This window comes from Oncorhynchus clarkii, chromosome 2, assembly GCF_045791955.1.
Source record: "Oncorhynchus clarkii lewisi isolate Uvic-CL-2024 chromosome 2, UVic_Ocla_1.0, whole genome shotgun sequence".
Taxonomy (NCBI): domain Eukaryota; kingdom Metazoa; phylum Chordata; class Actinopteri; order Salmoniformes; family Salmonidae; genus Oncorhynchus; species Oncorhynchus clarkii.
Window position 1 is genome coordinate 56,812,791 of NC_092148.1, and position 61,458 is coordinate 56,874,248.

General features: G+C 43.0%; 3 protein-coding genes and 1 pseudogene across 3 annotated transcripts; 2 read left to right on the forward strand and 2 right to left on the reverse strand.

Annotated features, from left to right (window-relative positions):
- The first annotated feature begins 10,851 nt into the window (after positions 1-10,851).
- LOC139381652 (Mov10 like RNA helicase 1) lies at positions 10,852-32,771 on the forward strand. The gene is made up of 24 exons (XM_071125336.1): positions 10,852-10,956; positions 13,004-13,191; positions 16,279-16,441; positions 16,593-16,705; positions 17,128-17,315; positions 18,262-18,405; positions 24,732-25,124; positions 25,270-25,464; positions 25,898-26,012; positions 26,179-26,356; positions 26,506-26,576; positions 26,676-26,767; positions 27,793-27,851; positions 28,728-28,880; positions 29,075-29,256; positions 29,717-29,863; positions 29,960-30,081; positions 30,186-30,285; positions 30,435-30,581; positions 30,920-31,093; positions 31,480-31,629; positions 31,860-31,967; positions 32,200-32,432; positions 32,555-32,771. The coding sequence occupies exons 1-24, from the start codon at positions 10,863-10,865 to the stop codon at positions 32,577-32,579; spliced, it is 3,534 nt and encodes a 1,177-aa protein (XP_070981437.1). The 5' UTR covers positions 10,852-10,862; the 3' UTR covers positions 32,580-32,771.
- An 8,505-nt stretch (positions 32,772-41,276) lies between these two features.
- Positions 41,277-42,684, forward strand: LOC139381660 (secreted frizzled-related protein 5-like). The gene is made up of 3 exons (XM_071125347.1): positions 41,277-41,560; positions 41,943-42,208; positions 42,374-42,684. Exons 1-3 carry the CDS (start codon positions 41,277-41,279, stop codon positions 42,682-42,684), a joined length of 861 nt encoding a protein of 286 aa, XP_070981448.1.
- Positions 42,685-48,123: 5,439 nt separating this feature from the next.
- On the reverse strand, positions 48,124-53,043 carry LOC139381670 (homeobox protein DBX2-like). Its single transcript, XM_071125358.1, has 4 exons — positions 52,743-53,043; positions 51,653-51,742; positions 49,367-49,551; positions 48,124-49,030 (listed from the first exon to the last, which is right to left on the reverse strand). Exons 1-4 carry the CDS (start codon positions 53,041-53,043, stop codon positions 48,755-48,757), a joined length of 852 nt encoding a protein of 283 aa, XP_070981459.1. The 3' UTR covers positions 48,124-48,754.
- Positions 53,044-57,886: 4,843 nt separating this feature from the next.
- On the reverse strand, positions 57,887-60,507 carry LOC139377683 (uncharacterized; annotated as a pseudogene).
- Between the last annotated feature and the right edge of the window lie 951 nt (positions 60,508-61,458).

Below are 61,458 nucleotides of genomic sequence, written 5' to 3' on the forward strand. Positions count from 1 at the left end.
TAACCTCTCATTATTATTTGTATATCAGTCAGTCAGTCACAATCAGACCTATGATACGTCATGGTTTTGATGCTCTTAAACACAGACATAGTTATAGGGGGCACACTCTTTTCAATATAAAGTGATTTTCATAGCAGGTTAGGAGAGCATTTTCCCAAACCCTAACCCTTTCCTAACCTTAATCTCAATCTCCTAACCTGCTACGTTAATTCTCCTAACCTGCTACGAAAAAGTGGTGTGAAAAGCATGTTTCCCATAGCTATAGAGCTTGTAGTCCTAAAACCTGTAAATGAGTTACCTCTGGTTCGTTCAGCCATTTCTAGGGGGCAAATGAACAGGGAAAAAACAGGGTTATAGTCCGAAGCTAACACAGGTTTAGGGGATTTTTTTGTTCTATGAGATAATATCAGTCAGTTAAAGCTGCAATATGTAACTTTTTGGGCGACCAGACAAATTAAAATAGAAATATGTGTTATAGGTCTGCTGTTCTCTTTGAAAGCAAGTTTAAGAAGTGGTAGATACGCGCAATTTCTATGCTTCCCGTTCTTAAGTTTCGTTTTTGTGCCTTTTGCTTTCGGTTTTGTACACCAGCTTCAAACAGCTGAAAATACAATATGTTGAGTTATGGAAAATATATTTCACAGCGGTTTAGATGGTGCAATGATTCTCTCTCTTGTTTTGTGACATAAACTGGAATTAGGGGAACTATTAGAATTTTTGCAACCAGGAAATAGCGGACGATTTCTGCATAGTGCATTTTTAACATGCCCTTTATGAATTTTGAAACCTTTATGTGCTTTATGTACTTGATTTGATTATGTAAATACTTCACAATTCACAAAAAGTGACATTGACTGATTAATATTATTTTATAGAACAAAATATATAAGATCTCATAAGCCTGTGTTTACCACATAATTTATTTTCGGCACCTCATTGCTATAACATATGACATGGTTAGCTGAGCTGATATGTAAAATACCTATGCAGGAACTGTACGATTTGACTTAAATCCGCAACGCCTGAGCAGTAGAACGCGCCCAGAGGCTGGAGGCAAACAGTAAGACAATTTTAATGAGGTCGTTAGCTTCTTTGACACTACCTTTTTTTGGGACCATTTGGACAAAGCATCATGATAAAGTCCTCCATTATTATACCCAATATCATTATTGTGAGAGTCAAATTTAATATTCAGTCAAATTAAAATGTTTCGTTTTGAGCAATTTACAAAAACCACCATAGCTGATTAAATAAACGTTGTATCTACTTTTTAAATAAATGACAACCAGCAGCAGCTGGAGTCGGCATTTCAAAGCCGCCGGACAATTATAAATTATAAATCTTTTTCAGACAAGGTGACTTTTATGGGTATTATGACTCATAATGTGTACTCAATTGCAGTTAATTTAGTCTTTGACTTAATAAGTCAAATATCTTTGAGTACTTAACAGGGGAACAAAGAGTCCCAGATGGTTTGCAATAAAACATACTAGAGAGGCGTATCATTTACAAGGATACCTAAATTAGTGGGATAATTTGGTTATCACTAGTGTTTAGAATATATTGAGTTTGTTGACAAAACAGAGCATGGGACACCTTTTCACACTGAGATGTATTTGTCAAAGGTCCGCAGTATGTCTGTGTAAACTATATGATTATATTGGGGACAGGTTTATAACAGTGAATATCGTCTATTAATTTGCTGTTTTAGTATTTATAAGTAGCAATGCAGCCATATCAGCCAGGGAAACTAATTGTTCTCGTTTTATGACAGAACATTCAGATTTTTCTGCCTGACTGTAGCGCTTTTTTCCTGAATTGTTAGGATTTTCTTGTGATCACAACAAAAATACTTATTTTGCTCAAATAGAGATATAATTAAATAGTTTTCTTTGAAAAGATGGGCATGGCTGAGAATGGAACATTCCGTGTTCTGCCTGAGTGTGGCGCAAGACAGTTAAGAACGAATTCCTATTTACAATGGCGGCCTACCAAAAGGCAATAGGCCTCCTGTGGGGACGGGGGCCTGGGATTAAAAATAAATGCAATACAAATATAGGACAAAACACACATCACAACAAGAGACAACACTACATAAAGAGAGACCTAAGACAACAACATAGCAAGGCAGAAACACAGCATGGTAGCAACACAACATGGTAGCAGCACAAACCATGGTACAAACATTATTGGGCACAGACAACAGCACAAAGGGCAAGAAGATAGAGACAACGGTAAATCACACAAAGCAGCCACAACTGTCAGTAAGAGTGTCCATGATTGAGTCTTTGAATGAAGAGATTGATATAAAACTGTCCAGTTTGAGTGTTTGTTGCAGCTCGTTCCAGTCGCTAGCTGCAGCAAACTAAAAAGAGGAGCGACCCAGGGATGTGTGTGTGTGCTTTGGGTACCTTTAACAGAATGTGACTGTCAGAAAGGGTGTTGTATGTGGAGGATGAGGGCTGCAGTAGAATCTCAGATAGGGGGGAGTTAGGCCTAAGAGGGTTTTATAAATAAGCATCAACCAGTGGGTCTTGCGACAGGCATACAGAGATGACCCATTTACAGAGGAGTATAGAGTGCAGTGATGTGTCCTATAAGGAGCATTCGTGGCAAATCTGATGGCCAAATGTTAAAGAACATCTAGCCGCTCGAGAGCACCCTTACCTGCTGATCTATACATTTTATCTCCGTCTAACATGGGATGGTCATCTGAATCAGGGTTAGTTTGGCAGTTGGAGTGAAAGAGGAGCGATTACGATAGAGGAAACCAAGTCTAGATTTAACTTTAGCCTGCAGCTTTGATATGTGCTGAGAGAAAGACAGTGCATCATCTATCCATACTCCCAAGTACTTGTATGAGGTGACTACCTCAAGCTCTAAACCCTCATAGGTAGTAATAACACCTGTGGGAGGAGGGGCATTCTTCTTACTAAACTCCATGACCTTTGTTTTGGAGGTGTTCAGAACAAGGTTAAGGGTAGAGAAAGCTTGTTGGACACTAAGAAAGCTTTGTTGTAGAGCATTTAACACAAAATCCGGGGAGGGGCCATCTGAGTATAAGACTGTATCATCAGCATATAAATGGAGGAGAGAGCTTTCTACTGCCTGAGCTATGGTGTTGATGTAATTTAGGAAGAGCATGGGGCCTATGATTGAGCCTTGGGGTAGTCCCTTGGTGACAGGCAGTGGCTGAGACAGCAGATTTTCTGACTTTATACACTGCACTCTTTGAGAGAGGTAGTTAGAAAACCAGCCAAAAGACCCCTCAGAGACACCAATACTCCTTAGCCGGCCCACAAGAATGGAATGATCTACCGTTGTCACGCTCTGACCTGAGAGAGCCTTTTTATGTCTCTATTTTGGTTTGTTCAGGGTGTGATTTGGGTGGGCATTCTATGTTCTGTATTCTATGTTCTTTAGTTCTATGTTTTGGCCGGGTATGGTTCTCAATCAGGGACAGCTGTCTATCGTTGTCTCTGATTGGGAATCATACTTAGGCAACCTTTTCCTCTTTGTTATTTGTGGGAAGTTAATTTTGTTAGAGGCATCATAGCCCTGTTAAGCTTCGCGTCGTTTTGTCTTGTTTATTGTTGGCGACATTTATCTAATAAAAGGAATATGTACACTCACCACGCTGCACCTTGGTCCACTTCTTACGATGCCCGTGACAGAACTTCCCACCACCAAAGGACCAAGCAGCGTAGCCAGGAGAGGCAGCCCCCAAAACATTTTTTTGGGGTGGCACACGGGACGGTCGGCATAGCCGAGGATGGAACCAGAGCCAGTCGGGGTGAACTTGGAGGGGAGCGAAGGTAGTGAAGCAGAGACAGTGAAGGAGTTGATGGGGAGATTGGAGGAGAGAGCTATGAGAGGTCTGCTGTGTTGGTGCATGAGGCATGACATTCGCCCTACGGAGCGTGTCCTCGGTTTGATGTCACCTAAGTCAGCTCTCCATACTCGTCCTGAGGTGCGTGCTAGCCGTCTGGTGAAGACTGTGCCAGCCCCACGCACCAGGCATCCTGTGCGCCTCCCCAGCCCTGCACGTCTTGTGCCAGCTCGGTGCTCCAGACCTCCAGTGCGCCTCCACAGCCCGGTGAGTCCTGCGCCGGCTCTACGCACGGTTTCCCCAGTTTGGCAGGAGAACCCAGTGCGGTCTGTTCCAGCTCCCCGCACGTACCCGGGCTAAAGTGGGCATGCAGCCAAGAGGAGCGGTGCAAGTGCTAAGCACCAGAGCTCCAGTGCTCCCGCACAGCCTGGTTCGACCTGTGCCTGTGCTTTGGAGGTGCCGGGCGAGAGTGGTCATTCAGCCTGGAAGAGTGGTGCCAAGGCTACGCACCTGATCTCCTGTGCTCCCCCACAGCCCGGTTCATCCTGTGCCTCCTCCAAGGACCAGGCCTCCAGTAGGTCTCCCCAGCCTGGTTCATCCTGTGCCTCCTCCAAGGACCAGGCCACCAGTAGGTCTCCCCAGCCTGGTTCATCCTGTGCCTCCTCCACGGACCAGGTCTCCAGCAGGTCTCCTCAGCCTGGTTCATCCTGTGCCTCCTCCACGGACCAGGCCTCCAGTAGGTCTCCCCAGCCTGGTTCATCCCGTGCCTCCTCCACGGACCAGGCCTCCAGTAGGTCTCCCCAGCCTGGTTCATCTGGTGCCTGCTCCACAGGCCAGTCCGGGGCCTCCAGCAAGGGTCCCCAGTCCGGGGCCCGCAACGAGGGTGCCCAGTCCGGGGCCCGCAACGAAGGTGCCCAGTCCGGGGCCCGCAGCGAGGGTGCCCAGTCCTGGGCCCGCAACGAGGGTCCCCAGTCCGGGGACCGCAACGAGGGTCCCCAGTCCGGGGCCCGCAAACCCAGTCCGGGGACGGCAGCGAGGGTCTCCACACCAGAGGCGCCACCAAAGTGTTTTGTATGGTTCTCAATCAGGGACAGCTGTCTATCGTTGTCTCTGATTGGGAATCATACTTAGGCAGCCTTTTCCCCTTTGTTATTTGTGGGAAGTTAACTTTGTTCGGGGCATCATAGCCCTGTTAAGCTTCACGGTCATTTTGTCTTGTTTATTGTTTTTGTTGGCGACATTTATCTAATAAAAATAATATGTACGCTCCCCACGCTGCACCTTGGTCTACTTCTTACGACGCCCGTGATAACCGTATCAAAAGCTTTGGCCAAGTCAATAAAAATAGCAGCACAATATTTCTTAGAATCAAGGGCAATGGTGACATCATTGAGGACCTTTAATTAAGGCTGCAGTGACACATCCATAACCTGAGCGGAAACCAGATTGCATACCCGAGAGAATATTATGAACATCAAGAAAGCCAGTCAGTTGATTATTGACAAGTTTTTCCAACACTTTTGAGAAACAGGCAAAATAGAAATAGGCCGATAACAGTTAGGATCAGCTTTATCTCCCCCTTTAAATAAAGGGCAAACCGTGGCTGACTTCCAAGCAATGAGAACCTCCCTAGAAAGGAGAGACAGGTTAAAAAGGTTGGAGATAGGCTTGGCGATGATAGGGACAGCAACCTTAAAGAAGAAAGGGTCTAAACCATCTGACCCAGATGTTTTTTTTGTGGTCAAGTTTAATGAGCTCCTTTAGCACCTCGGACTCAGTGACTGCCTGCAGGGAGAAACTTTGCAGGGGAAAAAGAGGGAGGAACATCGGGATAGTCGCATTAGAAAGAGTGGGAGATGAGGAAATGTTGGACGGGCAAGGAGGCATGGCTGAGTCAAATAGGAATCCTGACTTAATGAAGTGGTGATTAAAGAGCTCAGCCATTTGCTTCTTGTCAGTAACAACCACATCCTCAACATTAAGGGACATTGGCAGCTGTGAGGTGGAGGGTTTATTCTCTAGGTCTTTAACCGTTTTCCAGAACTTTTGGGGGTTAGACCCACAGAGAGAGAACTGCTCCTTAAAGTAACTAACGTTGGCCTTCCGGATAGCCTGAGTGCACGTATTTCTCGTTTGCCTGAACGAAAGCCAGTATGCGTGTGCCAAGCCTTTTGCCAAATGCAATTCTAGAGGTGGAGTCAAAATCACGGTCGAACCAGGGGCTGAACCTGTTTTTAATTCTCATTTTCTTTATGGGCGCGTGTTAACAATATCACTGAAAATATAAAAAAAGAAGGTCCAAGCGTCTTCGACTGAGGGGACCAAGCTGATTCTATACCATTTTACAGAGGCCAGTTCATGAAGGAAGGCTTGCTCATGAAAGTTCTTTAGCAAGCGTCTATGACAAATCAGGAAAGGTCATTTCACTAAGCAGCCATTACGAACACAGGCTGTAAAACAGTGATCACTAAGGTCATTACAGAAAACACCAGACTGATACCTGTCAGGATTATTTGTGAGGATAACATCGAGGAGAGTAGCCTTTTCTGGGTGTTTGGAGTCATACCTTGTGGGATTGGTAATAATCTGAGAAAGATTTAGGGAGTCCCGTTGCTTTAGGAATTGGTCTGGTGGTTTAAGCATGTCCCAGTTTAGGTCACCAAGCAGGACAAATTCAGACTTATTGTAAGGGGCCAGGAGAGAGATTAGGGCAGGTAGGGTACAGGCCGGTGCTGATGGAGGACAATAGCATCCAGCAACAGTCAACGAAGAGCTATTTGAAAGTTTAATGTTTAAAACCAGCAAATCAAATTGTTTGGGGACAGACTTGGTGGAGACAACCGAGCACTGAAGGTGTTCCTTGGTAAAGATTGCCACTCCACCACCTTTTGGAAGATCTGTCTTGCCAAAAAAGGTTCTAAACAGATAGGTTAACATCAGTGTTCAAAACACTATTTCTTAACCACGTCTCAGTAATGACCAACACATCTGGATTGGAGCTGTGAACCCAAACTTTCAATTGATCCATTTTAGGTAATAAGCTTCTAGTGTTAACGTGCAGAAAACCCAGGCTTTTAAGAGATCAGAAATCAGTGAAGCAGATATCAGAGCACAAGTCAGAAATGGGGCTAGCAACAATAGATGGGCCAGGGTGTACATGCACATTTCCAGATATCATCAACAGTAATACAATCAAGGCACGGCATAGGACAGGGAGAGCTCTCCAGTGCTGATTTATGACATCTGAGTGTGCATCAGATGGCAACAAGATCATATTGTACAGCAATTACATCAGGTAACATGAATACAAAGCCGGTGAGAGGTGGTTAGATTAGGATGGGTGGCCAAAAGTCTATGTAACCAATAGAGAGTCAGAGTCCCGAGTGTGGGAACAAACATAGTCTGTCCCACGGTTGGGTAAAGAAGTTTGTAGTCAACAAAGTATACAGGAGTCATGAGGCAAAAAGCAAAATAGCAAAATGCACAAGAAAAAAATAAATATATAACGACTTGGGGCTAGCCATTGTAAGTTCAGAGTCACTCGCCCCAACAGTCAGTGAGTGCTGGAGGCGATCGAAAGCTCGGGAGGGAGAGGTGAGTGTGGTGGGGGTACCTGCACCAGACAGGGGTCTGCTACCTGAATTGTCTCAGAAAAAATAAAAAAATACTCAGGAAAAAAACATAACTAGGCCTACAGTACCATAGCGCGGTCAAACAGGTGTGTGTGTTTCATTATCTAGTATCCACAGCAACAACATTGATAGTTCTCAACCCTCAGTGCATGTGATGTACTATCTTAGCCATGCTCTCATTAACCCCAATCTTTACTCTTTTTCCACTTCCGGAGGCCCTGAGGCTCTTGGACCTCAGCATTTATCGAAAACCCCTTCAAAAGTGGCATTCATTTCCCCGTAGGCTTTTACCAATGAACCGTGGCAGAGTTACTCTCATCCTGAAGTTGCGCCATCGACTAGCTTTTGGTGTAGCGCCGACTGGTAAAACGCTTCAGATGGGTGGTCACGTGTGCTAGCAAGGAATTTGAGGTGGTGCGATGAGACACTTGAGGGAGGACGGTCAGGCGGTGTGTTTGTGAGGCAGAGGTCCCAAGTTCGGGGCCAGATATGAGTTGAATCGGGAGGCAGTGTTACTTGTTAAGCAAGCAGCGTGCCGTCCTTTACACCAACAAAAAGATGCCATTTCTATTTCCCTCTATAGTAGTGTTATATTAACGAGGCTCTACTCTATGTCCCTGTCCAGTGTGTGTATGAACCGGTGATGATTCACTCACCCCCCTACTGACCAGGAGATGAGCCAAGCCACCCTGCCTTGCTACCTCCCAGACTGTCTGGAGGGTGAGATACAGTATATAGGTCTCTCCATGGGTGGAAGATGGACATTTAAGCTTATAAACACTCTCTTTAGTTTACTGACTTGTTGAATGATTGATCCATTCACCCCTCCCCAGCTTTCCTCTCCTCTGAGTGCCCAGTGAGGGTGGAGCTCAGTCAGAGAGCTGTTGAGGGACTGGTTAGGAAGAACACTTCTACAGCCAGTGAGGTGAGAGGTCACACATGATTTTGATGGTAAACATTTGTCCCGCAAGTAAAAGGGAATATGTTACATCATCTATGTTCATTTACATTAGTGCAAATTGCCCACCGATATTCATGTAATTTCTCACCCTTTTCGGTTGTATGAAAGTTTATTTCCCCTCAGGCACACACATTTATTTTTTTGTTATTATGAAAGTAATTTTCCCCACATTTTTCTTTACATTGCTTATGTACTGTATATTTGGTGGCCTGATTGCATCCAGACCTTCACTTGGATTCACCTGTTCAGACTGTCATGGAAAGAGCAGGTGTCCATAATGTTTTGTACACTCAGTGTGCATACCATGCACAATTTTGACAAGGTGGAAGATACATACTGAATTTATACTTTTTTTCATACTAAGATGAACTAAGATATGTGTTTTGCAAGCATTGGTTGATTGGTTGGTTCAATGGTTTTCCAAAATGTTGATGCCATTGGGTAAAAGAGTAAGAATAGGATACAATGTCTAACCCAAACTTTAAGCTTGTTTTACTCCATTGTTTGTAAACAATATAATTTTACATAGCTAATTCTTAGTTGGCTGGCTTTTGGGTTAAGCGGGCATTGTGTCAAGAAACAGTGCGGCTTGGCTGGGTTGTGTTTCAGAGGATGCACGGCACTCTACCTTCTCCTCTCCCGAGTCTGTACGGGAGTTGCAGCGATGGGGCAAGACTTTAACTACCAATTGGATACGGTGAATTTTGGGAGAAAAATAAGTAAAAAAAGAAAATATAAACGATCCTGGTGAGGACGATGAGCACGCAGATGAGCTTCCCTGAGACGGTTTCTGACAGTTTGTGCAGAGATTCTGCTGCTGTCCAGGTGACTGGTCTCAGATGATCCTGCAGGTGAAGAAGCCGGATGTGGAGGTCCTGGGCTGGCATGGTTACACATGGTCTGAGGTTGTGAGGCCGGTTGGATGTACTGCCAAATTCTCTAAAATGACATTGGAGGTGAAATACAACTACAAACAGCTCTGGTGGACATTCCTGCAGTCAGCATGCCAATGGTACGCTTTCTCAAAACTTGGGCCATCTGTGGGATTGTGTTGTGTGACAAAACTGCACATTTTAGAGTTGCCTTTTATTGTCCCCAGCACAAGGTGCACCTGTGTAATGACCATGCTGTTAGATCAGCTTCATGATATGCCACACTTGTCAGGTGGATGGGTTATCTTGGCAAAGGACAAGTGCTCACTAACAGGGATGTAAACACATTTCTGCACAAAATATGAAAGAAATAAGCTTTTTGTGCATGTGGAACATTTCTGAGATCTTTTAGCTCAGCTCATGAAACATGGGACTAAGACTTTACATGTTGCATTTATATTTTTGTTCAGTGTCAATATTACATGAAATGTAAATATGAAATATCAAAACTGAATGGAAACCCATTTGTTAATATGTTTTGGCAATAATTCACTTAATGGTGAGGCATGGAATAAATACAAATGTATATTTTGTCACGCTGGATGTTTGAAATATGAGTAGGTTATTAATGCTTATTCAGTAGTGGAATACAGTTAATTAGCACTTGAATGTTGCAAATAAAGCTGGAGTGATTGTGTGATTATTAATACAATTGTACATAGACCAATTTCTGATACTGTGCACATGTGTATGCAAATACATTGAAATTATGTTGTTTTCAATTTCAACCAAAACCGAACGTCGATTGGACGTCTGGCACGGTCGTCTTTCAACGACATTTTGCTAGAGTGGGATACGTTCTCTATATTATGCGGGGAATACTTTGGAACAGATTTCCAAAATGTAAATAACTTGAAGCTGATATCATAGTGTTAGAGTTTTTTTTAAAAATTGTTTGCCCCCCCTAAAAAATAAATAATGTTTTGCTCAGATAACTTGGGGAGGGGGGGGGGCAAACCGAATCAACCGCGGGACGCCAGACAGACCTGTTGTTTCAATGCTCTTGCTAACGTTCGAGTTGGCGGGACTATTTGAAGAAAGGTGTCCGTGTGCGAGGACGCAATTACATATTTTTAGTCGCGTGTGTGAGAAAGCAGCACGTGAACACATTTACGAAGAGCAATTTGCTGCAACAGAGGTATGTTGCCTTGTACAACAATTTCTCAGGAATAAAGCAATATTTTATTAGTTAGGTTATGCATCGTGTTGTATTTTCATCACGTTTATATAGCTACAAACCTGCAATAAAGACGAGTTTTGGAAGCATAATGTCAGTCAACTAGCGACTGTTCGCATAGCTGGCAACATTAGCGTGCTAATAAATTGGATGCAAAGGCAATTGTATTAGCTATCAAGTGCAATGCGTTGCATGACCGATAAAGCAATCAAGTGCAATAGTGGCCACACTTATGTAAATGAGTTTGATAAACCACCAGTCACATTGTTTTGTTTTCCCCTCTGCCCTCATTTACAGTAGCACCACCTTCAGCATCTAGCTACTTGCAGACATGGTAACAGCAGTGCAGTGTGTGATAGCCAAGTTGCTGGCCCCACTATGGAGAAAGGTAGAGGAGGCTGAAGTGGATGGGTTATATGGCGCAGGTAAGTCTTCAAATGAGCTCACCAAGCAGCCTGACAGCTTCTCAATGCACCTGTCCTGTTTCAGTCGACAGCAAATGAGTGCTATAAATCCCAGAATGTGATCGATCCAACATTGCCAGTGGCTACAACCCACCTGTTCTCAAAGGAATTTTAACTACTTTTCTGTGTCAAATCTCTGATTTAGTCAACCCTTGACAGTTACAGTGACGAGAAAAAGTATGTGAACCCTTTGGAAATACCTGGATTTGTGCATAAATTGGTCATAAAATGTCCTATCTTCATCTAGGTCAAAACAATACAAACACAGTCTGCTTACACGAATAACAAACAGTTATATGTTTGTGTCTTTATTGAACACAATGTAAACATTCACAGTGCAGAGTGGAAAAAGTATGTGAACTCTTGGATTTAATAACTGGTAGACCCTCCTTTGGCAGCAATAACCTCAACCAAATGTTTTCTGTAGTTGCGGATCAGACCTGTACAACTGTCAGGAGGAATTTTGACCAATTCCTCTTTACAAAACTGTTTCAGTTCAGCAATATTCTTGGGATGTCAGGTGGGAACCGCTCTCTTGAGGTTATGCCACAGCATCTCAATCAGGTTGAGGTCAGGACTCTGACTGGGCCATTCCAGAAGGCGTATTTTCTTCTGTTGAAGCCATTCTGTTGTTGATTTCTGTGTTTTGGGTTGTTGTCCTGTTGCATCACCCAACTTCTGTTGAGCTTCAATTGGCAAACAGATAGCCTAACATTCTCCTGCAAAATGTCTTGATGAACTTGGGAATTCATTTTTCCGTTGCTGATAGCAAGCTGTCCAGGCAGTAAAGCGGCCCCAAACCATGATGCTCCCTCCACCATACTGGTTTTGATGTTGGTGTGCTGTGCTTTTTTTTTCTCCACACATAGTGTTGTTTTGTTCCTTCCAAACAACTCAGTGCTGAACTTTCTCTATTTATATACAATTTGTCTTATCGTGGCCTGATAAACATCAAGGCTTTTAGAGATACTTTTGTAACCCTTTCCAGCTTTATGCAAGACAACAATTCTTAATCTTAGGTCTTCTGAGATCTCTTTTTGTTCGAGGCATGGTTTACATCAGGCAATGCTTCTTGTGAATAGCAAACTCAAATTGTGAGGTTTTTTTTTAATAGAGCAAGGCAGCTCTAACCAACATTCCAATCTCGTCTCATTGATTCAGGTTAGCTGACTCCTGACTCCAATTAGCTTTTTGAGAAATCATTAGCCTAGGACAGGGGTGGGCAAACTTTTTGGCTCGAGGGACACATTTTGAAAGTCAATGGAGGGCTACATTTTGAGGGACCAATTATTTGTTAAAATCAATTTGCGGGGGCCTCCCGAGTGGTGCAGCGGTCTAAGGCACTGCATCGCGTCACTACAGACCTAGGTTTGATCCCAGTCTTTTTTCACAGCTGGCCGTGACTGGCAGACCCATGAGGTGGCGCACAATTGGCGTCGTGAGGGTTTGGCAGGCAGAGATTTCCTTGTCCCATCGCGCTCCTGTGGCGGGCCGGGGGCGTGCACACTGACACGGTCGCCAGGTGTACGGTGTTTCCTCCAACACATTGGTGTGGCTGGCTTCCAGGTTAAGCGGACATTGTGTCAAGAAGCAGTGCTGCTTGGCTGGTTCGTGTTTCAGAGGACGCATGGCTCTCGACCTTCGCCTCTCCTGAGTCCGTACGGGAGTTGCAGGGATGGGACAAGACTGTAACTACCAAACCATGAAATTGGGGGTAAACAACAGTCTCGTGGGCTGTACTGTGCCCCCAAGGGGCCTATACTTTTTCCAACCTACACTGTGAATGTTTAAATTATGTATTCAATATAGACAAGAAAAATACAAATTGTGTGTTATTAGTTTAAGCACTTTGTTTGTCTATTGTTGTGACTTAGATGAAGATCAGATCAAATTTGATGACCAATTTTTGCAGAAATCCAGGTACTTCCAAAGGGTTCACATACTTTTTCTTGCCACTAAGTTTTTCAATGCAATGATCAATGACCAGTCATAATCTTTTGTGTGTCAGCGATGGAGGAGGTCCGTAACCTGCGCTGCGGCGTGGTGACCCTGCTGTGTCAGGACTACGGCATGATCGACGACGATGTCTACTTCACCACTGGAGAGGTGCTGGGTGGCGTGCCGCTCAGAGTCGGGGATGCAGTCAACGGCCTTGCAGTACGAGATAGTGCCCAAGGAGGGTGGAAAGCACTGAGGGTGAGGCACTTTGACCAAGACCTTACTTTAACCAGTATGGTTTTGTTATCTACGAAGATGAGACCTGGCTGGGTCATACTATTTAAATTGGTTTCTTACTTCGTATCCTGGCCTTTATTGCAATTGCCGGGTGAAATGACTAGAGCCCGACAGATGTGAGATTTTTGGTCCGATTTTAGAGTGGAAATATAATATACAATATCTGCATATATTTTTATTATAGCTTTAATAATAAAATAAAAACGGCTGTAAGGATTGTGCTTTCAACAGCCCTATAAAGATACTCAGAAAGCTGATTAAATTAAATTTGAGGAAAGAACATTAATGTGAATTGTGTCAACAGTCAACAGGTAGTTAGCTGGCTAGCTAGCTAGCACTCGTCATGGAAACAGGGTTGGCGAAAAGTGAATTTGCACCAGTCCCTGACAAGTGACAACACATGCATCCAAGCGTAGCTATGAAGCACTACTTTGCAACCTTCTATGTTTTTTTTAATGTCTCGGAAAACATTTGATTGACAGAGCTTGAGGAATACCCTTAGCAAAGAGCAAATATAACACTCCAGATTTTTGCAGTCTTCACTAAAGGGCTGTAACGATAATATTACCACAGAGTAGAACATTCTGCTTGCTTTACATTTGGGCATAGCATCCATTGTTTGTCACAACACCCTACCATGACACTTTACGTAACAGTATATGGCCAGTGTGTATTTTTTGCACTTTATTGAGCTGGCAAGCTTCTATCTACTCAGCACTCACCGTAGAAGCAGTAACTTCACTCTCCTCTCTGACTGGTGTAGTTGCGTTGGAGAATAGTGTTGAGTCTTGCTGTAGCGCTCCAAGGAAAGATAGGCTTATTGCCATGTAAAGAGCGCCCTCTTTACAAAAAGTAAGTTTATGATGGGGACGGGGATTTTGGTGTGTTTTCTCTGCATCTTATATTGGTCCTTTTCGGAGGATTAAATATATCTGATACAAATACATCTGTAAAAGGCTAATATCAGCCGATTTTAATATCGGTCAACCGATAAATAGGTCAGGCTCTAGAAATGACTATAGGTTTCAACAATGTCTTTTTTTACAATATGTTATTTTTATTCAAATACTTAATCATGGACACTTACTGACAGTTGTGGCTGCTTCGCGTGATGTATTGTTGTCTCTACCTTTTTGCCCTTTCTGCTGTTGTCTGTGCCCATTCATGTTTCTCCCATGTTGTTGTGCTGCTGCCATGTTGTTGCTACCATGATTGTAATGTTGTGTTGCTACCATGTTGTTGTCATGTGTTGCTACTAGAGGTCGACCGATTAATCGGAATGGCTGATTAATTAGGGCCGATTTCAAGTTTTCATAACAATTGTAAATCTGTATTTTTGGACACCGATTTTGCTATAAAAAAATATTATTATTATTTTTATTTTTTTACACCTTTATTTCATCTTTATTTAACTAGGCAAGTCAGTTAAGAACACATTCTTATTTTCAATGACAGCCTAGGAACGGTGGGTTAACTGCCTTGTTCAGGGGCAGAATTACAGATTTTCACCTTGTCAGCTCGGGGGATTCAATCTTGCAACCTTACAGTTAACTAGTCCAATGCTCTAACCTCCTGCCTCTAATTACACTCCACGAGGAGACTGCCTTTTACGTGAATGCAGTAAGCCAAGGTAAGTTGCTAGCTAGCATTAAACTTATCTTATAAAAAACAATCAATCAATCAATCATAATCACTAGTTAACTACACATGGTTGATGATATTACTAGTTTATCTAGCGTGTCCTGCTTTGCATATAATAGATGCGGTGCGTATCGTTGCTCCAATGTGTACCTAACCATGAACGTCAATGCCTTTCTTAAAATCAATACACAGAAGTATATATTTTTAAACCTGCATATTTAGCTAAAAGAAATCCAGGTTAGCAGGCAATATTAACCAGGTGAAATTGTGTCACTTCTCTTGCGTTCATTGCACGCAGAGTCAGGGTATATGCAACAGTTTGGTCCGCCTAATTTGCCTGAATTTTACGTAATTATGACATAACATTGAAGGTTGTGCAATGTAACAGGAATATTTAGACTAATGGATGCCACCCATTAGTTAAATACGGAACGGTTCTGTATTTCACTGAAAGAATAAACGTCTTATTTTCGAGATGATAGTTTCCGGATTCGACCATATTAATGACCTACGGCTCGTGTTATTATGTTATAACTATGATTTGATAGAGCAGTCTGACTGAGCGGTGGTAGGCAGCAGCAGGCTCGTAAGCATTTATTCAAACAGCACTTTTGTGCGTTTTGCCAGCAGCTCTTCGTTGTGCGTCAAGTATTGCGCTGTTTATGACTTCAAGCCTATCAACTCTCGAGATTAGGCTGTTGTAACCGATGTCAAATGGCTAGCTAGTTAGCGGGGTGTGCGCTAATAGCGTTAGCTAATAGATAGCTAATAGTGGTTCTTCCCCTTGCTCTGCATGTGTAACGCTGCTTCGAGGGTGGCTGTTGTCGTTGTGTTCCTGGTTCGAGCCCAGGTAGGAGCGAGGAGAGGGACGGAAGCTATAATGTTACACTGGCAATACTAAAGTGCCTATAAGAACATCCAATAGTCAAAAGGTTAATGAAATACAAATGGTATAGAGAGAAATAGTCCTATAATTCCTAAAATAACTACAACCTAAAACCTCTTACTTTGGAATATTGAAGTCTCATGTTAAAAGGAACCACCAGTTTTCATATGTTCTCATGTTCTGAGCAAGGAACTTAAACGTTAGCTTTTTTACTTGGCACATATTGCACTTTTACTTTCTTCTCATTCAAATTGAACATTTTTCATTATTTATTTGAGGCTAAATTGATTTTTATTGATGTATTATATTAAGTTAAAATAAGTGTTCATTCAGTATTGTTGTAATTGTCATTATTACAAATACATTTAAAAAATCGGCCGATTTTAATCGGTATCAGCTTTTTTTGGTCCTCCAATAATCTGTATTGGTATCGGCGTTGAAAAATCATAACGGTCGACCTCTAATAGAGACACATGCATACTATGTTCTGTGGTGACAACTGTGGCCATTCCATTCCTCAGGTGGAGAAGAACGCTGATGCCTGGGAGGAAGGAGGAGGAGGAGCCTCCCTGGAGGCAGACAGCAACCAACTCCGTCCTCTGATTGGTACTGTGACGTCATGTGACCGGGACGGTGGCTTCATCAATCAGACCACTTTTTTTCCACGAGAAGCTCTTTGTGATGGTACTGTCAACGAACAAAATAGATTTACTCCTATTTATGTTCTACTATTCTATTTCTATGCTGCGAAGCTGTCCCAGATGCTATACCCATTTAGCCTTTAATTTCCTATTCTATGCTTCCTTTTTTTCAATTCCTTGCTCCTGTCCATCAGGTTTTGAACCCATGAAAGGGGACTGGGTCCAGGCCCAGTACTTTATTAGTCCCACCCAGTGGAGCAGCCAGGCCCGGTCTGTGTCCCCCTTACGCTACCGCCGCATGGACCAGGTCAGTCCCTCCTCTAGAACTTCATTAATTCATTAATTCCTTGCAAATGGCATTTCAACTTTACCTCACTGAAGACATGGCAACATGCAGTACCTACATGTTTCGTGCCCATGGACTTTGATCTGTAGTCCAATTATCACGTCAAGTCCACATTAATGTGACGATACAATATTTTAGTCTCACCCCCTTCTGATTTTGGAAAGGCACACACCTGTCTATATAAGGTCCCACAGTTGACAGTGCATGTCAGAGCAAAAACCAAGCCATGAGGTCGAAGGAATTGTCCGTAGAGCTCCGGGACAGGATTGTGTCGAGGCACAGATCTGGGGAAGGGTACTAAAAATATTTCTGCAGCATTGAAGGCCTAGTCTCACTTCCTTCTCTGCACACACACTCTCCACCCATACCCCCACCCTACCCAGGTGCGTGTGTCCAGTGTGTTTGGCAGCAGCGGCGTGGTGGAGGACAGTGTGTTCTTCAGCCTGGACAACCTGCTACTCCCGGCCGGGTACCGTCCCTCCCCTGGGGACATGGTCAGCCTGGTGGTGGTGGAGAGCAGCCAGTCCTTCTACTGCTGGAGGGCTCTGTGCATGGCTACCAGCCAACACAGGTAAATAACCACAAACAGATCTGTTGGAGGGCTCTGTGCATGGCTACCAGCCAACACAGGTAAATAACCACAAACAGTTCTGTTGGAGGGCTCTGTGCATGGCTCCCAGCCAACACAGGTAAATAACCACCAACAGTTCTGTTGGAGGGCTCTGTGCATGGCTCCCAGCCAACACAGGTAAATAACCACCAACATATCTGCTGGAGGGCTCTGTGCATGGCTCCCAGCCAACACAGGTAAATAACCACAAACAGATCTGCTGGAGGGCTCTGTGCATGGCTACCAGCCAACACAGGTAAATAACCACAAACAGTTCTGTTGGAGGGCTCTGTGCATGGCTACCAGCCAACACAGGTAACTAACCACAAACAGATCTGCTGGAGGGCTCTGTGCATGGCTACCAGCCAACACAGGTAACTAACCACAAACAGATCTGCTGGAGGGCTCTGTGCATGGCTCCCAACCAACACAGGTAAATCACCACAAACAGTTCAGCTGGAGGGCTCTGTGCATGGCTCCCAGCCAACACAGGTAAATAACCACAAACAGTTCTGTTGGAGGGCTCTGTGCATGGCTACCAGCCAACACAGGTAAATAACCACAAACAGTTATGTTGGAGGGCTCTGTGCATGGCTACCAGCCAACATAGGTAACTAACCACAAACAGTTCTGTTGGAGGGCTCTGTGCACAGCTCCCAGCCAACACAATTCGCTACAAAAATAGGCCCTGGACAATGATCAGTGAATTAATACATTTCCCACTGCTACACACACAAACCCTTGTATCAATGAAATGACCTATGATGGTCTCATGGCATTATCAGAATTCCACCATGTATGTTGGGTGAAATCTCAGGAGGAATTCATATGGTATTAAAGGCTGATAATGAATTAGGACTTGGGCCACTAACCTACACCATTACCTCTGGTCTTTTTCCTCAAACAGTATGAATACTGTCAATAACAGGTCCGTCCCAGAGGCGGAGATCAATAGTCTCCTGGAGGACAAGGGGGGCCTGGTGGTTGGCGACAAGACACACTTTGGGGTTCTGCTGCTGGGAGAGAGCCGGGAGCTGGTTGTCTGGATACAGTGAGTCAGCCATGGAGTGTCTACTTGTCTTAAATGAGAGAGAACTACCCTGTAAATCTGTAAATACCCTGATGAAGGCTTTTGTAGAAATGTGTTTGTTTTACAGTGCATTCGGAAGGTACTCGGATCCCTTCTTTTTTTTTTTTACCAACTTTTGTTACATTACAGCCTTATTCTAAAAATCATTTTTAAAAATGTTTTACTCATCAGTCTACAAACAATACCCAATAATGACAAAGCGAAAACAGGTTTAGACATGTTTGCTAATTTATTCAAACAAGTATTCAGACCCTTTGCTATGAAACTCTAAATTGAGCTCAGGTGCATCCTGTTTCCATTGATCATCCTTGATGTTTCTACAACTTGATTGGAGTCCACCTGTGGTAAATTCAATTGATTGGACATGATTTGGAAAGACACCAACCTGTCTATATAAGGTCCCACAGTTGACAGTGCATGTCAGAGCAAAAACTAAGCCATGAGGTCGAAGGAATTGTCCGTAGAGCTCCAAGACAGGACTGTGTCGAAGCACAGATCTGGGAAAGGGTACTAAAACATTTCTGCAGCATTGAAGGTCCTGAAGAACACATAAGGGACTGCGACTCTGACTCGACCATAACACGATGCATAAAAGACATCAGCGAGGACATCGCTAAGCAACTGATTACTGACAGATCCGTGGCGCCGTGTTTTAGTATTGCGCTTGACGAAAGCACTGATGTAAGTGACATTGCCCAATTATGTGTTTGGATCCGCTTCCCTCAAAACGAGGCGTTCCGAGAGAAACTTTTAGGTTTACTGCCCCTTCAGGGACAAACACGAGGAGAGGATATTCTGAAAGCCCTTGTTACATTTTTTTGCTGTTAATAATATTGACCGGTCAAATCTGGCAACTATGTACACTGCCGGTGGCCCAAACATACGAGGGAAGGAGAAGGGACTCATAGGCCTGATGAGAAAAAGAGAGGATATTCCCAAATTTGTAATGTTTCATTGTATCATTCATCAGGAAGCACTTGTGGCTAAACTCAGACTGAGACTTACAGAATGTGATGCAGCAAGTCGTGCTCGTGGTGAACATTTATTATTGCGAGGGCACTGAATAACCGGCAATTCCACCAGTTACTGGAGGAATACCAGACAGAATACGGCAACTTGATATTTCACAATGAGGTGAGATGGCTGTCTCGTGGCAGAGCTTTTGAAAGATTTCTTTCTCTCTACCCTCAAATCTGTGAATTTGTTGCAAGCAAGGGGAGAGAGGAGCCAGAGCTGGATGATCCACACTGGATATTAAAGCTGGCTATTTTTTTTAAACTGACATCACCTGCCACCTGAACACAGTGTATCTCCAGCTCCAAGGGAAAGCTAAAACTCTGGGCAAAATGCTACGTGTGGTCACAGCGTTTCAACATAAAATCACCACACTGTTCATACCTGATAGTTTGTTCATTTCCCAAACCTCAGAGCAGTCACCACATCCAACCCTGACATACTGCCACATTTAAGCTATGATGCATTTGTGCGTGTGTGGAGCCAACGTCGCGGCACATACCTCCCCTCTCTCACAAACCCCCGGGGTAGACCTCCCAGGATACCGCGAGGGAGAAAAAACTATTTAACCTTTTGTGACTAGGGGGCAGTATTTTCATTTTTGGAAAAATAACGTTCCCGTAGTAAACGGGATATTTTGTCAGGACAAGATGCTAGAATATGCATATAATTGACAGCTTAGGATAGAAAACACTCTAAAGTTTCCAAAACTGTAAAAATATTGTCTGAGTATAACAGAACTGATATTGAGGCGAAAGCCTGAGAAAAATCCAATCTGGAAGTGCCTCATGTTTTGAAAGCGCTGCGTTCCAACACGTCCCTATTGAGCAGTGAATGGACTATCAACCAGATTACTTTTTCTCCATATTCCCCAAGGTGTCTACAGCATTGTGATGTAGTTTTACGCATTTATGTTGAAGAATACCCGTAAGCGGCTACATTGCACAACTGGTCACCTGATGGTTCCCAGAGTGATTCTCGTGTAAAATACAGAGGTAGCCATTATTCCAATCGGTCCTACTGAAAAACCAATTGTCCCGGTGGATATATTATCAAATAGATATTTGAAAAACACCTTGATGATTGATTATAAACAAAGTTTGCCATGTTTCTGTTGATATTATGGAGCTAATTTGGAATATTTTTCTGTGTTTTCGTGAATGCAATTTCCGGGCGATTTCTCAGCCAAACGTGAAGAACAAACGGAGCTATTTCGCCTACAAAATTAATATTTTTGGAAAAAAGGAACCTTGGCTATCTAACTGGGAGTCTCGTGAGTGAAAACATCTGAAGCTCATCAAAGGTAAATGATTTAATTTGATTGTTTTTCTGATTTCCGTGACCAAGTTACCTGCTGCTAGCTGGACAAAATGCTATGCTAGGCTATCGATAAACTTACACAAATGCTTGTCTAGCTTTGGCTGTAAAGCATATTTTGGAAATCTGAGATGACAGGGTGATTAACAAAAGGCTAAGCTGTGTCTCAACATATTTTGCTTGTGATTTTCATGAATAGGAATTTTTGCTAGGAATATTTATGTCCGTTGCGTTATGCTAATTAGTGTCAGTCGACGATTACGCTCCCTCATACGGGATGGGGAGTCACTATTAATCCATTTTAGAATAAGGCTGTAATGTAACAAAAGTAAAGGGGTCTGAAAACTTTCCAAACGCTCTGTAATAACATTTAAGCACATTTTTTTGGGACCATTGTCCTACCAAGACTCTCTGAATATCATTTTATTGTGAGACATATTTAACCTTTTTATTTCATCAGGTGAGCCCTGAATGACATAAATCACAGAAATAAACACATCAAAATGCAAGCAGAAAGAAAACACGGTTGTAAAAAAACAACAAGGTCCTCAAAGAGCTTTCTGAATTGACCTAGAGGCACCAGAACGTTTAACATTTTGAAGATTTTACCCCAAAAGCAGTGCAGAAAAAGCTAAATGCTGATTTACCGAACGCTGTAGAGACAATGAATTTCCAGAGTTGGCCATCCCTGAGACTGTGTGGTAACTAGTATGTCTAAAGGTTAGTAATGATGTTCGATACAGTGGGACTTTTTTCTAAAAGGGCTTTATAAATGCAACCATAGCAATGTATCAACCTACGTGACATCAGAGGGCCAACCATGCAGTGATGAGTACTAAACCTAATGACCCTGCGTGGCATATCTTTTATATATATATAAATCTGTTATCAGCTTCTTGATATGCCACACCTGATAGGAGTGGCATATCTTGGCAAATGAGAAATGCTCACCAACAGGGATGTAAACAAATTTGTGCACAACATTTTGAGAGAAATAAGCTTTTGGTGCTTATGGAACATTTCTGAAATCTTTTATTTCAGCTCATGAAACATGGTACCAACACTTTACATGCTGAGTTTATATTTTTGTTCAGTATAGATACGCTTTTGGCACGAGCGCATCCAGTGGTGGAAAAAGTGCCCTATTGTCATCCTTGAGTAAAAGTAAAGATACCTTATTAGAAAATGACTCAAGTGAAAGTCACCCAGTAAAATACTACTTGAGTTTTTAAATATACTTAAGTATCAAAAGTAAATGTAATTTGTAAAATATGCCTAAGTATCAAAAGTAAACGTATAGACCTTCCCGAGTGGCGCAGCGGTCTAAGGCACTGCTTTTTGTGGAACATTTCTGGGATCTTTTATTTCAGCCCAACACTTTACATGTTGTGTTGATATTTTTGTTCAGTATAGATGCCCAGATATTTGTAAGCAGGGACACAATCAATATGGGCACCATTTTTAAAGTACATAAGCTTAAATCATCAGTTATTTGTATGTCTAGAGAACAACATATACTTAGTTTTAACTGCATTCAATACTAATTTCAGGTCAAGAAAGTTTTTCTGTAATACAATGAAGGCAGACTGTGGTTCAGATAGAGCCTGTTCAACCGTGGTGGCAATACCATACACAACAGTATTCTCTGTATACAAGTGGTTACATTTTTTTTTACAGACAAGTCAATATTGCTAATGTAAACAGGGTGAAGTACAGGACTATATCTTTTTTTTTTTAACTTGTGGGCAATTCAGGATATGTCTCTCAATTAAAAAATAAAATAATGATTGTTCTCTAAGCGGCGTTGTACAATTAAAGGTCAAATACACTGTATATCAAATGAATTCAGGACTTGTGAAGTTATACCCAGGCTAAATATAAGCCTTCCACAACCACAAGACCCACTAATAACTTTATTTTATCCAAATAGTTTAACATTTGTAGAAAAAAAATATGCATCTAGAACCATGCACATTATCTAATACTGACTAAGTTCTTGTAGCAGACGTTAGGCTATCGAAAATGTAACTGCTTGTCGGAGGAACATGTGCTCTCTCAACTTTGTTGGCATGTCACGCAGGGCGAGGTTTGTGTGTAAACCATAGAGGATAAGGCGAAGTGAGAGGTTTCACTCACGCTAAAATTGGTCCAAAATAAGCCCAATGTGCCTTTGTGACAACTCCCATTGTTATGGCGGAGGCGTGCATCTCGTCATTATATATAGACCTCTATATAGAGACGACCCAAAATATAAGACGAGAAGCGGACATAAACGCTCATAAAATCAATACAGACATTTGCAATATTGCGCAAAAACATACATTTTAATTAATCCGATCATCCAGCCCTATGCAGGACCTTTCGTTATATCCAGAAAACCTGACTTAACACCATCAAAGAATACACATTTGAGTTCTATCTGTGAAGTAAACTAGTTACAACAGGATGGGCATCTTTGATGGGGGTGGGGGCCCCAAAAAATCTGAACTCATCATGGGTCTGTGTACTCACATCCATACCCACTGTCAGAGCTGACCCTAGCTTTTTGGGTGCTTAAGAAAAACAATTCATGTGGGCCCCCCACTTTGCGAGCAAAACATATTTGCGCCCCCCTTTTGACAGCAGCGAGAAATTGAACGTTTTAGAGTACATTTCCTGAAGTCTGCACAATTTGCCATGGGCGTAGAGAAAATGTTACAGTTTTTTATAGCAAGTTTGCGGCAATTCTACACATTTCTACACATTTTACGATGGGACAGAGAGAAACGTTTGCAGATTTGAGTCATTTATCTAAGCGAGAGTGACTAACAATCATGCCCCCCCCCCGGTCGTTAGTTTGACCATGATTACTATACGTTTAGATAGCTGGCTGCTTAACTACTTTACCAATCTAAAAAATGTTATGGGCTAATTGAGTTACTGTCTGTGACTGACATAAGAGAAACTGCTGATGCGCAACCAAATTTCAAAATTTCAAATTTCACCTTGTGCAATTTTCCATCCCTGAGCTGCAGATACATGCAGCCTGGTCTAGCCAATTTGAGGAAAGCCTCTGAATTAGCAAGTGATCAATAGTATCGAAGGCCTTTGACAGGTCAATGAAGAGGGCAGCACAATGTTGCCTTTTATCCATTCAATTATCCCCTTTTATAACTATGGATGCAGTGCAATGACCTGGTCTAAAACCTAACTGATGTACATTTAGCTATGAAATGTGTTCTAAGAAAGATATGAGAATTAATCAAGGATTTTAATATTTTAGCTAGGTAAGGAAGTTTTGAAATTGGTTGATTTGAGTTATGTAGGCCACAAGGGTCACCAGCTTTGAAGGGGGAGTAGATGAGCCGCCTTCCAAACCTTGGGGATAGCACCAGACAGTGGAGGCTGCTGACGAGAGGACGACTGTTAATAATGGCTGGAACGGAGCGAATGGCAAAAAACATATGGAAACGATGTGTTTGATATTGTTGATACCTTTCCTCCTGTGGTACCAGATATACAGTGGATTCGGAAAGTGTTCAGACCCCTTCACTTTTTCCACATTTTGTACGTTACACATAATGCCAAAGTGAAAACAGGTTTTTAGGCATTTTTGCTAATTTAATAAAAAAAAAAAACTGATACCTTAAGTATTCAGAGGCCACTGTGTTCAAGTTGTAGAAACATCTCAAGGATGATTCATGGAAACAGGATGCACCTGAGCTCAATTTCGATTCTCATAGCAAAGGGTCTGAATACTTATGTAAATAAGGTATTCATTTTTTATTTTTAGTACATTGGCAAACCTGTCTAAAGACCTGTTTTCGATTTGTCATTATGTGGTATTGTATGTAGAGTAGGGATTTAAAAAAAAAAATGTAATCCATTTTAGAATAAGGCTGTAACGTAACAATGTGGAGAAAGGGAAGGCGTCTCGATACTTTCCGAATGCACTGTATTCTCTTTTCTCTTGACAGGAACCGAGGCTCTGAGACCCATAGACTGAAGTGCTGTGAGTTTGCTGGCTGGGACTCAGAGGAGCAGTTCAACCTAGGGACTGTGACAGACCCACCGGGACAGAGAAAGGGTGTTGTACAGCTTCCTGCTCTAACACAGATCCTCTATCGGGGTATTCAGGGCCTATCCAGCAAGCACACTCCCATGGTGGGTCCCGCTCTCTACCCGCAGTCCGGGTCTGCTGGGCCTACTGTACTGCTCAATGGTGATGGGAAGGAGATGAGTGAGATGGTTGGAGAAACTGGTGAGGCACATCAGGACACTGTTCACAAGCCTGCCATACGGACAGATGAGCGAGACGTGGAGATCGCACCAGGGGAGAAGGTATCTGTGAAAGTGGGCTGCCGAGCCAAGTAAGTCATGCTTTAGCTAGCTGCTATACAAGTCTGGTATAGTTGTCTATTTCTGGTGGTGTCACTATTATCTGACTGAATCAATATGTTCTGAAGATTCAGGTTTTTTAAAACATTGATTATGTATCCCTCCATCTTACCCTAGGAACTTGGGGCGTTGTGCGGAGCTGCTGCTCCTGCACTTCCCCTCTTTCACCATTGGGAGGCGTCTGGAGGTCACAGTGGGCAGTAAAGAGGAGAGTCTTCTCCAGCCCGTTGCTCCCTACTGCCCGGCAGCCCCACTGCCCCTTCCTCAGGCTGCCCAGGTGGTCACTGTGATGGCTGCACATCCACCTCAACGGTAAACTACACCCTGATAGTGTCTGTGCTGTGTTGTGTAGGTATGTTCGGCCTACCTGCAAACCACATTTCCCTATAGAATAATGGCGATTATCTTGACTAGTTGGTGATACTGTCCACCAACGTTTTCTCTATAATCAAATGTTTTTTTCCCCCGAACCTAGTTACTCTACCCATGTTGGACATGTTGAATGATGACAGTTGGGTCCACATTGATGTATTACACCCCTCCTGTGTAGTTAGAATTACACCCCTCCTGTGTAGTTAGAATTACACCCCTCCTGTGTAGTTAGAATTACACCCCTCCTGTGTAGTTAGAATTACACCCCTCCTGTGTAGTTAGAATTACACCCCTCCTGTGTAGTTAGAATTACACCCCTCCTGTGTAGTTAGATAAAATCACTAGCCTATGACTTTCTTATTTTATTTCACAGGCTGACTAAGCGCCACCTGCCTAACTTCCTGGGTAACTACCCGGTGCCCCAGGCTCTACGGGACTGTATGGAGGCCGACCGTGACGTTTTGGTGGCCCAGCCGTGTCTTGGAGAGGTAAGTGAAGGAAGTCTTCCATCGTCCATGCTTTGTTCCCACCAGCCTACAGGAATCTGGCTCCAATTTGGTTTTGATTGAAAAGTCGCTCTGGATTTTGATATGGGGGCCTTTGCGCCTCCACTGTAAAATAATGGATTAGTTAATCTCCCTCTATTTCTGACAGACTCTGTCGGCGGCCAACATGCGTCTCCGTTTCTCGTCCCTGCTGTGGCTGGAGGAGCTACAAGCTGAGAGCGAGCTCAGGGAGTTCAGCATCAGTGGAGCCCTCCTCAGGAGAGGCGCCATCTATCTGCACCTAGAAGTGCTTGGCCTGGCTGAGGGCAGGCCCAGTCTCTTCATAGGTATCTGTTGAGTCTTAATTTGGCCTTGTAATAATAATGGAACGTTTGATTGTCACACACACCAGATGGGTACAATGAAATGTGTCGTTTCACAGAGTCAGCCATACTTGAATTTAGATGTTTGATATAGTGTTTTGTCTGCTCTACAGGTGACAGAGTGGCACTGAAGAAGCCAATCAGTGGAGGCGTGGTGATGGAGTACATCGGTTATGTCACAGAGGTACTCACAAGTTTTGATCTTAGCGTTTTGCTTGCCGCGCTGATATTTCTCCTTGCGCTTTGTTCACACTGACCTGAACACTGTGGACCTTATCCACAGATCAGTGATGAGGATGTGAGTCTGAGGGTGAACACTGAGTTTCAGCATGGCTACCTGGGAGAGCCTCTAGATGTTGAGTTCACCTTCAACAGGTACCTCCTGCCTTGTCCTGGTTCTAGGAAGGAGCCTTTCTGTGTCACTAAGTGTTGATCTCTGTTCCTTTAGCATAGATAGCGTGTGACAGGTTGACAGTTAATGAATTATGTAGGATGTTTGCGTTGACAATATATGAATTATGTATGATGTTTGTTGACAGTATATGGATTATGTATGATGATGATTGTGTTGACAGTATATGGATTATGTATGATGTTTGTGATGACAGTATATTGATTATGTATGATCTTTGTGTTGACAGTATATTGATTATGTATGATGTTTGTGTTGACAGTATATTGATTATGTATGATGTTTGTGTTGACAGTATATGGATTATGTATGATGTTTGTGTTGACAGTATATTGATTATGTATGATCTTTGTGTTGACAGTATATTGATTATGTATGATGTTTGTGATGACAGTATATGGATTATGTATGATGTTTGTGTTGACAGTATATTGATTATGTATGATGTTTGTGTTGACAGTATATTAATTATGTATGATGTTTGTGTTGACAGTATATGGATTATGTATGATGTTTGTGATGACAGTATATGGATTATGTATGATGTTTGTGTTGACAGTATATTGATTATGTATGGTGATGTATGTGTTGACAGTATATTGATTATGTATGGTGATGTTTGTGTTGGCAGTATATTGATTATGTATGGTGATGTGTGTGTTGACAGTATATGGATTATGTATGATGATTGTGTTGACAGTATATGGATTATGTATGATGATGTTTGTGTTGACAGTATATGGATTATGTATGATGATGTTTGTGTTGACAGTATATTGATTATGTATGATGATGTTTGCGTTGACAGTATATTGATTATGTATGGTGATGTATGTGTTGACAGTATATTGATTATGTATGATGATGTTTGTGTTGACAGTATATTGATTATGTATGATGATGTTTGTGTTGACAGTATATTGATTATGTATGATGATGTTTGTGTTGACAGTATATTGATTATGTATGATGATGTGTGTGTTGACAGGTTGTCCATGAGGCGATGCCACTTAGCACTGGACCAGAACAAGCACTTTGAAGAGAATGGTGATCTTGGCTTTTTTCTCTCAATCCCATTTCCAAAATGTGTTGTATTTACCGTCATTTCCGGACTATACGCCGCTACTTTTTTCCCACGCTTTGAACCTCGCGGTTTATACAACGACGGGGCTAATTTATGGATTTTTCCCACTTTCACAAGATTCATGCCGCCAAAAAACTGAGCACCGTCACAGCACCGTCACCGTCACTCAAACTTCCCATCATTCTGATTACGGTGGTCATTTTGTCACCCTCATCATGACAAAGACACGGAGAAATGCATATGATGCAGCTTTCAAGTTGAAGGCGATCAATCTGGCTGTTGGAAAAGGAAATAGAGCTGCTGACAGCGTGGAGCATTGTCAAAAAATCCACTATCATCAACGGGTTTCGAAAGGCTGGACTGCTGCATGTTGTTGAGGGCAGTTCAGCGGGGAATTTGCCTCCGGATGAAAGTGACGAGAGCGACAATGAAAACGATCCAACATCGGATGAAGCAATTCTGAGGCTATTCAACTCTGACACCGAAGGAGATGACTTCAGTGGTTTCAGTGCACAGGAGGGGGAAGATGGTGACCAATGACTTTCTTGGTAGGCTACTGTTTAATTTTTGTTACAAGCCGTGTTTCGTTTAAAGGCTGTGTAAAGTTCATTTGTTTCAATGTACCGGTAGGCACCTGCGGCTTATAGACATGTGCGGCTTATTTATGTACAAAATACATATTTTTTTAATAATTCAGTGGGTGCGGTTTATATTCCGGTGCGCTTAATAGTCCAGAAATTACGGTAGTCAACTATTTCTTCTTCTCTCTCCCCAACCCCTGGTACGTTTATTTCCTGTCTGGTCCACCACTGATTGTGCGTCTTCTCCTCTCTTCCCAGTGTTCTTCCCTAAAGCTGTGATGCTTCAGGCCTCTCTATGGACGGGAGAGTGGGGTCCAGAGGAGGTGAAAGAGGGCACCCTCACAACCGATGGGGTGAAGCTGTCAGGCGTCTCCGTTGACATGGTCTCAAAGGCCACACAAACCAAACCAGGTGATATAAGCATTGGGAGTCCTTCATTCTGACAGCACAGAGATGATCTGTATACTACAGCTGCTGAAGTGTCATAAACCTGAAGGGCATTAGAACTCGTGTCCTAACTAGGACAGTTCAGTACATCTGTGAGACAGAATGAATGATCAGCGAAGGAGAGGGGAACGAGTATTGAGCCTCTTTAATTCTCCCAGATTCCAGGCTGCCATCTAAACCCATCCCTAACCCAGGCCAGTTATTCAACCAGCAGCTGAACCCGTCTCAGAGGGAGGCAGTGAAGCGGATCCTGGCAGGGGAGTGTCGGCCCACTCCGTACATCCTGTTTGGACCCCCAGGGACAGGAAAGACTATCACGCTCATAGAGTCCATACTACAGGTAGACACCCCTCAACCTCGGAGGTATCCTAATGGTTAAGAGCGTTGGGCCAGTAACCAAAAGTTCGCTGGTTTGAATCCCCGAGCCGACTAAGTGTCAAATCTGTCGACATGCCCTTGAGGAAGGCAATTAACCCCAATGGATATCAAATGTTATTTGTCACATGCGTCATAAACAACCGGTGTAGACAAACAGTGAAATGTTTACTTATGGACCCTTCCCAACAATGCAGTGAGAAACATAAACAACCAAACCCCCGGTTTATATAGGATTTGTTTTCTTTCAAATGTTTTCACACATTTGGGTCAGCCTGTCTGATGAGCAGGGTTTGCACTTGTAGTATGTTCCATCGATTCCATTGCACCTGGCAAGCTCTATCAAGTTTCTTATATTTGGTTATTTACAGCAGTTTCCCTCCATTTTAGTTCCCTGAATAAATAATAGTGGCCTCCTCCCATAGGTGTATCACCGCCTGCCCAGTAGTCGTGTGCTGGTGTGCACTCCCTCCAACAGTGCTGCAGACCTCGTCTGTATCCGTCTCCATGAAAGTGGGTACCTGAACTCTGCCAGCCTGGCCCGCGTCAACGCCTCCGGTCGACAGGAAGAGGTACTGCACCCATTGCCGCCGCAGGAATTTCATCAGTCCTATTTTTTACCGACCAGTTCGTGCCTCTGTATCGCATTTCCCTCTGTATCTCCATAGGCCATCCCGGAGGTTCTAAGGCAGTACTCTCAGGCTGGGGAGGACATCCGACACGCCTCCTTTCACAGGATTGTGGTCAGCACCTGTTCCAGCGCCGGCATGTTCTACCAGATTGGACTGCGGTGAGGGAGGGTAATAGGGTTCAGTGTTAACCTCCCTCACCAGAGGAAACGTAACTGTAGTAAACCTGATCTAAGGTCATTGTCTCTTTGCTGCGTTTCCTCAGTGTGGGTCATTTCACCCATGTGTTTCTGGATGAGGTTGGCCAAGCCACGGAGCCAGAGGCACTGATCCCTCTGGGGCTTCTGTCAGAGAGAGACGGACAGGTTAGACTGAACACAGAGTACATCTACAATCCTTACTACAGTGGTGCAACTGTGAAGAAAGCAACCCATTGCCCGTAACTGACCATGCGTTCTGTAGCCTCCTGATCAGGAAGTGAGTCATATTTTTTGTTGCTCTCGCCATCCTTTAGATAGTTCTGGCCGGAGACCCCCGGCAGCTGGGTCCAATTGTGAAGTCCAAGCTTGCGCAGGCGTTCGGCCTGGGGGTGTCCCTGCTGGAGAGACTGATGGCCAACACTCTGTACTCCAGAGAGAATGGCGGATACAACCCAGTGCTGGTGAGTAGACACACGCACAATCTCTGTCAGTGCCGTGATCACTAAAATCCTGCATAGTGAATCCACCAACTATGAATACAAATTCTGCATGTTTTTCTAAATAATGTTTTGCCCTTGCATTGTAATATAATGTATGCCATTTAGCAGACTTGTTTTATAACCTACAGTCATGTGTGCAAGCATTTTACTCATGGATATCCCCAGCGGAAATCAAGCCCACGAACCCTTGGTGTTGCAATCACCAAGCTCTACCGACTGAGCCACACAGGACTGCGTGGTAAATAGATGCTACCACAGTTGACGCGTTCTCCTGGTGGCCTTTCCTCTTCCTCTTCCAGGTGACCAAGCTAGTGTACAACTACCGTTCCCACGAGGCCCTCCTGGCCCTGCCCTCTAGACTGTTCTACAACGGGGAGCTGTGTGTCAGGGCCCAGAGGCTCGTAGTGGACTCCCTCTGTCACTGGAGCCGTCTGCCAACCAAGGGATTCCCCCTCATCTTCCACGGAGTCAGGGTAAGGACCCCGTCTCTTACTCCCTGTTCTCGTCAATCAATCAACTGAATGTATTTTTTAACGCCCTTTTTACATCCGCAGTTGTAAAAGAGGAGGGGGGACGGACAGCAGGTCAGGGACAAGGTAGCATGACCTGTGTCCCATAGTCGCAGGCAGAACTTGCGCAAAAGGAACTCAAGACATGGCCTCTTTCTAAATAGTCTCGTCTTTACATACTCATATCCTCCTGTCCTCTTCCAGCCTCTTTCTCAAACAATCAGTGTTTCCTCTCCTTGCTTACCACTGACATTTTTTGAACATTTTGACAAATATGGGTTTTCCTCTTTGGTTGGAGCACAACCTAGACGTCGAACACCAATAATGCCAGTCACCATTCCCCCTCTCAGGGCACAGAGATGAGGGAGGGCAACAACCCGTCGTGGTTCAACCCTGGAGAGGCGGTACAGGTGATGCTGTACTGCTGCCAGCTGGCCAAGAAGCTCTACAATCCTGTAGCTGCTAGTGACATTGGCATCATCGCCCCCTACAGGAAACAGGTTAGAAGTGCACATATCGGCCATCACTGGTTGGTCCTATTCTGTTTTGTCAATCTGCTAGTTTTGATGTTCACCCCAGTCTAAGCCTCTACAAGGCGATATCTACTAAGCTAACATTTAAAAGGCCTCAAAAACTCATAAAAAGTGACTCATTCTGTCACAGTAGTACAATTTTCCCTCAACTCTGAACACCGGTCTGAACCCCTGAACCATGAACCTCTCCTCTCCAGTCGGAGAAGATCCGTGTGCTGCTCCACCGGGTGGGCCTGTCTGACATCAAGGTGGGCTCTGTGGAGGAGTTCCAGGGGCAGGAGTTTCTGGTTATCATCTTGTCCACGGTAATATTCCAATCTTTCCTCTGTCCTACTCATTATTGAACTCTGACTAATTTCTCCCTTTACAGGGTCTCGGTTCCGTTCCTTTTCAATTAAGGGAATCAATTCTGAAATTGAAAAATATTAAATAATGTGTCACTTTTGTATGAGCTGAATATCACTTTGCTGAAATTGACTGAATTGAAGTCGTAATTCACCCTAAAACATCTACATAAAAGACCTCTTGTTGTTCCAGGTGAGGGCAAATGAGTTGGTGCAGGGCAACGACCTGCAAAGCATACTGGGATTCCTGTCCAACCCTAAGCGCTTTAACGTAGCCATCACGCGGCCCAAAGCCCTGCTCATCGTCGTGGGCAACCCGCACATCCTCGTCAAGGACCCATGCTTCACCGCTTTACTCCAGTATTGTTTTGAGAACGGGGCCTACCTGGGCTGTGACCCCCCAACCTGTCTCAGGGCAGCACACCGGTGTGTTTAGAGTGTATTATGCACCACACACACACACCGTTTTAATTTGAGTACAAGCAAGACGCTTCATGATGTGGCTTTAATTTGTCCGTAATAACACACATTCATCTGTTTCTCCTCAGAGCTGCCAGTGAGAAAGAGGAGTGAGAGAGTTCACCGCCCTCACGACTGACACTCCACTGCTACCTGTACAATTATGTTCAAATACAAGTTTCTTCTTTCATTCTTTACGTTACGATGACTTAGCTCTCTGCATTTGTTATTCTACACCGTCGGCTGCATATGTCTTAATCGGTGGGAAATGGTTTGTAAAAGATGTATTAAGAGAATGCACTCCCATTTCTTAACTGCTGTATGTTGCTGTTATCATGCCGTCCACTGGGTGGCAGTAATAAATATGACAAACCTTTGGTGTTTTTTCTTACTGGGTTATTGTACTTTGACACCAGTGTCAATGATGCATTATTGATGATGCAATATTGGTGATGCGTTATACCTGTGTGTGCTTAAGACTCATACAGGTATAAGGACTGGTACCAGGGACTACCTGTGAGAAACCTAGCCTGAATTAGAGAGGGACTGGGACTGTTACCATGGCACCTGAATCCCACTTCAAAGAGCTCATGTAGAAGTTTTTTTTTGAGTTAGGCTCGTTGGCAACTCATTAAAGTTCTATTGAGTGAATGAGCCCCCCACCCCTTTCTCTCTCCATCTCCCCCCCCCCACACACACACACTCACTGGGCTCCATCAGGGCTGACTCACTGGAGATTCAGACTGTCAGTTGCCACATCCAGTCTTTGTAGACCTGCAGACAGACAGACGCTGCCCGTCTGCCACAGATGTTTAGACGCACTGTCTCCTGCAGCCCAGTGTATCCCATTCCTCACATTGCTAAAAAATGTCTTGAGATGCTTCACTCAATAGAAAGGTTATGGTTTTCTACATCCAATGGTTGGCATATCTACTAGGGCCCTGTGTTATGCTTAATAATGTGACATGCTTGGATTTTTTACTTTTTATTTTTAAAGCTTTTTCATCAAACTGTCCCTTAATTGGGGTAGTCCACCATCCTCTGACAAATGCTTTCATTTTTTGTGTAAGTCTTATTTCTGGATAAGGATCAAATCTCGCTATGTCATGTGATTCTGCAAAACGCATGACTCTGGCCTCCTTCACTGTCAGAAGATGCTGTGTTGACTACTTACGGGTATCTTAGTTAAGAGCATTGGGTCAGAACCGAAAGGTTGCTTTTTCGAATTCCCAAGCCAACTGTGCCCTTGAGCAAGGCACTTAACCCTAATTGCTCCTGTAAGTCCCTCTGGATAAGAGCGTCTGCTAAATGACTAAAATCAACAACAAATGTAAATGTACTTTGAAAATACTTTTCAGTTCCTTACACCCACGGTTTAGGAATTTTGTATGGTAGAGGCAACATGATGAGTGACTAATGGAAGTCAAGCTAACAGATCTACAGCTCCAAATACTATTAATTAGTATCTAAATATAAACAATGGAGTCTTATGTGAGAACTTGCTGACATGGACCGGTTTAATTGTGGAAAAGTGGTTGGTAGCGTACAGAGCTCCCTCGGCTATTGTGGTACTGGTTCAATGACCAGTTTGTCTGGACCCCTATTGTACACTGAAACCAGGTGTTCACACACTACAATTATGGTATAGGTAGATGCACCTATAGTAAGATGACCATAAACACAAAGACTTGTATGCTAGCTAGTCCAACTGTGGTTTTACAGTGAACATACTGGATATGTGAGTGTGCTGTTCCTGTGCATCCCCGCTAGACGTTTGATGAACAGGTGCCCAACAAAACAATTGTCTCCATTATTGGCAGGCAGCTAAGGGCAGGCCACACATTATCAACACAAACACAGCGTCTACAGATGGGCAGGGGGGCCGTTAGAAAGAATAACAGCTCCCTGCCGGGATAATGGCAGAGGGAGCTTGTTAAACGTGTGGCCCCATTGTTCTGACAAATTGGTCTGTGGCTCTAAATTGCCCCTCAGTAGCGCTCCTCGTCTGAACCCAGGCCCCCGGCTCAGATCAGACTGGGGCTGGGCAGGCAGTAATCCTTTAGGAGGGGGCTGCATAGCTAGGGCCGGTGGAGTTCTGACTGGAGACTGAAGGCTGTGGGAAAGTAAGGGGCCAAACCGACTGGGCCTGTATTCATGAATCATCTCAGAGTAAGAGTACTGCTCTAGGATCATTTTTGCCTTTAATATCATAAGGAATAAGATGACATGGACAGGGGGACCTGATCCTAGATCAGCACTCCTACTCTGAGACGCTTTATGAATATGGGCCCCGGGGCTTAGCTTGGCTAGCCTGGCACGTCTTCAGCCTCAGCCACTATTCCTTGTGTGTGGGACAACAAGACTCAGCCCTATTACTGACTTTAAACCCATCGAAGATACACATAGTTGTGGAGACAGGCATAATCCACACAACAATTGCATTGAGTTACTTATCAACTGTACTTTCATTTTCTGCTGCCGTTAGAAGCTAAAGTCCTGAGAGACGGAGGGAGTGAGAGAGCCAGACCGTCATTAGAAGCTAAAGTCCAGAGAGACGGAGGGAGTGAGAGAGCCAGACCGTCATTAGAAGCTAAAGTCCTGAGAGACGTAGGGAGTGAGAGAGCCAGACCGTCATTAGAAGCGGAGCCTGGGCCACCAGTCTGCATCGCAGTGTGAGATCTCTTCTAGTTGTCTGAGAGGGTAGGAGCATCCTGTGGCTGTCTGACGATAAAATCACTGTGTTCCTCCAAAGCTGCATTGAAATAGTTTTTCTGTTACGATCAATATAACCCATCTCGTCTCTTTTCCCAGGAATTTGTGGAATCTTTTTTGTACCCTTAATGTGTAATATGAAAGCATAAAAAGTATTAATATGCCTAATTACTTTTTTTGCACAAGATTTAAAAGAGGTGAAGTTGGCTCTATGATTTAAACATGTAAATAATTGCCAAGAGAAATCCCACTGGCACAAGCTGGTAGAATCAACATTGTTTCATCATAATTTGTCAGCATATTGTGATGTGGAAAATACAATGAATCTGACATATCATATTTCAGGATTGTCATCAGTAGCTAGGTTTCCATCCAATTTGTGAGAGATTTCCATGTGAATATTCTAAAATCTGCATAAAATAATATGCCCATATTCAGAGGTGGAAAAAGGACTCAGTTGTCACACTTGTGTAAAAGTAAAGATAGCTTAATATTAAATGGCTCAAGTAAAGGTGAAAGTGACCCAGTAAAATAGTACTAGATTTTAAATGTACTTAAGTACAGCGGTGTAAAAAGTACTCAATTGTCATACTTGAGTAGAAGTACAAAGTAAACGTAAAAGCTATACATCAAATTCCTTACATTTAGCAAACCAGACAGCAAAATGTAATTTTGTATTACTTGTTTTGACAGCCAGGGGCACACTCCAACACTCAGACATCATTTACAAAGGAAGTATTTGTGAATTGGACCTTTTTCCTGTATTGCTAAGCATTCAAATTGTAACTAGTACTTTTGGGTGTCAGGGAAATGTATGGAGTAAAAAGTACATACTTTTCTTTAGGAATGTAGTGAAGTAAAAGTAAAAGTAGTGTTGTAATAACATATTAAAACATGTAATGACGCATTCACGGACTGTTGTTAAACACACTGATAACCCATGAATATACACTGCTCCAAACCCTTTGGGATGGGCTACAAAGACAAAGAACTCTGTCAAGAACCAATGGGATACAGACAACAGGCTGGAGAGGACTGTCTATCACCTACGAACAACCAACCAGGAGCCAGGACTACTAGAATCTACCTACGTCATTTCAATGTATAAATGTACTGCCCAAATATGTGTTACGCCCTCTTTTTCCGAAACCTCCCTAAGAGTGGACGATAGGAGCCGTGCTGCACGTTTGCCAGATATTACTATGCTAGATTAAAATGCCTCAAATATACCGTATCCGCCTTGTCCAGAGTCTCATCTTGGTCTCGTTTCTCCTATAACTAAATCATTGACAGTAGTCAAAAATATAAATAGTAAAGTACAGATACCCCAAAAAACGACTTAATTATTACTTTAAGTACTTATTAGTACTTTACAGCACTGCGCATATTCCCACCAGAGATTTACATCAAAACTGATGTTTGCGAATAAAAGTTGTGCGTGATGACGTCCTGCACATACAAATAACGTTTGCGGTTAATTTCCTATGTACCGAATGAAAAATACAAGTTAAATGGCTTTCCATCGCATTTTCTACTCCATGGTTTTGTCATAAAAAACGGTTGCTATGCGCCCACTCTGCTCTTGGCGTGCGCTCTAGCCAACAGCTGGCAGATACAGTGCGGTAGGCTACCTATTGTATGAAATTATGGATAAGAGCTGTGTTATTTGTATTTGTCGAACAGCAGTCAAATATCGATCCTCATGTCACCAGAATAAGACCCTCGACATTAATTTGAAAGGAGCATCACCCTCACCAGGTGCATTTTCACCACTCTGTGAAGTTGATCATTATTTATTTCATCTGTAGCCTAATAAACTGCATGGTTTCGCTAGTCGTAGATGGAGGACCACACATTTCATCGCATGACACCCAAGTTTACTTCGATATAATGGTTATTATATCAAAATTGCGTTTCCACCGCAATTTCTCGTAATGAATTTTACCGGAACAACAAGATCCCACCATGTCGCACGAACATATTGTCTGTCGCATGTATAAAATTGAACGGGCAAATCCTGTCCCCATCAGCCCAGTTATTACTTTTTTAATGTGAGATAATACATCTGCATGAAATGGTTGGATGGAAACCTGGTTAGTGTAACCAATGTTCTACATAGACAAACCGTGTATAGAATATGCTGGATTTGTACTAAATAAACTTCAGTTAGTGCTAAATACAGCTGCTAGAATCCTGACTAGAACCAAAAAATGTGATCATATTACTCCAGTGCTAGCCTCCCTACACTGGCTTCCTGTCAAGGCAAGGGCTGATTTCAAGGTTTTACTGCTAACCTACAAAGCATTACATGGGCTTGCTCCTCCCTATCTCTCTGATTTGTTCCTACCGTACATACCTACAAGTATGCTACGGTCACAAGACGCAGGCCTCCTAATTGTCCCTAGAATTTCTAAGCAAACAGCTGGAGGCAGGGCTTTCTCCTATAGAGCTCCATTTTTATGGAATGGTCTGCCTACCCATGTGAGAGACGCAAACTCGGTCTCAACCTTTAAGTCTTTACTGAAGACTCATCTCTTCAGTGGGTCATATGATTGAGTGTAGTCTGGCCCAGGAGTGGGAAGATGAACGGAAAGGCTCTGGAGCAACGAACCGCCCTTGCTGTCTCTGCCTGGCCGGTTCCCCTCTTTCCACTGGGATTCTCTGCCTCTAACCATATTACAGGGGCTGAGTCACTGGCTTACTAGGGCTCTTTCATACTGTCCCTAGGAGGGGTGCGTCACTTGAGTGGGTTGAGTCACTGATGTGATTTTCCTGTCTGGGTTGGCGCCCCCCCCCCCCCCCTTGGGTTGTGCCGTGGCGGAGATCTTTGTGGGCTATACTCGGCCTTGTGTCAGGATGGTAAGTTGGTGTTTGAAGATATCCCTCTAGTGGTGTGGGGGCTGTGCTTTGGCAAAGTGGGTGGGGTTATATCCTTCCTGTTTGGCCCTGTCCGGGGGTGTCCTCAGTGTCTCCTGACCCCTCCTGTCTCAGCCTCCAGTATTTATGCTGCAGTAGTTTATGTGTCGGGGGGCTAGGGTCAGTTTGTTATATCTGGAGTACTTCTCCTGTCCTATCCGTTGTCCTGTGTGAATTTAAGTATGCCCTCTCTAATTCTCTCTTTCTCTCTTTCTTTCTCTCTCTCGGAGGACCTGAGCCCTAGGACCATGTCTCAGGACTACCTGACATGATGATTCCTTGCTGTCCCCATTCCACCTGGCCGTGCTGCTGCTCCAGTTTCAATTGTTCTGCCTGTGATTATTATTATTTGACCATGCTGGTCATTTATGAACATTTGAACATCTTGGCCATGTTCTGTTATCTCCACCCGGCACAGCCAGAAAGCCTGGTTCCTCTCTAGGTCTCTTCCTAGGTTTTGGCCTTTCTAGGGAGTTTTTTCTAGCCACCGTGCTTCTACACCTGCATTGCTTGCTGTTTGGGGTTTTAGGCTGGGGTTCTGTACAGCACTTTGAGATATCAGCTGATGTACGAAGGGCTATATAAATACATTTGATTTGATTTTGGAGAAGGTCTGTATGGAGGAAAGGGCCAAAATCCCTGCTGCAGTGTGTGCAAACCTGGTCAAGAACTACAGGAAACGTATGATCTCTGAAATTGCAAACAAAGGTTTCTGTACCAAATATTAAGTTGTGCTTTTCTGATGTATCAAATACTTATGTCATGCAATAAAATGCAAATTAATTACTTAAAAATCATACAATGTGATTTTCTGGAATTTTGTTTTAGATTCCGTCTCTCACAGTTGAAGTGTACCTATAATAAAAATTACAGATGCTTTGCTACATGCTTTGTAAGTAGGAAACACTGCCGATTTTGCAGGTTATCAAATACTTGTTCTCCCCACTGTATAAGGAGTAGAAAATAACATGGCTTTATTAAATTGTATTTGTCACATGCGTGAAACACTTACTTACAAGCCCTTAACCAACAATGCAGTTTTAAGAGAATAGAGTTAAGAAGATATTTACTAAATAAACTATAGTATAAATAAAGTAACACAATAAAATAACAATAGTGAGGCTATATACAAGGGGTACCGGTACTGAGTCAATGTGCTGTGATACAGGTTAGTCATGGTAATATGTACATGTAAGTAGGGGTAAAGTGACTATGCATAGATAATAAACAGAAAGACAAATTAACTTTTTTGTCCTGAATACCAAGCGTTATATTTCGGGCAAATCCAACACATCACTGAGTACCACTTTATATTTTCAAGCATGGTGGTGGCTGCATCATGTTATGATTATGCTTGACATCGGCAAAAACTAGGGAGTTTTTTAGGATGGAAAGAAACGGAATACAGCTAAGCACAGGTAAAATCCTAGAGGAAAACCTGCTTCCGTCTCCTTTCTAACAGACACTGGGAGACAAACTTACATTTCAACAGGACAATAAACAAAAACTCAAGGCCAAATATACACTGGAGTTGCTTGCGAAGACGACATTGAATGTGTGGTGTGGCATAGTGGCATAGTTACAGTTTTAACTTAAATCGGCTTGAAAATGTAAGGCAATTCTTGAAATGGCTGTCTAGCAATGATCAACAACCAACTTAAAGAATAATGGGCAAATATTGTACAATCCAAAGCTCTTAGAGATTTACCCAAAAGTGATTCTAACATGTATTGAATATGTGTGAATACTTATGTAAATTTGATACATCTGTATTTCATTTTCTTTTTTGAATTTTACCCCTTTTTCTCCCCAATTTCGTGGTATCCAATTGTTGTAGTAGCTACTATCTTGTCTCATCGCTACAACTCCCGTACGGGCTCGGGAGAGACGAAGGTTGAAAGTCATGCGTCCTCCGATACACAACCCAACCAAGCCAAAATGTGGAATAAGTCAAGGGGTATGAATACTTTCTGAAGGCACTGTATAAATGTCTTCATACGTAATCATAGAAAGCACGCATGTTCAAGATAGCATGCAAAGGTTGCAGGTCTGTGGAGATCTTGACAATTGCCATAATAATCTTGCGCAGAATCTTGAACAGCATTGATCACTTGCACTATGTACTTTTAATGTAATCTCAACTGCCATCCAGGTCATTCGGTTGTGCTGTTAAATGAAGCACAGTGAAAATACATGAAGTTCTTGTATAAATACAAAAAATCTGACATTGTATTCCCATTTGAACTTAGTTGTGGCTTTAAATGGTTGAAATTATCACTTTAAAATGACATGGTGTGACCAATGGGATTTTATGTGTTTTTTGCAGCAGCAGCATAGAGACTCATAGCTTCATATGACTGTTTGTGTCTGTCTATGCTGCAGTCAAGTATGATAAGATATCTACAGTAGGTAGCCAGCTGTAGCTTGCTGTTGTTTACCATTTGAAGTAGACAGTAATCTAGTATCACATCAAAGCCAGGTGAGAGAGCTGGAAACACTGTCCTGCTAATGGGAGTGTGATCTGTCTGATCAGGACCCTTCTCAGGAAACCCTTTAGTAAATGAGGAGACATGAAAGAGGCTCAATATTAAGGAGACTTCCTGTCTGTCTACACAACCCTCTAAAAGGAAATACACTTTTACTCCTGTGTAGAATATGAACTATAAACAGTCTTCACCAAATCGTTTTTTAGAAGAGAATCTGTCATTACACTACTATGTTTACCTCTCAAAACAATAAGCTCATAAGATTTTTAAAAAAGTGCAAAATGCATGAATACATAATGTCCAGCAAAGCAGCCTGTGTGAACTAAACAGTACAGTAGCTATGTCTAGTGTAAAAGTCATGGATTTTCAATGGTGAAATGGACTGGGTCGAAACAAATATAATAGTTTGCATTGCAATGCTTTGGTTGTGATCGCTCTCATAATGCTCCCCCCCCTTCCATTCATCTATTACCCCCCTCTCTGTCTGCATTCATCACAAAACAAGCCATTGTCTCCTCTCACACGCCGTCTCAGTCTCTTTGATGGGTAGTTGATAACAGTCTGATTGGGCTGGGCTGACTGCATATATAGAGGAGACCACTGGTACAGAGAGACATTCCCTCTCCTACAGAAACAAGCAACCGCAGCACCCACCTTCTCGTTTGGATTCTCAGTCAGGACTTTGTTTCTCTTCACTATGGATCTCCTCACCGTAACCCTGGCTCTCTTGGTTCTCCTGACCCCAGCCTGGGGCTTCGACATGGGCCAGTCGACCCGCTGTGTGCCCATCCCCCAACAGATGAGTGTGTGCCAGGACGTGGGCTACTCGGAGATGAGACTGCCAAACTTCCTGGGCCACAGCAGCCTGGAGGGCGAAGTGGTTCCCCGCTCGGAGGACTGGAGACCCCTGCTGCAGACTGGCTGCCATCCCCATGCCCAAGCCTTCCTCTGCTCCCTCATCGCCCCCATCTGCCTCGACACGTACGTCTATAGCTTCTGTTAGCCTTTTACCTATTCATGTCCTCTTTGTATGTCCTTGCTGTCCTTGCTGTCTGTCTGTCTGTCTGTCTGTCTGTCTGTCTGTCTGTCTGTCTGTCTGTCTGTGGTCTGTCTGTCTGTCTCCATACTATGCCTCTCTCATCCCTCTCTGTCAATCTAGCTGTTCTTTCTCCTGTGTTTGAGTCGGTCTGCCTAGTTCCTTCCCACTTTCTCTTGCTAACTCCTTAAGAGGAATCTATCCACTACTCAATTTTCACCCTCAAACTATTCACACCAGTGTGTGTCTACAGTGTAACATTCCTTCAATTTCCAGAGAGTGCCCACTGCGTTCTTAAACGTAACCCTGTGTCTCTCCCATCTCCAGGTTTATCCAGCCGTGCCGTAGCCTGTGCGTGGCCGTCAGGGACAGCTGTGCCCCAGTACTGGCCTGTCAGGGCCACGTCTGGCCAGAGGCGCTGGACTGTGACCGTTTCCCTGCCCAGGAGGACATGTGTCTGACCCCCCACCCCAAACACAGCAACAGCCACCTCGCCAAAGCATTGCCTCAGCCTGCATGCCAAGCCTGTCCTTCCGTGGAGGAGCACCCTACACTGAAGACAGTTCTGGACGCTCTGTGCCAGGATGACTTTGGTAAGCGTGTGCAATAATGTACTTATGCCTGTGCATGTTTCTATTGATTAGTGTGTTACGGAAATGTATTAATGTTCTTTTGTGTGTACATTTGTGTGCGTTTGTACCATACATATGTGTGTAATTCTGTCCAAGCTAGCGTACTCACCCTCTCTCTTCCCCCAGCTGTAACAGCAAAGCTGTCTCGCCGGCGCCGGCCGTCGGGGGAGCCAGAGTTTGAGGTGGAGGGCCGGGTAGAGTTTATCCGCCAGGGCCCCCTGCTTCCCTACGACACCCAGTACCTCCTCCAGCAGTGGCTGCTCATTAACCTACGGTGTGCCAACGCCCTAGTCCGGCCCGGCCGCGCCCAGCTCTACCTGCTGACTGGGGCGGTGCAGCCAGAAGGCACCCTGGCCCTCACCCGCCTCTTCCCATGGCACAAGAAGGACCACAGCATCGCAGTTGCCACACGCAAGTGGAAGCACCACAAGTGTTGAGTGCCTGGACGATGTATCGGAATGGAAAAACCTGAGCTCTGATGAATCTGTGTTGCATAGAACTGCATCCTAACTCACACAAGCCAGGACTCGGCATAATATCAGTTTTCTTGGAAATAATTGGTATAAGGCCTAAGTATATGACGTTTTCTGATGTTACTGACTTGATGCAGGAGGGCAGAGGAACGTGGAGTTGGAGCTGGACTCGCTCACTGACATGACCCTCTGCTGCCCTCTGCTGCTCCTTCACAGTATCTCAGCTCCGTCTGAAAGCACACAGCAACAGAATGCACTCTAAAAACTGTACATAGGAAGAGCTAAATGCAAATGATTTCTAAAGAGTATTCTTTTCTATTTAGTTAATGCCGTATTTATGTGTCATGTATGTTCGATTTGTCTGTTAAGTGAAAAGGATATTATAATAAAATATTTACCGACCATATTTCGACTGAAGTAGTATTGGTTATTCCACTGTCTATGATTGATACGTTTGATTTAAAATAGCCGAATAGCTGGACCTTTATGGCTAAGGTGAGTGCAGAATGGGTTTTTTTGTGCATTGTTTTTACATGTGCACAATGTCCTTATAGTGTAAGATGTCCAAGTGTAAGATGTATTATGTACAATAAACAAGTATTACCTGAATACACTCTCAAGTTAACACATTCAGTCAATCAAATGTATTTATAGAGTCCTTTTTACAACACCAGTTGTCACAAAGTGCTTATACAGAAACCCAGCCTAAAACCCCAAACAGCAACCAATGCAGATGTAGAAGCATGGTGGCTAGGAAAAACTCCCTAGAAAGGCAGGAACCTAGGAAGAAACCTAGAGAGGAACCAGGCTCTAAGGGTTGGCCAGTCCTCTTATGGCTGTGCCGAGTGGAGATTTTAAGAGTTGCCATTAAGGCCAGATCGTTCTTCAAGATGTTCAAATGTTCATAGAAGACCAGCAGGGTCAAATAATAATCACACTTGGTAAGGGCGCATAAGGTCAGCACCTCGGGAGTTAATGTCAGTTGACAGAAGGAGCTTTATGGCTGGTGGCATTGTCATGCTGGAGGGTCATGTCAGGATGAGCCTGCAGGAAGGGTACCACATGAGGGAGGAGAATGTCTTCCCTGTAACGTACAGTTTGAGATTGCCTGCAATGACAACAAGCTCAGTCCGATGATGCTGTGATACACCGGCCCAGACCATGACGGACCCTCCACCTCCAAATCGTTACACCGAGTACAGGCCTCGGTGTAACGCTCATTCCTTCGACAATAGACGCAAATCCGACCATCACCAATGGTGAGACAAAACCGCAACTTGTCAGTGAAGAGCACTTTTTGCCAGTCCTGTCTGTTCCAGCGACAGTGGGTTTGTGCCCATAGGCGACATTGTTGCCGGTGACAGGCCTTACAACAGGCCTACGAGCCCTCAGTCCAGCCTCTCTTAGCCTATTTCAGACAGTCTGAGCACTGATAAGGGGATTGTGTGTTCCTGGTGTAACTCGGGCAGTTGTTGTTGCCATCCTATACCTGTCCCGCAGGTGTGATGTTCGGATGTACCGATCCTGTGCAGGTGTTGTTACACATTGTCTGCCACTACGAGGACGATCAGCTGTCCATCCTGTCTCCCTGTAGCGCTGTCTTAGGCGTCTCACAGTACAAACATTGCAATTTATTGCCCTGGCCACATCTGCAGTCCTCATGCCTCCTTGCAGCATGCCTAAGGCACGTTCACGCAGATGAGCAGGGACCTTGGGCATTTTTCTTTTTGTGTTTTTCATAGTCAGTAGAAAGGCCTCTTTAGTGTCCTAAGTTTTCATAACTGTGACCTTAATTGCCTACCGTCTGTAAGCTGTTAGTGTCTTAACGACCGTTCCACAGGTGCATGTTCATTAATTGTTTATGGCTCATTGAACAAGCATGGGAAACCGTGTGTTTAAACCCTTTACAATGAAGACCTGTGAAGTTATTTGGATTTTTTCGAATTGTCTTTGAAAGACAGGCTCCTGAAAAAGGGATGTTTATTTTTTTGCTGAGTTTATGTGTCCAGTTTTCTGTGGGTTAGGAGAACATTCCTTCAACGTCCCACCAAACATATACAGAGAATGGTTGCCATGTTCCCAGAACATAACAATGAATGTTCTAGACACGTTTCATAGGAACATTGAAAGAACACATTAAGGTACTGTTGCTGAGCCAATCAAATACCTGATTGATGAACCACTGATCCAGTCCTAGTTGGTTAAGGTTAAGGATTACACATACAGGGCTTTTTAACATGAAGTGATTTAAATTGACATACATGATTATATTGGGTGTGTTCATTTACACTTGAATTAGTATTCAGCATGTCTTCACTTGGGATTTAAACTCACAACTGCTTCATTCACAGTACTCTGATCTTCCTGCTACGCCACCATGTCTGTGTCAGCTAGCTGTTATTCTGACTCTTCTCTCATCATTGATTTGTTTGACTTATTTAATTTGTTTATAGTTGTCTTATGTTGATGGGGGGCATATTAACCTGTTTTAATGATACTCATGAATCACTATGATCTATAAAAGTTTCTCTTAAATATACTTTTAACAGAGCTTAGATTTACACTTCATAGAAGGGCCTGAAGCATCACAGCTTTGGGGGGAAAACACTGGGAAGAGAGGACGCACAATCAGGGGTGGACCAGACCAGACAGGAAACTGTGGATCGGGAGAGAGAAGAGAAGAATAAATAGTTGACTAAATACAACACATTTTGGAAATGGGATTGAGAAAAAAAAGCCAAGATCACCATTCTCTTCAAAGTGCTTGTTCTGGTCCAGTGCTAAGTGGCATCGCCTCATGGACAACCTGTCAACACAAACGTCACACATAATCCATATACTGTCAACACAAACATCATACATAATCCATATACTGCCAACACAAACATCATCATACATAATCAATATACTGCCAACACAAACATCATCATACATAATCAATATACTGTCAACACAAATGTCACCATACATAATCAATATACTGTCAACACAAACGTCACCATACATAATCAATATACTGTCAACACAAACGTCACCATACATAATCAATATACTGTCAACACAAACGTCACCATACATAATTAATATACTGTCATCACAAACATCAATATACATAATCCATATACTGTCAACACAAACATCATCATACATAATCCATATACTGTCAACACAAACATCATACATAATCCATATACTGTCAACACAAACATCACCATACATAATCAATATACTGTCAACACAAACATCATACATAATCCATATACTGTCAACACAAAGATCATACATAATCCATATACTGTCAACACAAACATCATACATAATCAATATATATATATATATATAATCAACCTGTATACTGTCAACCTGTCACATGTTATCTATGCTAAAGGAACAGAGATCAACACTTAGTGACACAGAAAGGATCCCTCCCAGAACCAGGACAAGGCAGGTACCTGTTGAAGCTGGGCTCCCGAGTGGTGCAGTGTTCTAAGGCACTGTGTCTCAGTGCTAGATGGGTAACTACAGACACTCTGGTTCAAAGCCAGGCTGTTTCACAACTGGCTGTGATTGTGGTGCACAATTGTCTGGTGTAGGCTGTCATTGTAAATGAAAGTTTGTTCATAACTGACTTGCCAAGTAAAATAAAAAAACATCTAAAGGCTTTCTACTAGATGTTGGAACATTACTGCAGGGACTTGCTTCCATTCAAACAGAAGAGCATTGGTGAGGTCAGGCAATGATGTTGGGTGATTAGGCCTGGCTTGCAGTCAGTGTTCCAATTCATCCCAAAAGTGTTCGATGGGGTTGAGGTCAGGGTTCTGTGCAGGACTGTTTCCACAAAGTTGGAAGCACAGAATTGTCTATAATGTCAGTGTATGCTGTAAAAGTATGGTCATATTATGGACCATGAATGCATAACATTTGAGTCTATCATGTCAGCTCCCCAATTTTGCATGGGGAAGCTGCTACCGCGAGATGGCAGTGTGTGCGAGGGGCATAGACGTTGGGGATCTCTTTTGACTCTAGGTTGAATGAAGTGCAAGGGAATTGTTATGATTGTCACATGGTTTTGCATCCAGTGGGTAGGCCTATGCTTAGTGGAACTATAAAAATATCATGAGTCATTATAGAATGATGGGCTTAATTTGGGCCGGATTCTGCTGGATTCTCTCAGTTTTGGACTGTTTCGTTCCGAAACCCATTTGCCAAATGCCTTGTCTCGTGGCATGAATTTTTTTCACTTTTTGCAATGTAAAAATTTTAATAAAAGCAATCAGAGATCATTCAAATGGACTCCTCTGTAATTCACCTGCCCCTTATAAAACGTCATGTGAAAGCGTGCCGGATATTCTAATGTTGGGCCAGCCCGGTTTTATGGTTTGCACAACATTGTAGCCTATATAGACCGACGCTTGGACATTGCTGTTGTGAGAGGGAGAAGCGTGCCTGTATCTCTCACAGAACTAAAATGACATGAACTTTATATGATCTCTATCCCTCTCTCGGCTCTGATAGACATGAGCCTCCAACTCTCACCTCTCCAGTGTTGTACTTCATTTATTTCCTCATAGAATCATAGCCGCAGGAAGTGTGCTGGAGGTGCTGCAGCATCCCTGGTAAATTGAAAGACATTTGCCAAGTTATGTGTGTTCAGAAATAAATTAAATCATTCAGAATACTACGCCAAGAGCAAGTCTATAATATAACCATAGAGGATAAAGCTATAGTTTATAAAAAATGTCTAGCTGTGGATTGTGTGTAGCTCAATCACAAGGCAAGCCTACAGTCAGGAATGCGTGAGTGAACAGCATGCAGCCAAAACAGGCCTTTTGCAATGCTTCAAATACAATCAAATACAACAGGTTGGAAAGCAAATGGCTCCTGCTGAAAAGAGAAGACTAATCTGTTACTAGGCTGCCAAGTTATCAACTTCCAAATAAGCCTATTGAGTGAGCGGCACTGTTTTACAAAGTGAATTAAGAACTACAGTCGTGGCCAAAAGTTTTGAGAATGACACATATATTAATTTCCACAAAGTTTCCTGCTTCAGTGTCTTTAGATATTTTTGTCAGATGTTACTATGGAATACTGAAGTATAATTACAAGCATTTCATAAGTGTCAAAGGCTTTTATTGACAATTAAATGAAGTTGATGCAAAGAGTCAATAGTTACCTGGTTTGTTTGATATTAATAGTTTGGGATTAATACTTAACAAATAGCACATTTCTGTTCTGTTTAATTTTGTGTTTCTTAAAAGCACTATCTTTAGTGATGAACTGTATTTTTGTAAATATTAAAGACTAACTTATTAAGTTTGTCTTGTATTACTATGGGATGCTCAGCATCTTGAATATTAACATGGAATGAAGAAATCAGCATTTAATGAATATTTTATTTACAGATTTTTTTTCCAGTTAGGAGTAAAACAAACATTCTGAAAACAATATTACATGTTAAAGCATTTATGGTTGTGTGTAGCTGACTAACCTTCAATGTGTGTTAATATACAATGTATGGTCTAATAAATGTTTTGTTTTTGAGATTTGTATTGATCATTCAAAAACACTTTCCAAAAACACATTCAAAAACACTTTTAGTCAGTCTACAAAATGTTGCTACACAATAGCAACCCACACAATATTAAAATGACGAGTATTTTATTGTTATGGAGTGTTAGTCGTTTTATCCAATGCTCAGACAGTCCCTTTTCAATCATGCCTCACAACACTGACCCTCATCTTCCCACTGGGCACAGACGTCATTTCAACTTCTAGTTTTGGTTTACATTTGGTTGAGTTGTCAACTAACATGAATTCAATGTGAAATCAACAAAAAATGTTACCATGCCGTTGGATTTAGGTAAAACGTTGGATAAAAAAAAAGACTCAGTTGCCTTATGTTGATGACTTTTTTCCAATCCAATCAGTTTCCACGTTGATTCAACATCATGTATCATTTTTTGTTGAAATGATGTGGAGACAACGTTGATTCAACCAGTTTTTGCCCAGTGGTTTCTCTCAGTCTTTCATCCTCTCAGGGGTCAGAGGTCATAGTGTGTCTGTGCAGACTCATTGGCTGTATCAAAGTCACACGTTTCTTGCATGGCTCTTTCTCTATGGTAACTCCTGTTTCCCTGTCCCACTGCTGCGATGATGATCTGTCTAATGCCGTGCCCGTGCTCTCTGGTGCCTCCTCTTCCTGTTTGCAGCCCCGGGACATGAGCTCCTCCATGGGGGAGCGGCCGCTGTGGGCCTCCTTCTCCTTACAGTTCCTCCACTTCATCCTCCGGTTCTGGAACCAGATCTTCACCTACAGTAGACACACAGGTCAGTGAGAGGTTCAGACTGAGGTGCCATTCATTTTGTTTAGTCAAATCTAAGTCTATGATACAGCAGAGAGCATGATCTATTTGATCTACTTGCAATTATCACAGTAGTGAAAGCCGTACTGTAATAGCATTTTAAGATGAGGAACACTTACAATAGAAGTGACTCTAGATATTTACTAAATCTAGGCTGGAGCACCCAAATAATTTGTGTTTGCATGCAATGAAGAGGCGAGATGAGAAGGTCTATAATGTAGCATGGGATGTAAAAGGAGGTTGTTATGGGCACCGACCTAGACAGGAGTTATATGGTATCCTACCTGACACTCCTTCAGGCTGAGATCTGCTGCCAGTTTGTTCCTGTCTGTCTTGCTGATGTACTTCTGTCTCTTGAACGTTTTCTCCAGCTCCTTCCTCTGTTCCTCAGAGAACACCGCCCTCCTCAGGATCCCTCGCCGGGATTTGGGGCTCGTATCTGGGGACCACATGGGAATGTTGGCTCCCTCTGGAAGGTCAGAGGTCAAAATCATTCATATTAATGTTTTTATTCCTTCTAATAATAACCTGAAGGGGAAATGGCACAGGGTTATGGATGAGTTAACTCATTTGCATTGACGTATATTCTCTGTTGCAGGAAGGCAATGGCACATTGCACTACTAGAGACAAGTACCTATTATTGAATATGGAAATGGGTCTAACTTAAATAAGGTCAATAACAAGCATGCATTTGATTAAGAAAATAAATGTATTATATTTCCATATCAAGCGGACCGAATGAGAAAATCATCCAAATAATAAATGGGGAAATGATCTGCAGCATCATTCTGGTTTATCATGTCCAGTCCAGTCCAAAGCACTGAATTTCTCCTCATACTGATGATAAAAGGCAGACTCACTCATCCACTAAATGGCTCACTTCCTGACTCACTATCTACATGGATTGTGCCCATCTACTGTAGCCAATCTTATACACGCTTACTCTCCACTTGCGTCAATCTGTCTAATTTAACAAAATGGGGGTGACTAAAGAGAGAATGGAGACCCGTTTTCACCGGGGAGAAAGGGATTTGGTGAACTCTGAGGAGCAATCCCACGCTGCCTCACTCACAGGTGCACGCACAACAAAAGTCAAGTGGAACAATTGACCAAATACCATTGAGCAATGCCTTTTTAATCTGTACGACAAATCTGCACACAGACCACCTCGGGGGAGCGAGTAACTGGTTTAGACATGCTCCTCAGGCCTCCATTGGGCCTCAATGGCTTCCACTTAAACGGACGATTAACAGGTCACTCCCGGGGGCTACGTGTGTGTCTGCCCCCTTGGTCTGAGCTCACAACCCTGAGGGACCCACCACAAAAGAGACTGTTCGTTGAAAGGACACTACTCTTGCTGGCTCAGCGCTCCTCACTAAATCTTTTCTCTTGCAGGTATGGGCCCGGTTCTATGGGAAGATGAGCTCGAATAAGTCTATAAAAGTCACTTTCATTGAGTTCTTTATGTCCCATTAAGGGAACTTTAAATGGGCAGGAATGAGAGTGAGGTGACAGGAGAAAGGAGGGAGTCGGGAAACTGGGTTCTTTGGCCACACAAAGGGTGAGGGGGCTGTTCCCGGGCACAGCCCCCTTTCTGCAGAGGAATGGCTGTGTTTTCTGTGTTTTTGTGCTTCGCAGAATTCATTGCTGCGGGGAAAAATTGCAGCGGGGTCGCGTGTGGATGGTGGAGTGAAAGTGCCGATTGGTCACGGCCGGGCATGGCATTGTCCTGTTGCTGGGCACTGTGGGAAAGTGTCAGCCCACTAAGAGGGACCAGGGGGTATTTACTGAGGGATGCTATTTGCTGCCTCACTTGTCAGAAGTCACAGGACTTAGCAACTAGCATCACAACCCTGACAGAAGTTAGGATAAATCGATATTGTCCACATAATGAGACTTTCCCTATGAAAAGGTTCATACAGACTTCACAACCAATGCAATTACATAATATAATTCAGATTCATATTCCAGGGGATATAGATTCTGGTTTGATGTGCATTTTTCAGATAATCAGCTACAGGAAATCATCTTAAGAGCCTCATTATAAACACAAACAATCCCCTCCTTTGGCAAGGATCATAAACAGTTTCCTCACACTGGACCAATTATCACAGTAGGATCAACTATCAGCCAAACGTTCCTTTTTGCTGAGTCTGAGCTCAATGCCACTGAGAGGCAATAAAAATGTCACACAGAGACCAATAACAGACTGTTACAGTGGCATCTCATTGATCATTACAGTCCTAATCTGACCGAGACAAAATGTTTATTAACTCTGCATATTTGAGTGAGTCGGTGTGTGTATCTATATGAGTGCAAATGGGGGCCTCTACGCCCCCCCCCCCCCCCCCCCCCCCACACACACACACCACCGCTCCATAACCTCCTCCCCACCCCACCCTCTGGGTCTAAATAGCTGTGAATGGTCATGAATAGCAGTGCAGAGAGTTGAGTGGAGAATTAGCTCCCTGGCATTGCATCAGTAATTAGCCGTAGAGAATATGGGAGACCCTGCTGTTAATGCTTAGAGAGGAGCTGAGGCATCGCTGATGAAGCATGAAACACTCACCGGAGAAGACAGACGGAGGGCTGGACCCACCACAGCACACTGCTGCCAGTAGATACTGAGGGCCTCGTAGAAACACACTGCTCAACAGGCCTGTAGAGAGGAGGGAGGGAGGGAGATTCGTGAAATTACACTGTAAATGTACAATAAATGCTGGCAGGTGAAAATCCATGAATGAACTGCGGTGGAAGTATATTTTTCTGCTAAACCATCCACTCAGTGTAAAAACAATTACATACATCATGTTTTGAGTAGCCAAATGATTATCGTCTGGAAATGAAATGTATTAAAAATAAATGAATGGCTGTAGTGAAATGAAATGTGGTAGAACATATCAGCATCTGGTTATACGGTCATTAAAGGGGCAGTCTGTAGTTTGCTACATCCATTTTTGGACTTGTAAATTAATGATACACGCTCAATGATTCTTTAAGAATATTATATATGTCTCATGAGCTTAGTTCAACTGTTGTACCCCATCAGAAAACAAAATATAAGCTTGTTTAAGTCAAATCTTTGTAAACAAAGCACTATATAGCCTCAATAAATGGTTAAAACTATGATTTGATAGCATGGAAGGTTAGTTCTTGCATCCATAGCTCTGTCTAGGAATTTGAGAGTGGTTACATTTCTCCAGACCTATCCCTCAGCTATTTACCAAAACAAGGGTGGGGACATTTCTTTGTTTTTGTTTCAACTGTTGATTACCGTTTTAATATTCTACTTTGACTGTGAATAATACAATGTTTTACGTGTGTAGTGCTATGTTATGTCTTATTTCTTAGAAAAGGTCTTAAACATGAGCATTCTTCTGTAAACGTTTTGATGAATACAATTTCTAATGTTTTAGAATTATATTTAGAAAAAAATAAAGCAAATTAAGAAAAAGCCAGTACAGTGTATACATTTTTATCTGATATTATGTTCAGAAAAATAAATATTATATCTGAACTGAACGCATGAAAGAAAAATAACGTGCATTTTCCCCAAGTGTGGTTTCAAATGTCTACAGGCTAGATCTCACAATCAATAATATGATAGAATAGCACGCATAATACTCATCATGATGTTTTGTATCATATGAGGCTTTTACCTGAGTGTGACCGAGGAGGGAGCCCCCTGTCTTTGACTCGTTTACAGTTCTGACTCTGGCCCTCGTAGACAACATGCTGAGGGCCCCAGGTTCTCCTGTGGTGGCCGGTCAGTGGACCCCTGAAGAACCCACCTGTTGGTCCATCTGAGTTGGGCGAGGATGAGGACGAGGATGGCCCCGCCGAGCGCAGCAGATTGTCGATGAGGAAGCTCTTCCCTGATCTCCCAAAGCCTGGGTGAGTAGGTGAAACTGCCGCCATATTCATGGTCTTCTTCCCGCTCTGCTTCTGCCCTGCGATCATCCCCTTCATGTGACCCTAAGGAAAGCGCCCTCACTCACCTCACAGCACAGCAGTCACAGGGCCAAGTAACACAAGTGACTCCAGTCTGAGCTATAATCCCTCCAAGACTAACCAGGGCCAACTTCATTAAAGTCCCAGGAAAACAAAAGTTCTCTCTAAACTCTCTTCTTCTCTGCTCTCCTTCTCTTCTCCAGGGTCTGCAGTTTGCTCCGGGGCTGCCGTGCGATTGGCTAAGAGGCTCTAATGTGATTCTCAATTCAGATAAGACTGGGTCCGTTCTGGAGTGGCAGAAGGTGTGTCCGTCTCCATTCATTATGTCAACTTGCCTATTAAATGATAGACACCCGAGACAATGGACTGCTGGCCAAAGTTTAACGTGGACCAAATGTATTTCTCAGTCTTGCAGTAAATAGTTTTCTATTTTCTGCAGCCACCTTCAGAGCACCCATTGTGTCCCATAGAAAGGCATGGAGGCAATTAAATAGTTGCAGCTTCGTTCACACAGTGCACAATAATAGTATTTGGTTTGGTCTGATCTAGGTCACCGTTTGTGTTAAGTTTGTTGCGCGATGACCAACTAGAAAAAAAGCTAATGCCCACATAGAATGTGATTCTGCACATTGCGTTCTCATTAATACATTTTTCAAAAGTCAATAATTGTATAATTATTCTGATGGTGTAATACTGTCCAAGTGTGACATAGAACTGAAATATCCAAGACATTTAAATGAAAAAAAATGTCCCCTTTGTTTTCTAGTCAAATGTCAGACTCATCAGGTCATTCATATTCAACTTCTGACTCCATGAACTCAAACCAATTAATACCTCTTTCAGATTGCCTCAGTAATGGCCTAAGTGCTATTCTCCAGCCACTTCCCTCCTCTTTTCAGTGACTATTTGGACCACTCCACTATGGCTTGTCACTCACATATTTGACAGGCCTATTGGTTCCTGCTTAAGATAGAAAATTACTCTGCCCCCAATTGCCAGATTCTGTCTGTTTTAAAAAGACTTACCGTCCAGCTTGACAGAAATATGCACAAAGCTGATACAGTACTGTATGTGAAGGATCTACAGCAGTTAACGCCAGGTTCTGATGTGGACGGAAGGGAGAGACTTGGTAAGAGATCAAAACTATAGACTCCACTCCTACTGTACTGTGGAGTTGAAATATCAAAGATCAAATGAAGTGGTTATGTAAGAAGAATTAGACAAGCGGCTGCAGTTTATCACTGTATATAATATTGCGACGAATTCAGGAGTAGCCAAACTGGGACTCAAACCCAGACCTGTTGTTATACATTCATTGAATTTCAGAGGCACAGTTGAAGCCTACAGACACACAAACACAGTGAGGTTGCGTGTGGTATATATTAGCCAATGGGTGGCTGGCGTCACGTGTAACCATGTAACCCTGATCTGACTGCTCCTGCTAATGATACTCAGCCTCATAATAGAGGAGCTGGGGAAAAGGAGGCCGACTGAAATGAAACAACATTGGGGGACAGTAAACAAGCATGTCCGGGCAGGGCGAGGGGGGGGGGTGCACGGTTCGGGGGACACCTCATGCTGGGCATGGAAATTGCTCCAGACAGCCGGGCCCATTGTCTGGCCACCAGGGAGCAAAAGGTTGCTTGTAATCAAATTTGAGGTTTTATATTCACCAGACTAGTTTAGAAAGCGACTGTGGTGTCTCGTGTGAGGGGTGTTAGTGGGCTCAGGCTGTGCTATCTACCTCTGTGTGTACCTAATGCGGGTTTACATGCTCCACATGGGCTGCTGTTTGTGATACAGCCATAGGCTATTGTCTGGTGCGGAAGGGAGCCATTTGTTCATGACACAGTGAAGCATAGGCTGAGCCACAGGCAGCAGTGTGAGACAATTAATCTCCACATAAATGGATACTGCAAAAGCAAAGTATTACCTTCATAAAGCACACTGCAGCGCTTCGGATAATGGCTGCAAGAGGAGTGCTATGCTGTTTGTGTAAGAGAGGTGTCATTTGAGAAGCTGGTGATGTAACGTGTATGTTTCTTTGGCTTGTTCCATTTCCATTTCAGCTCTGTACCAAAGAGGGTTATTTCCTTGATGATTTTGACTACGCTTATAAACAAACGGATTGTGCATGGCTTGTAATCTTGTAAGACTTGATATTTGGTATGAAAAGCATCGTTAGGATGCACAACTTGTTAGCGGGCCAGATTCCGTAGGTGGCATTCCAAGGGAGGGAGGTATAATTGAGCCATTGGGAATGCAGTTCTTGAAAATACCCTGAAAGCAAGTTCATGTGAATTTATTTGATGTCCATTCTACTTTCTATTGGAGGGAAAAAAGTGGGGTCCCCCATTCAGAGCTCCACAATGGTCCTGTTGAGATCCAGCACTGTGCAGACCAGCTGAGGTCCTTTCTGTCCCTGGCCTCTTAAAAAGATACCGGGCCATTACACACTCAATTGATATTCCACCACTCGAACTTAATATCATGAATGGAGGGCCAGACTCTATGAATCAGAAGACAATGCGCTTAGCTTAGCAGCAAACTGGCACTTTGTGTGGTGTCTGTGGCAGCAGCGAGGAAGTGTCTAATGTGAGGCTCACAATTGTGCTTCTATAGAGTTCTAATGAGCTTCAGCGTGGAGGATGAATGGTCAAGCCCATTCAGAGCCAGCTCTGTGCACACCCACACAATGGAACCCAGATGAGGGGAGGCAGGCAGGCACTGCACTGCAGGAACACTGCCAAGCAAAGCTATGACAGTCTGTAATATATAGCAAGACAACGAGAAAGAGATATATCAAATATAACCCCACTCTGAATACCCAGTGGGCACACCACGTTATTTCAACGGGGATAATTGGGTAATATCTGGTTGAGACGTTGATCAATGACATTACAACCTATATTCACCCACTCAAACAGGTGTTAGAGTTAGATTAATTTAGATAAAAGTTGGACACATGTTCAGTATGTTCTCACTATGCTTTCAACCATCTAAAAAGCACAGCCAAATTCCAGTACAAAAAAAAACAATGTCTGATTTTTGGTTTAGTTGTCACCCAAATGTCTGTCACCGCGCCTTCAACCATTTAAGAGCAAAGTTCAAATGGGAATACAATGTCTGATGTTTAGTTTATTTATACAACAGATGAATGTGTTGTCACTGTCCTTCATCTAATAGCAGAACCAAATGACCCGGATTCCAGTTGAGATTACATTAAAAGTACACGGTTACATAAGAAGATATTTATAGTTACAGTAATGTCAAATTAATGACTTATATGCTGATTTCACGTCTCCAGCTCAACCAAAAATCAAAGACAAAAATAGGACTAAATCAAATCCAACTTGAAATGTGCTTTAAATAAAGTTTGATGTGATTTAGTCCTGTTCTTTAACTTACATTCTTGGTTGAGATGGAGACGTAAATCCAACATATCAATTATTAATATGTAGACAAACTGGAATTAAAGACAGACTAAGTCAGTTGCACAGATGGAACTATCCAGGCAGATGTTTCAAATGTTGACATTTGTCTGTGTTGACAACCACAAGCAATATCATTAAATATCATTACATTTGAAATCAACCAGAGCTTGAAACCCTAGCCCTATTGTGTTGTCTATTTTTAGATGAATTCTGTGTTGAATTGAAACAAAAGCTGTTGATGACTTCCCAAATGCTATACAAAATAGCATCATTGATAATATATGAGTGAGAAAGTATGGTCACATTTCATTTGCTCTGTTATACCTACCCTTTGGAATGACTTTGCAACAGTGAATCTGTTTCGTTTTTAAGTGGTGATCTCTCAATGGTCACTCTCAAGATAGCTCATTGGTAGTAGTCAGGGACAAATATAATATCAGGGCTGGGCTCAGTTAAAACCTGAATGGGAGACCAGATGGTATCTGTAGATACAGTAGATCAATTCTCCAGTAGGAGGACCTGCCCAGCCTATTGCTGGTGATCTGAAAGTCACAATTTCAACATATTTTATGCAAGGTTTGTCTATGTTGAAATTTGGTTACCATAATGACATAATCCTTTGGTTGAAATGTCACCCTCAAAACAACAGTTGATTACTTTTTTCAAATCCAATGTATTCCCCGCGTAAATTCCTCATCACAATATGTTGACAAAGGACATTGAAACAACGTTTATTCAACCACTTTGTGCCTAGTAGGTAAATACTGAAATGTGTGGTTTCATTGTTTTGACTGAATTGAATGTACATATAATTAGCGTTACTGTGTGTGTGTGTGTGTGTGTGTGTGTGTGCCTATCTGCTGTAACCCCATAGAAGAGTCATAATAGTTTGTAGGCCAAACTGTTCGGACGCTACAGACGATTTTGTGAGAGTACCAATTTTCAGGATGTCTCATGGTCTGACAAATATTGCTTGCGTGTGTGTGTCTGTGTGTGCGTGTCTGTGTGTGCGTGTCTGTGTGTCGTCTATCTGCTGTAGTCCCAGAACGTCCCAATGACATAAGGCTCATGTCTCCTCAGACTCTCATGACTGTCATTCACGAGTCTAAGGACCGGACATCATCGTCACAGCCGCTGAAGCATTCCGCTTCACAATCACCATAATTAAGTCTGTATCCAGTGGGTTTCTCCAACTGAATGGGGTAAAAATGTATGGAAGTTGGAATAAAGACACCGGGGAAATCAATCGACTCAATGCTCTGAAGACATTCACCCTTCAAGAAAAGAACACAACCACCAGTATTATTGTTAAATGGCTTCTTAGTGATTATGAAGGAACATCTTAACCCCAGAATTGCTCACATCAGAAAGCGTTTTGCTACAGCGGTTCATTGCAGCAGTACAGTATGGTGCTCCCCTCACATAGGGAAGAGTAGGAAGCCACTGAACGTGGTTTGGGAACCATTGCAATGGACTCCGTAGTCTTTGGGGAGACGTATCGAGACCACATCGCCCTCCTCCAGCTCTAAAGACAATGTATTAGACACACGTGCATCCTATCCATTAGAATCATACATAGAATTATTCAGAACGTTCTGATTATTGTGGTGGAGGAAAACGGTCATATAATGTATAGTGTGGTAATCATGGGCTGTACATCTGAAGTAGTATACTTTTTTCACTGGTGCTGTGAAGATGCTTGCAGTTGGGTTGTAGGTCATGCCAGTGTTGAAGACTCTACTGTATACCAATATTAATTATTGAATGGTCCTACTTGTCCTAAATTAGCCCAACTAGCAGAGAAGGCCACCTTTGGTCTGACTGGGCTCTCTGCCTTTAGCTCCTCCACCTCCCTCTCACTGACTGTGACTCTGGCCTTCAAGGCTGTGTTCCCACTCTCACTGGCTGTCACTCTGGCCTCCATAGCTGACAGTTCATCAGCTTGGGCTGCATTTCCTGTCTTCAGCTCCTCCACATCCTCCTTGGTCAGCCTAAGCTAAAGTCGTTGCTCCTCCGCCTGGTCCTCACTGTCCTTCAGTCTGGCTTCCGTGTTCCTCAGCTCTGTTCTCCATTCCACCACCATGTCTCTTAGTTCTTTCAGCTCGGTCCAGATGTCAGGGGTTGTAGTTGTCCGGCTGCATGTCTGTTTGCAAGTCGTCTCTGTAGCTTTAGTCCGTTGGCTCTCGATGAAACTCTCTCTGATCCCTCTGCTCTCTCCCTGAGCCCATAATCCAGACAGACAGATTAGCAACACCCGCAGATCTACAGCACCCCTTATTCTAAAACAACACCGATGTGGTCTATGAGCCGCAGTCCCCTTCTTGATGTGCACTCAGAAGGTAGTGAGCCAACACGTAAGCTGTAATGTATTCTGATAAAGTGAAACACTGGGTGAGCTGCAGACCTCATAGCAGAGTGTTTGAATCTGACAGTGCATAAAGCTGTGGGAGAACTCAACCCATTATTTGTTTGATGTTCTCTCCATCTCCAGTCTGCACATGTTAGCCCTGGGTTTACAGCTTTTGTGGAGTAGGTATACACTCCCGCCCGTATTTATTTGGAGAGTGAAGCTACGTTTTTTGATTTGGCTCTATACTACAGCATTTTGGAATTGAGATCAAATGTTTCATGAGGCGACAGTACCTTTAATTTGAATGTAAATACAAAATTTAAAAATCAATATCTGTTTTACTGTTTAAAAATGAAAGCCCTTTACGTATCTAGTCCCCCCTCATTTGAAGAAGTCATAAGTATTTGGCCAAATCCACTTAACCTCTACTGCACACATTTTGGTTTTAAATGGAAAAACAATTACATATGATTTTTTGGAAGATAAAGTCTTTCTGATTGTAGATCCAGAATAGCCAAAGGAGGTGATAGCTGGGAGCCATGATTGTACAAAAACAATACTTGAATTTATTACGGATGCAGGGTTTCAGGATACATGGCTTGTCTCTTTAGCACCAACATTCAGGATACAAAAACGGACAAAAATGACAGCGAGTCTAAAGCTCAGCCCCTCAATGGGGTTCCTGCTGCAGCTAAGACAAGGCCTAAATGCTAAACAGCATAACAAGGAATTACCCCTTTCCAGCTCTAAACAGAACCTAACGCTCTCCTTATTGGGAATAGCCTAAATCAACTGCCTATACATACGGGACAAAACAAACAAACTGCTATGGAGCACATTGCAAAATGGTGTTCAACCTGAGCACAGCATATGTACCTTTGCTCCTCGAACCCGCCCACACTTATTAACCAATGAGAAAGAGCATTTCATTAGAATAACTTTACGTTGTTTATTAGACCAGGTAACACTATGGAAAACATGATTTAAGTTCATTGCATTCATTTGTTTAAATGACCATATTTAGTCAAGTAAACTTTAGTTTAAAAGACAGAGCTACATCAAATAGAGCATGATTAGAACTACTACTCAGGGAGACTGAAAGCATGGCTGAATTGCACGCTGGTTATCTAACTCAACACACCTTGCTTAAACCTGAGCAACCAATACGGTAGCAAACAGTTAAGGTCAGGAACATCTACACTGGTAGATAGCTATGCATTGCAATCGACTAGTGCACTTGATCCAAACCCCACATGTGTATACTGTACCTTTACTATTAACTTCATTAAAAATACAAATGAAATACCTTTTAAAATGGCGATGAGACTAAGGCTGCCTCATCAGACTGATAATGTAGCAATAATATAAAGGGTCACTTTTACCCACACACCCAGTGTGTTGCCTCAACACTGTGCCATCAGGTTACTGAAACACCAGTGAAAATTTGATATTTTCAGGAAACATTTATTAAGTGAAATATAATAGAAACAAGCACTGTTTTCATAAACAGCCTACCTGGTTAAATAAAGGTGCATTTTTTTATAAAAAAATAAGGAAATACAAGTTGGGGGCATAAACTAGTATTTCACTGCCTCTCAAACCTGATTCTTCCTCGCTGTCACTGTCCTCCAGCTCACTGTCCTCCAGCTCACTGTCCTCACTATCAGAGGGTGATCCTAACTGCTCCATTGGGATCCTTTCGCCCATAGAATGTCGCTGTGTCCATTGCATGTGAATGTCAGTGGATATTTTGGCAAAGATATTGACCAAGCCATCATTTTACATCAAATTACATGTCCATCATTGAGAATGACATTGCCCTAAAACTGAACTGAATTTTACAACGTTGCCCTGAGCCAACAAAAAAGCTGACTAACTGCACAACATTGTCCTGAGGCAACAGGAAAACGACATTTTTGAAATATATATTAAATCAAATATGCTTCTTTAGAGCAATGTATCTTACCCTTCACTCACACCATGCGCTTATGTTGCTCTGCTTCCTGAAAGAAGGTCCCATCCCTTAATTGATACATCATACCAACTTCTGCACCTCATTGGATTGTTTAAAGACATGTCATCACATATTGTCATGTGTAGGATTTTTTTTTAAATAATATGGGGTTGTGTGAGGAGTAAACAGGTTTTCTGTTACCTGATGGCAACGATGTGCAGTAGAGGGTTAAAGTAGTCAGAAATATAGTATTTGGCCCATATTCCGAGCCCGCAATGACTACATCAATCAAGCTTGTGACTCAACAAACTCGTTGGATGTGTTTTATTCTTAGGTTTACACTCTCTCTAAACTGAAAAACTAGATGTCATAAAATATATATGGCTGAATGTAGAATATATACTGAACAAAAAATGTAAATGCAACATGTAATAATTTCAAAGATTTTACTGAGTTACAGTTCATAGAAGGAAATCAGTCAATTGAAATAAATAAATTAGGCCCTAATCTATGGAGTTCTCAAACGACTGGGCAGGGGTGCAGCCATGGGTGGGCCTGAGAGGGCATTGGCCCACCCACTTTGGAGTCAGGTCCACCCACTGGGGAGCCAGACCTAGCCAATCAGAATTGTTTTTTTCTGCTCCAAAAGGGCTTTATTACAGACAGCAACACCCGCCTCCTCCTCA

Coding starts and splice junctions, on each gene's coding strand:
- LOC139381660 (XM_071125347.1), top strand. CDS start 41,277: ATGGATCTCCTCACCGTAACCCTGGCTCTCTTGGTTCTCCTGACCCCA. Junction 41,561..41,942: donor GCCCCCATCTGCCTCGACAC/GTACGTCTATAG, acceptor TCCCATCTCCAG/GTTTATCCAGCCGTGCCGTA. Junction 42,209..42,373: donor TCTGTGCCAGGATGACTTTG/GTAAGCGTGTGC, acceptor CTCTTCCCCCAG/CTGTAACAGCAAAGCTGTCT.
- LOC139381652 (XM_071125336.1), top strand. CDS start 10,863: ATGGTAACAGCAGTGCAGTGTGTGATAGCCAAGTTGCTGGCCCCACTA. Junction 16,706..17,127: donor GCTACCGCCGCATGGACCAG/GTCAGTCCCTCC, acceptor CACCCTACCCAG/GTGCGTGTGTCCAGTGTGTT. Junction 17,316..18,261: donor ATGGCTACCAGCCAACACAG/GTAAATAACCAC, acceptor TTCCTCAAACAG/TATGAATACTGTCAATAACA.
- LOC139381670 (XM_071125358.1), bottom strand. CDS start 53,043: ATGATCGCAGGGCAGAAGCAGAGCGGGAAGAAGACCATGAATATGGCG. Junction 51,743..52,742: donor CCCTCCTCGGTCACACTCAG/GTAAAAGCCTCA, acceptor TCCTCTCTACAG/GCCTGTTGAGCAGTGTGTTT. Junction 49,031..49,366: donor TCAGCCTGAAGGAGTGTCAG/GTAGGATACCAT, acceptor TGTCTACTGTAG/GTGAAGATCTGGTTCCAGAA.